The sequence below is a fragment of the Amphiura filiformis genome, chromosome 18 (assembly GCF_039555335.1).
Source record: "Amphiura filiformis chromosome 18, Afil_fr2py, whole genome shotgun sequence".
Classification (NCBI taxonomy): domain Eukaryota; kingdom Metazoa; phylum Echinodermata; class Ophiuroidea; order Amphilepidida; family Amphiuridae; genus Amphiura; species Amphiura filiformis.
This window is the reverse complement of record NC_092645.1, coordinates 17,753,670-17,814,617: the sequence shown is the minus strand read 5'-3', so window position 1 is coordinate 17,814,617 and position 60,948 is coordinate 17,753,670. Positions and strand designations below refer to the sequence as shown.

At 36.0% G+C, this 60,948-nt stretch overlaps 2 protein-coding genes across 2 annotated transcripts; one reads left to right on the top strand and one right to left on the bottom strand.

Moving 5' to 3' along the window:
• The first annotated feature begins 11,698 nt into the window (after positions 1-11,698).
• LOC140139002 (uncharacterized) lies at positions 11,699-12,878 on the top strand. The gene is made up of 2 exons (XM_072160783.1): positions 11,699-12,369; positions 12,845-12,878. The coding sequence occupies exons 1-2, from the start codon at positions 11,699-11,701 to the stop codon at positions 12,876-12,878; spliced, it is 705 nt and encodes a 234-aa protein (XP_072016884.1).
• A 12,479-nt stretch (positions 12,879-25,357) lies between these two features.
• Positions 25,358-42,694, bottom strand: LOC140139391 (uncharacterized). The gene is made up of 9 exons (XM_072161156.1): positions 42,600-42,694; positions 36,559-36,631; positions 34,590-34,865; positions 34,190-34,300; positions 33,813-34,001; positions 33,192-33,383; positions 29,715-29,864; positions 26,929-27,104; positions 25,358-25,655 (listed from the first exon to the last, which is right to left on the bottom strand). The coding sequence occupies exons 2-9, from the start codon at positions 36,623-36,625 to the stop codon at positions 25,530-25,532; spliced, it is 1,287 nt and encodes a 428-aa protein (XP_072017257.1). The 5' UTR covers positions 36,626-36,631; positions 42,600-42,694; the 3' UTR covers positions 25,358-25,529.
• Positions 42,695-60,948: the final 18,254 nt, after the last annotated feature.

Sequence of the window (60,948 nt, the reverse complement as noted above, 5' to 3'; positions counted from 1 at the left end):
TCTCTTGTTGTATAATGTAATTATTAACCGGGCGATGTCGGTGTGTGGAGCTCCGCCCGTACATGTCAATGGCGTCTTTATCGATTGGATTAATCGACCCTAGCGGACAATTCGATCGCTCATTGGATTACGTAATATTATCACGTGGTAATAAATTTTCATTGGACAATCGATTACTATAATGGTTTAGTACTGCATATCTTGGTTTAATCTTCACTAAGCGGGTTTATGGCTGGAAAGGTCACGGTGAATTTGCCGTGGACATAACTTCACTATGTAAATATTTTTGCGCCCCGGTTTGATTGGATGTTAAACAAATCCAAAAAGAAAATCCGAATTGGTGGTATCGTGCCTAAATTATTGTTGCCATGTAGGCCTACCCTAAACCTAAGCCGATCAAGTTATATTGAGGGACCGTCACTTTTCCGAATTTCATATTGGATGAGTTTACAGCATGTACAACAATAATCACCAATATATGGCAATATAAACAAACTTAAACCCGCACTTGTCATGGCTATCTGGTTCGCCTTTGTGAGCACCATTGCCGATATTATGTTAAAGATTTATTTCTTCATCTGAAAAGTGTTTACTTATCGCTTCAAGTTCAGAATTGAATGCCACAATCAATTCACCATTCAACTCATATTACATGTGAACGATTCCTAACTTATGTCCTTTAAACGTCTTTGATTGTGTTTATATATTGACCCACGTATAAAAGTACATTCGTGATATAGACGAATCCAATTTCACGTATTCCTACACATCAATGGCAGCCATTAGCTGGGTCCCCGTCGGCTCTATCCCACCAAACACAAATATAATTTAAATAAGTTATAGGTCCGTCACACTACGACGGACTGGATCAACGTACATCACCGAATACAAAAATATTTTATTCGGTGGAAAAATCACCAGTCCGGCAGAAGATTCGGTGGGATTTTGGTCCGATTCCCGTTCGTCTCTCTATGCGTTGTGGCCGCTAATAATCCTGCAGGCGTCTTATATCCGATCGTTCAACGTCCGACAAATGACCGGATTTGGGGGTCCGATTCCCGTTCGTTTCTCTATGCGTTGTGGCCGCTAATAATCCTGCAGGCGTCTTATATTCGATCGTTCAACGTCCGACAAATGACCGGATTTGGGGGTCAACGTCCGACAAATGTCCGAATTTGGGGGTCCGATTCCCGTTCGTCTCTCTATGTGTTGTGGCCGCTAATAATCCTGCAGGCGTTTTATATTCAACCGTTCAACGTCTGACAAATGACCGGCGAATCCGTGGCATGTGGCACCAACAGGGACGTCCACCCTATCAGAAAAGTGGGGAGGAGAGGGTGTTTGAGAGGGTTTTGACCCCTTAGAGGCAGTGACGTAGCAAGCACTTTTCAGGGGTGAACAAAGTGGGGAAAGACAACTTTTAAGGGGGAAAACTTTGACGAAAATGGTCAAATATTGGCTAATAAGTACAAAAGGGCTACAAATCTGATATATCAGGGCAACCGCGTCCGGGGGCAATAGAGGTGAGAAACCTTTGGACAATGAAGGCCCAATTGAAGCCATTTGTCATTTTTGGGATCAATTTTAGCACTATTATTGGGTACTATTTTAGTTTGAAACAGCCGCAAATTGGTGAAACTAAAGCCTAATTGAAGCCATTGAAAATTTTTCACCATTATTGTATAATATAAACAATTGTTTTAAAAATAACACGTGGATGTCCATAGCAGAAGCAAAAAGGAAGATTGTCCATTTTTCAAAATGAATGTCCAATTGAAGCCATTTGCATGGGGACTGTAGGGCTTATTTACATTATTAGGCCTAGGCCTATTGTGTAAAAATGTAGTTTTAAAAATTGAAAATTTGGAAAATTGTTTTTGGTGCATTATTTTTACAATATTATTGCCTTAAACAAAAAACAAAGAAGGCCCGAACTGAATTTGCAAAATTTAAAATGTTACACTCATCCACTGACACTTAGATATAAGACTTCAGACTCATAATTCTAGGTAAAGCATGCATGGATTGATATGTTTAAGTCAGTAATAGACCTAAGTCCGTCTTAAATACTGACTTTGGTGACAAAATGTCACGGGCCCTACATATCGACGGGCCGGCAGTAATTTTCACAGGCTTTTGGGCCAAGGAACTACATTTAAGCACTGCCTATAATAATCACAGGCCTATACTTAGGCTTACTATATACTATCCTGGGCTTACTCAATAACGTACAATTTAACCTTTTCCATGTTTTCTCTTCTTTTTTCTTTCTTGCCAATCACTAAAACTGGTAGGACTTTGATATTGCGTCCTCTACCCTTCAGAAAGTGCCCCTCCCTCAATACTACTTACATGCATAGGCCTACTAAATTACGTGCAATTTAACTTTTTCTCTTCTCTTCTCTCTTCAATTGTTCTCACTTTCTTTCCTTTTTCTTTCCTTTCCCCCTTTTTTCTACTTGTCAGTCACTAAAGTACTGGGGAAATATGATATTGCGTCACACACCCTTCAGAAAGCCCCCCCCATGATCGATGCACATGTTCGCCATAGGCCTACATCCGGCACAAGCGCCTGCGAAACCTTGCAAACACCTGCGGTATATAAGCAAAAGAATAACGAACAAACCCATAGTATATACAGAACAGTACGAACACACATCGGACAACTTCCGAACATGTGTATTCGGCACACTCCGTTTCAAGTTTTGTGCATGCACAAAACTTGAAACGTATAATTGTCGACGGACTAAGCAAACATCACCTAACACGAAACGCATTTGGCGGATGATAGCAAGACATATGAAGAACATAAAACGAACATTGACGAACACTAACGGATTTGCTAAAATACCATCCGTTTCTTATACGGAAGACCGATCCAGTGTAGTGTGACACTAACACGGTCTGGGTCAACGTAAAAAATATGCTATCCGGTGGTGATGGCCTCACATGAACGTATTTGCAACGAACACGGGCCGAGTGCAACGAACAAAAAACGAACATGAACGAAAGAGGAGCGAACAAACTCCGGCAATATGCAGCACCATACGAACACACATCGGATAAATACCGAACATGTGTATTCGGTACACTCGGTTTCAAGCTTTGTGCATGCACAAAACTTGCCGACGGACTTAACGAACATCACCTAACACGAAACGCATTTGGCGGATGATAGCAGGACATAAAAAGAACATAAAACGATAATTGACGAACAACAACGGATTTACTAAAACACCATCCGTTTCTTGTACGGAAGACCTATTCGGTGTAGTGTGACAGGCGCATTATATTTTGGCTTTTGGTTTAGGTAAAAACGTTTTAATAACATACAAAATGTCAGGTTATATAAAGGTCATGATAACGTTTTAAAACGTTTTGTATGAAAACACACTACAAAAATATTTTTAAATGTTTTCAAAAAATGTTATTGTAAACTATCTTTGCAAACATTTTGCCAAATATTGTGTCAATACTTAAGGGATCCAAAATGAGCGTTTATTGCGTTTCGACAGTATTTTTGTGGGACATGAGAGCACCTCAGACCTATCGAATTGCATTCTGAATACGAAGCATGTCTTTCTGATATCAAATAATTTACATTTTTTCGAAGTAAATTATATAAATCTAATGATATATTCTTAAAGTGTATGTAGCAGGGAGGAAAAGCCGACGGTCAATTGAAAATTTTGACCTTTCATATTGAAGATATGGATTTTTTCCCAAAAAGACCTAATTTTTTTGGGTGTTTTGGGAAAAAAATCCATATCTTCAATACGAAAGGTCAAAATTTTCAATTGATCGTCGGCTTTTCATCCCACCTACATACACTTTAAGTATAAATCATCAGATTTATAAAGTTTACTTCAAGTACTGTTAAATATCACAAATATCAATTTTTAATGATTTGCCATAAAATGTGTATTAAATTGCGCATTTCAGAAAATAAAATTATTTGATATCAGAATGACATTCTTCGTATTCAGAATGCAATTCGATATGTCTGATGTGCTCTAATGTCCCAAAATAAATACTGTCCAAACGTTCATACCCCAGCCCTTAAATAACATTATGTTAAAATATTTGAACCCAGCAAACACAGAAATGTTCTTAAATTTTTTTTTTCAAACCTTTTAATAACATTTAAATGTCGGGTTATATAAATGTCATGAAAACGTTTTTAAAACGTTATTGAAAATGTTTTGGGCAAACATTTTTCGCAAAATATTTTTTCAACCCCAAAATAACATTCTGTTTAGAATGTTTTTTATCAAGTTTTCAAGAATGTTTTTGGAATGTTATTAAAACTTTTTTATACCCTTTATATAACCCGACATTTAAACGTTTTCTGTAAAACATTTTTGTTTGCTGAGCAGTAGATTATCAAAAAATGTTTTTTTAAGGTTATGAAAACGTTTTATACTCTTAATATACCCTTTATATAACCGGACATTTAAACGTTTTCTGATAACCTTTTGCGAATGATGTCGAAAACGTTTTGTGTTTGCTGGGATCTCACCTAAAATGTGAAATGATGCGGCCTTGGAGGGTATTTTAAACTGCATTCTATCACCCGTGACCTCTGTATGATCTTTGACCTGCCATATCTCAAAATGCCCAAAGCCGACAGACTTCCACAAAATTGTTTCCACATGATCTGGATCAAAATACCGGGATTAAATTAACCAATAGTTGTAAAAGGCATATGCATGTTCCTTTTATTCCTTCCTATTTTTTGTCCTCAATTGTGTTCATTTTATTCAATTTAGTCAATTGTGTTCATTGGAATTGCATTTTTTTCGCGGTTTTTGCGCATTTGTCCCGGTAATGATCTTTGGGACGATAAGGAAGTTTTGCCCCTGGTTCGTTAACTCCGTACGTTCCCCTTTGAATTTTAGCATTGGAATAGCAAATTTTCGCGCGCTACGTGCGAACTTTTTCCCCGGTAAAGAAATTCTGGGGACAGCTTGGAAAAACTTGAGTTACAGTGTGGGGGAGGACGGGTGTCTTCTATCCAAAGAGCCAGAGGTTGCAATCATGTTGCGCAGGGGCCAGCAAAAGGTAAATCTGGCAATCAGCAAAAAATAGCTTACAATATACGCATTAAATCTTATAGCAAACAGAAACACATTTAAGTTTTACAAGTTGAGATCATTTGTCAGGATAGCTTTAAATCTGAATCTATATAATTAAACAATATATTTCTGCCCATTTTAACAGGGATTTTCACAAATTAACCAAATTTCAACCAATAAATCCGGGCTCGAAATAAAGTAAAAACTCCTCCCGGCCTGCTGGGAATATTTCTATTTGGCCCAAAAGGAAAATAAATGGACCAAAACTATATAAACTAAGTTCTGAGCACCATCGTCGATATTATGTTAAAGATTTTTTTTTCTTTATCTGAAAAGTATATATTTATCATCGCTTCAAAATCATCATAAAATCAGTTCACCATTCAACAAATAACACAGGTGAAAGATTATGAAAACTTATGACCTTGATGTGAACTGTTTTTACCATGTTTATGTATTGAATCAACTATATATACGTTATCATATTAATTTGTTTTTCTGAATGGTATCTATTTATCATCGCTTTAAGTTCAAATAGAATGCATGCCAAAATCAATTCACCATTCAACAAATAACACAGGTGAACGATTCCTGTGGTTACACCTAACTTATGACCTTTTTTTAACATGTTTATGTATTGAATCAACTATATATACGTGATTTAAGAACAACCACGATTTAAACATGAAGACACTAGAAGTAATACGCTACCAGACCTTGAAATAAGCCATTATAGCATATACATGTTGCACCACAAAATGTGCCTGTTGCACTCCACTTAAAAAAATGTGATGTAAAATTAACCAGTAAAATTGCACTTTGTTAATACTCAAATGACTTAAGATAATCGTGGAACAATCTTTTGTGCTGCTTTTAGTGATAAATTATTGTTACAGGTTGTTACGGGGACAGGATTGAGGCCCCCATAGGTTTTTACAGTAAAACCTGTGATCATTTTTTGCAACTGTGAAATTAAGTTTAAATTTTCAAATTAAGTTGAATTATATTCAAATATATTGTAATTACTTTTCTGTGTATCTATTTAAATATATGCCGAGTTGGAATATTTACAGTCAAGTCAAAGTCATTATAGTCACAAATAAAGTCGTCATATTGAAGTCTCGAATAAAAGTAGAGCAACTTGAGATTCGGGTCCAAAAGCTTGACTCTCGTTCATTGTCGAGTCGAGTCAATCGAATTGACGCGGTTCAAGTTCGCAAAACAGACAACTCTTGGAAACAGGAGGATGTATTACCTTTGTTAAGGGTGTGTTACTTTTGTTGATGTGAATCTAGTGCAATATTAACGATTTTTATAATTTAACTTCTATGTAACTCAGTATTTTGCTGGGGAATGGTATGAATAAATCCACTGCTCAGTGCAAGAAGTGAGTAAGTGCAATAGCTGCCCTGTGAATAGTTGACAATTTACATACAGTATATTACATTTTACCACTTCTGGCACCGACTAGTCGAAATATGAATTATGGATACACAGTTTCCTTTTGCAGCGCTAAGAGATTCAAGATTGCCCTTTTTGGATTACATAGATGTAAAGTAATTTAGGCTGCATGAATATTGGAAGTTTTAGCCGAAAATCAATTTCTTTAATTTACACTTTTCTGTATTCCAATTACACAATTTCCTGAGACAGCGCTTTATATTACCACGTCAAAGCAACATTACATGTGGAATGTTTGCACTTAGTTTGGGATTATCACTTGATATATGAGACCCGGAGTTTTCTTTTACCATCGGTTCAAAATACACGGCCACAAAACAAAACAACAACAACAACGGCAACAGAAGTAATTTCATGTATGTTAAGACAAAACAAACTAGACATTGTGCTCACAGAGCACGGCCTTTAGCCAGTGAAGTTGATATCTTTATGACCTTTGACCTAGAGTTGTTCATGTGACATTTGTACCAGTAGGTCTAACCACCAGCCTATGGTGATAATAACATTGTACTATGTAATTTGCGGCGGCAGCAGCATTTTGAAGGTAAAGTAGAAAGTGCATATATGGTTATGATGGCTCATTGAAGAAAGAAAGAAGAAGAACCTGGCAGAAAGAGGCCCTTAGCCCAATGCTATCTGGCTCTGGTAAATTACACATATGACAGATTTGTCCTTGGAAGGCTTTGTGAAAATTGTTTACCTAATAGTACAAATAAGTAGGCCTATACATTAAAGTACAAATAATGTGGATCAGCCTATTAGTTTGGGCCTGTATCGATAGTAGCTAATTGTGTGCAAATCTATGGGGGTCATCCAATGATTGTGGCACCAGCCAATGATCCTAGTGACCAACTATGGTCAACATGGCTAAAAGCATATGGCTACGATGGCCGATGTAAGGTATTTGGCTACATATCGGAAATGACCCCGTTATGACCTTCGACCCCAATTCTGTGTACAACTTTTAGACACTAGCTATAGAAGATGCATGTGTTCAAGTGACGTCACGCTGGTATGTAATATGGGGAAGGAGAAGCATTTTTAGTGAAAAAACACGTTATAACGACACTATGTAATTTGCGGGAGCAGCAGCATTTTGAAAGGTAGAAAGTGCATATATGGTTATGATGGCTAATTATACGATTGATGGAAGAAAGAAAGAAAGAAAGAAAGAAAGAAGAAAGAAAGAAAGAAAGAAAGAAAGAAAGAAAGAAAGAAAGAAAGAAAGAAAGAAAGAAAGAAAGAAAGAAAGAAAGAAAGAAAGAAAGAAAGAAAGAAAAAGAAAGAAAGAAAGAAAGAAAGAAAGAAAGAAAAAGAAAGAAAGAAAGAAAGAAAGAAAGAAAGAAAGAAAGAAAGAAAGAAAGAAAGAAAGAATGAAAGAAAGAAAGAAAAATGAAAGAAGCCCGTAGCCAAATTTTATTTGGCTAAGGTAAATATACAGATGAAAGATATGTCCTTGGAAGGCTTTGTGAAGATTGTTAACCTAATACTACAAATATGTAGGCCTATACATTAAAGTACAAATAATGTGGACCAGCCTATTGTTATTATGCATGGCTCATTGAGCTACAATGGGCGTGTATGGATAGTAGCTATTTGAAATTCTAGGGGGTTGGCCCTTGACCGGAAGTGGATGACCTTTGACCGAGAATGATTACGTGACATCTGTGGCACCACCCAATGATCCTAGTGACCAACTTTGGTCAACGTGGCTGAAAGCATTTGGCTACGATGGCCGATTTAAGGTATTTAGAAATGACCCCTAACTGGTTATAGACGATGCATGTGTGAAAGTGATGTCACGGTGCTATGTAATATGGGGAAGGAGTAGCATTTTAAGTGAAAAACATGTTTTGGGGCATAATGACCTTTGACATGACATTGACGCCAGACATTTTCACGTGACATTTGTGGCCTAATTTTGTCAAAATTGACAAACGCATATGGCTACGGTGGCTCATTATACGATTGGTAGAAGAATGAAAGAATCAGAACGTGACAGAAACAGACCTTAGCCAAATGCCATTTGGCTAAGATAAAATTCAAGAACAGTCACTTTCCCGAATTGTATTTTTATTGGGCATTTTACAACATGTACAACAATAACCAGTATGCCTACGAATAAAAACACATTGTTCACTGCTATTTGGTTTGCCCTGCTGAGCACCATCGTTGATATATTAAAGATTTTTTTCTTTATCTCTTTATCTGAAAAAAGTCAACTATACGCTTCAAGTTCATAATTGAATGCCCAATCAATTTTCCATTCAAAAAATAATACAGGTGAACGATTCCTGTGGCTACGCCTAATTTATGTCCATGATGTTAGCCGTCTTTGATCATATTTATTTATTGAATCACGCATATTAATAGTGCATATACTTAATCTAAAAGAATAAGCATGATTGAAACATGAATACCCATCTCTAAAAGCACAACGCTACCATACCTGAAATTAGCATGGAATTTTGCACCCCAAAATATGCCTCCACTCTAAATATGTAATTCAAAATTGCGATACAGCTTTTTCAGTTTGCTGTCATACGTCAAGCCTCAAGTAATTATAAGGAATGAATTCAAAGCTCGATTGGCGGTTGGCCGCGGTTCCGGGTGGTTACATCCAGTTGGAGCCGGTTTCTATTGTTCTAAACAATGGAACGCGGTAACCGGCGGTCGAGTTTTGATTCCATCCCTAAGTAGCCCTGCAAACATATTTTGCATTTCATATAATTAACTGACTCAGCTTAGTTGGGAAGAAAAATCACCACATTTTTCTAACATTTTAAGACTGCTCGTGCTGACCAATTTATTTTAACTTTAAGACTTTGTATAAACTTATTTTTAACTTCAGAAATTTAAATTGCCGCAAAAATCGCCGATTTTGAGTTTGACTTTGGCCCGAGATTCCACCATTAAAAACCATTAAAACATCAAAGCATAATTGCTTTCACTCACGGATCTCAAGTTTATGTTACAGACTTGAAAATGAGAGAAGATACTTTTTTAATGATGATAGAAATACGCAAAAATACAAAACAAAATAAACAAGAGACAAAAAAACGCTCTCAAAAAATAGTGTTCTTGACAAATAAAACTGGCGGTTTGTCAAACAGAGGGAACGTGTAATTCATGGTCATTATTTAAAACCTGTTGGCCCCATTCAATCAGCGTGTTCACACAACTTTAAAAAAATATTACATAATAATTATGTTTCTACAACAGTTGATCAATAGTGGTGAAAACAATTCAAACGGTAAAATTTTCCGAGATCTCAAACATGGCAAATAAGTAAAGCAGAAAAACAATGTTGTTAAAAGTGTTCTACATTGTCATCCCACTGTCACTCCCCTTTTAAGAATCATTCAATTCAGTACGAGATGCTATTTGTGGCCATTGTAAACTCTTAAGGGAGAATCCCTCGCACTCTCAGAGCTTTCGAAAATGTTATCTTGATGCATTATTTTGATTCAGGTATTCGCCCAGAAAACGAATGAAGAGCCATTTTGGAAATCTTTAGCAGAGTTTTTGTAGTCTGTAGCGACTACATACCTAACAAAGTAAAATATATTATATAAATTATATTATCTTCAACATGTAGTCAAAATATTGAAATAAAATACCAAAACTGGCTATTTTCTGGAGAAGGGTGGAAACCTTCAAAATATGTTTGCTTTATAATAACTTCCCAATAAGGCGAGGAAAGAAAAATTTCCTTACAACTTACCTTGACGCTGATATAGTAGCAGGACATAGAATAACACAGAGAGACACCAAAAGTGTTGTGCGTGTATCGAATCCATTTTGTAATGTAATGCTGGGAAATGACATATCATTCAGATTATTTAGAATTGTTCATGCACTGTTGAACGTTAATTCTTGCCATTTAAATCTTTTTGTACAAGTAGACAGTCGTCACGCTCATCGCCCAGTCTTTTTGGACAGAAGTCTTTCAATTTTTATGGAACAAACCAAAAGCTCGATGACGACGACACCCTCCCTCCCTGCCAGAAAAGTAATCTTGAAATGTTGAAATATAAATGGGGGTCCGGCGTAAATATTGAACGATACATTAAACCTTAATTCATAAAAGGCATAGATTATAATTGAAGACCGAATTTAAAAGACCAGTTTGCGTCTGACGTCAGGGCAAAAGCGCGGCGTGATTTCTTTACTCATTTTTGGTCAGGTTGACAGGACGTCAGACGCAAACTAGTCTTTTAATTCGGTCTTCAATTATAATAAACACATACATTGGAATGTTTCATACATGGACGAAAGAAATAACGGAATGCGTACAACCAGTCAAAGTCTCGGCATCACCCGATAATGAGGGTCGATTGAAAATGCGACAGGCAAGACTGCTTTGCACTTAACGCGTATTTTACGGTCTATCGCGTAATCGCAAAGGCACGCAACACTCGCGTGTTTGTCAGCCACGGCACGATCGAACAATTGACGCTCATGAATATGCGAGAGCTCACAGCATACAATGCACAAGGACTTTGACTGGTTGTACGCGGTCTGTTACTCTTTCGTCCCTGGTTTCATCGCTCAGCTGAGCATACACGGAGCGAACAGCCTGTCAACGCTTAAGCGCGAACTCTCTTTTGTCTACGCTCGCTCTATTTGCGGTATGATAAACGGTTTTAATTATTCATAAGGCAATTGGCAAATATCGCCGGATCTTTGATAAGTGTATTGATTAGAGGTTAAAAGAGCAAGGTTGAAATTTTTATACCACATGAAACATCTGGCGACATAATATTTATGTACAACAAATGTTGGGAATACTTTTTTTCGTGCATATTTACTGAAATTATCTGCTGAATTTATTATTTTCACCAGAACAGTGCAGTAATATGTCAGAATACAATCTGTCAGACATATTACTTTCTTAAAGAAGAGGAGGCTATTGACTTTAAATGTTACAAACAGTTGTATCCCACTACTGCAGTCGTGCCCAAGTTCTACGGCCTCCCGAAGGTGCATAAGCCAGCCTGCCCTCTGAGATCGATCGTTGCAAATAGAGGGTCCATCACCTACAACACGGCCAAATACGTAGCCAACATCTTGTCTCCGCTTGTCGGCAAGTCCAGTACTCATTTAAAGAATAGTGAGGAACTTGTTAACAAACTGTCTCAGTTCAAACTTAGTCTTAGCGAATGTCTTGTGTCATACGACGTAACAGCCTTATTCACCAGTGTGCCAGTGGAAGAAAGTTTGGTTATCGTTCACTGCTCACAGCTGATGACACTTTGGATTCCAGAACTGACCTCAACCCACAACAAGTCACTGACTTACTTAGCACTTGCCTCAAGACCACGTATTTTATCTACGACGGCAAGTACTACATTCAACGAGAGGGAGCCGCGATGGGTTCACCGGTGAGTCCCATAATCGCCAACCTATTTATGGAGAACTTTGAGGAGAAAGCCATCACCTCCTTTCACACCCCACCCCGCTATTTCGGGAGATATGTTGACGATGCCATGGTGATTATTGAGCGTTCCCAGGTAGACAGTTTCACTCACCATCTGAACTCCATTCATGACTCTATCAAGTTCACCGTTGAACATGAATCCAACAACTCCATTGCCATGTTAGACACGCTCATCTCGCGTAATGCGGACGGCTCCCTATCCTTCAGTGTGTATAGGAAGAGCACACACACAGACCAATATCTGAACTTTGCGAGTCACCAGCCACTAGAACACAAGTTAGGGGTTATACGAACTTTGACCCACCGCGCCAAAACCCTATCCTCTGATAGTGAACGCCTGGAACAGGAAATGGACCATGTCAAGAAATCGCTTGCCATCTGCGGTTACACCAAGTGGGCGTGGAGTTCCCCTTCCAGCAAGCGTCATGAGCCCAAACCCAAACAACGGACTGACCGCCCCAAGGGGCACATCACTCTCCCATACGTACGCGGTGCCGGGGGGGCACTCACATTTCCCAGCTATACGGGTATGTGCCGCGGCGACGACCCCCTTTTTCAGAGCCGCTAGCCGTTCCTTAGACCCTCTGAATTCATTGATTGCCCGCTCTGAAGCCCCGAAATTTTTCTAGCCGTTCCACAGACCCTCAGATCATCGATTTCCGCTCTCATTGGCATCTTGACAGGCGTGTTTTCTGTCCTACTATTTCAAGCCCAAAAGCTACTTTTTTGCGAGCCCAAAAACTTCAAAGGGAATTTTCCATAAATTTCTTCCCCATTGAAACACATTGTATTAGGAATAAGGTGAACTTTGGGCGGGATTTTGGGCGGGATTTTAGTAGTGGCAACACTGGTTTGTTGTTATAAACAGCACTGCACTGCTGAGTGCCGATGCCTTCAGCTGATGAACATTTTGCTAGAAATAAATGATTTTGAGATCTCTTTTGGGAATAAAATTGCCAAATATGAGGAAAAGTACCTCAAATAATTGTGTGCACATCTTTGCAGCTGGCCATAACAGTGAATTAAAAGGTAATTTACGATCTACTGGTCTAGTGGAATGGTGTCAAATTCTGCACACTTCACACAATCATCTCATGCAGTTCAATGTAGTCAAAATGTTTTTCTTTTCGGCACCGAAAAAATATTCTTGTGAGTTTGTTTTTATGGAGGGCTTTTATGTAATACTGCTAGCTGCTGCTATAATTATCAGTAGGCTAATAGCATAGATTGTAGGTCTGCAGGGTCTAGTAGGCCGAATTTTGATTCGAATGCTGTTTTGCTTTGCTGAGATTTTCATCGTAATGAGGCTCCTGATTTAATAATTTAATGCACAATTCAAAGTGAAATCGATTCCTTCAAAAATCTGTGGTAAAAACGCAACAAAATTGAACCCTGGTTTGGCCTGCATGGTTTAGTTGCCGAGATTTTTCAGATTTTGGCAGCTGATCAGTTCCCAAGACCCCCCTTTTGGCCGGTCAAACAGTTCCCAAGACCCCCTTTTGACCGGCCGATCAGTTCCCTAGACCCCCTTTTGACCTGCCGATCAGTTCCTTAGACCTCAAGTTCGAAACTGGCGGTGGCACACCCCTACCAAAAAAAAACTTGAGTGCCCCCCCGGGACGCGGTGTCACTGAGTCCATCAACAGGAAGATACGCAAGGCGGGCGTCACGGTTCATGTGAAACCAACAAACACCATCCGTAGCATGGTTGTGTCGCATAAAGACAAACCAAAAACTCTGGATCGCACTGGGACAATATATAATATCAAGTGCCAGGATTGCCCATCACAGTATGTCGGTGAAACTGAGCGTCCACTGTCCAAACGTGTATATGAGCACAAACGCGAAGCGTCACCTGTTGGTGCACACATGAGAGCCGCCAAACACACCTTTGATCCTAAAGAAGTGCAAATCTTAGACACGGACCCCCGATGGTACCAGAGAGGAGTGAAAGAGGCTATTTATATCGCCGCCACCAATCCAGATCTCAACAAAGACTTGGGTCGACACCCCCCCCCCGCCTACAAGAAGCTGATCGGGTCTAGTGACATGGGATCAATACCCAGGTCACGTGATCCGATTCGCGCTACCACGTCTAGTGCCAGCAATCCACCACAGTGCTGAAGAAGTGAGCTTGGATAAGTCACGAAAATTACACGTAAGTGTGAAATCAATTTGCTTGTGTGAATCGGTTAAAATTTACACCAATATTATATTACTGTGCTGTTCTGGTGAAAAAATAAATGATTTTGTCATTTGCACTATAAAAATATCATGTGTTAAAAAATATTTCCAATATTTTATTATTATTTTTTCATTTACAGTAAAGTTAACACTACAATAATTGTATGACATTTGCACGTGGCGTGGCCAGATACAATTGTTTGATACAAGTCTGAAAGTCAGCTCTGGAATTGTTCATATTAGGATACTTTACAGCATGAAAAAGTCAATACAAAAGAGATGCAGTTTTTGACCACTTTTTGCAAGTATCCCATAACCCCTTGCACTCGTGTCTTTCAATTGGTATTTGGTGACTCAATCAGTAAGGCATGATAGTTTATAGAAATATAATTAGCTGCTCAGTTCTCTGGGATTGTAATATAAAGCAATATGGCATGTAGCCAATTGTAGATAGGGTCATGACTTTCATATTATATGAAGAAAATATTAGTAATACGTATTTCTACACTGGTATTCATACAATATTCTATGCGCTGCTGAACTTTAATGCTGTCTTTTCAATTTTTCTAGACACGTAATCAGTCGATTAGTCATGCTTTCGAACGGAATTCTGTAGCTTTTTATGAAAACATAGGAATATATTATTGGTGCGTTAAGCTCGTCATTTCCTTTTATTTCCACCAAAAATTAATGGTAAAGCTTACTCACCGACGTAGTTATTTGGACGAATCGCGCCTAAGTGCGATAAATGAATTCGGCAGAGAGACGAATCGTATACTTAGCTGAAACCCCGAATTTTCTATATTACATGTCCTATACTAATATATTTGATACCAACGTATAGCTGTAGGTATCTTCTATCCAGTGATACCAAAATAAGTACAAACATTTCCCACATGATATTGCTGTGGTTTAATAATGTGAGTGCACCCCCGTGAAATTGGAAAATCCCGGAAAATCATACGGAACCCAGCAAACACAAAACGTTTTCGACATCATTCGCAAAAGATTATAAAAGGTTGTCAGAAAACGTTTAAATGTCGGGTTATAAAAAGGGTATATTAAGAGTATAAAACGTTTTCATAACCTTAAAAAACATATTTTGATAACCTACTCAAACAAAAATGTTTTACAGAAAACGTTTAAATGTCGGGTTATATAAAGGGTATAAAATCGTTTTAATAACATTCCAAAAATATTCTTTAAAACTTGATACAAAACATTCTAAACAGAATGTTATTTTGGGGTTGAAAAAATATTTTGCGAAAAATGTTTGCCCAAAATATTTGCAATAACGTTTTAAAAACGGAATATGACCTTTATATAACCTGACATTTAAATGTTATAAGGTTTTGAAAAAACATTTTAAGAACATTTCTGTGTTTGCTGGGTTCAAATATTTTAACATAATGTTATTTAAGTTTTGATAAAACATTTGGTAAAAATGTTTGCAAAAATAGTTTACAATAATATTTTTGAAAACATTTTAAAAAATTTGTTGTAGTGTGTTTTCATACAAAACGTTTTAAAACGTTATTATGACTTTTATACAATCCGACATTTTAATGTTATTAAAACGTTTTTACCTAAACCAAAAGCCAAAATATAACTTATTTAAAACGTTTTTAAAACGTTTTTGTTTTTGCTAAGGAAAATATAGGCCAATATTGTTATTTCTGCTTTAAAATCCTCGAGTTTTTGTTAAATATTACAGGGATGACTATTTATAACTTATATAGCAAGTTAAGTCTACACCCAGTAATTTCTACACAAAAGCCCAAAATCAAGAATGCGTGCTATGGTGTACACGTAGTTGAATGCGTATTCGACCTCTTTCTGCGCAGTGGTAGAGACATTTTGGATACAGCATAAAGCCGAATAGCTGTATAAAACGCGTTTTGAGGGACATATCGATTGTTTCAGAACATGCAAGTATTGCAAATATTTATTTATTTATTTATTTATTTAAACTTTCTTTAGGCAGGGTAGCCCCTTCAATGACAAAGCACTGATTTCCAAGGAGGCCCTGCAAGTACATAACATAGTTAAAACAACATAGTAAAACATAACATAATTAATACAATACAGCAAAATGTGAGATGCAGATTTGTACAATGATAATATAAATTAAAACTAATTTACATGACATCACCATGTACAGTGATAACAACATTTTACAAAAATATTATTTCAAGGCAGGTTTTACAAATGCAGCATTCTTAAGTTGGAAAATACTCATGTTATCAAAGTGATTACAAATACTAACAGGAAGATTATTCCAAAGTTTAACTGCTCTCATTTGGAAAGTACGCTTACCAGCATTATTATTCCAAGATGGTTCATGTAATAAATTAAAAGTTTGACTTCTGGTACCTTTTGAATGAACAGAGTGCATGAAGGTAAACTGAGATGAAAGATAAGATGGAGCAGTACCTTTAAGACATTTAAAGATTAGAGTTAACATGTGATTATTCCATCTGTCATTCAGTTTAACCCATTTCAAAGAATTCATCATCTCATTAATTGGACATCTTGGGTCCGCAGACAGGATTATACGTGCTAATCTGTTGTGAAGAACTTGAAGTGCACTTGAGAGCTCATTTGAACAATTAGACCAGACTGGACTACAGTAGTCAAAGTTGGGCATAACAATAGCATTTGCAAGCATAATTAGGATATTATTAGGAATATAATATTTAACACGTTTTATAACACCACATCTTTTGGAGATATCTGCTGACAATTTACTTACATGTTCTGACCAAGACATAAAAGAATCAAAAACAACACCAAGGTATTTGAATTGATACACCAAGGTATTTGAATTATAGAAGTGAATATTTCGTGTACATTCACTTCTATAATATAATTTCAAATGAGTGCTCACGAATGTTCTAAATTTTTAGAAGGACCAATGGAATGGTACCAAGATTTTCAAACGCCGTTTACTCAGAACAGCAATTTTGCGTATTCGGCACTCTGCCGTGTTCATAACGATATACTTAGTTGCAATTATCCCACATAATTCTTGATATGTTTTTACAGAGTGTTGAAGTGTCGAGGTTTTTGGTCAAAAAAGTTGCACTCGGTGTATTTTGAAACTTGAGGCATAACTCTTCTCAAATTAACCCCAAATCATAATTTATTATATACGCGTATAGCAAACCCCTCTGGATATAATTGGACGTTGTTTGCGGAGCCTAAATTTGATTCGATTTTATTTCACAATATTTCTAGGGTGAGAATTTTGACTTGACATTTTTTTTCGATTTCCCATTCGGATTTTATAAATAAATTAATTTTGAATAAATAATGAGTACGCTTACCTTTCTGCAACACTTCCTGATACCGTTGGGCATCTGCTGATAGCCAACATTTTAGCTAAAAACAGTCCCTTCCTATCATTTTTTGAACAAAATATGGTTCAAAAGTACGTACACTACGCGTATATCCTGGCACAACGAGGTAATGAAGAGAGCTATTTACGGTGGGGTAGCTATTGTAAGCTATTAGGGTATAGTATATCTTCTCGCAAGTGACAAGATGTATCAAGCAGATGCATACAAAAGGGCGGTATATTCAAATGGTATTGTCTGCATCATTGATTATCGATTGCGCACGTATACACGGATGGGTGTGGTCATTCCCCAGGTTTTGACATGAATTACAAATGACGTCGTGAATGACCCAGCGTTTTCATTTTATTATTTCAAAATTAATCGTCGTTTGTCACGAGTCCTAAGAGTCATACCAGTTCAATTCATCAACATTAACTTGTATTAAATGAAAAACAAACAGACAAGTAGAGTCATATGTCTTTCTATGACTGTATTCCTACCAAAATCTGATTTTCATTACACTAGAAACGTGTTGATATGTATATCTTTGAAAATCGCCGAATGTTAAGCACAGTCACCGTGGCACAGTATGCATCTTTAGCATTCATAGTGCCTTGGCAGTGGTTCGAACCATCCTGGTGATGGTGTAAATTTTAGTATTTTTTATTCTTTTTACTAATGCGCTGTGCCGTTTTTCAAACACGCCCCTGAATGAAATTGATGGGCAAGTACCCTTAAAGATTAGAATTAAGGGCCTATGATTCTATAATTTCGTATTATTCATTTGTTTAAATATAATCCCTACCCTTTTATTTTTGATCCCGGAACTAATTGATAAGACGTGCTGCTCATATTAATAGTTTTCTTCGTATGTTCAATATACCAGAATGTCTGTAATATATGGGCAATTCCAAGCCAGCATGCCCAAATTGTCAAAATTTAAAAGTCATGTCAAGTAAGTGACGTGACATTGGTCTCATATTGTACCTAAGGGTCTATATTTTCTGAAAACGTACTTGGTCCTGTGTCATAAACTGGGGTACCTTTGTGTTACATGTCACAATTTGTTGAAAATCAGAGGTGGTGTGGTATGAAGTACTGTAACATTTTTTCCATAAATCTGACAATAGTAAAAGTATATATTTTCGGATAGCTTATAATATAGGGATAATAACATTTTGAGTTTCAAGTTGATATACAGGGTTGCCCAAAATATATACAGGTTGAAACAAAAGAAAGTGCTTGAAAACATGTCCATGTAATTTATCTATTTATTTTTCACTGAAATTATTTTAGCAATAATTGTGATATATTTGAATAGTATAATGACGAAGCTTTCACAAAATATACAGTTTGTTTAAGTTTTACCTAAAGTTAAAATATACAGGGTGTGCCAAATACTTGTACAAAATTTATATAGAATATTTAGATAACTGTTTATGTACACATTATCTGGCCAAGTATTAACAAATGAATACCCAAATATACTCCAGAATGACTTGAATGTTGCAGATTACAGTAAAAATGTTAAATTATGCCACACAAAAATTTATATAAAATATTTAGATAACTGTTTATGTACACATTATTTGGCCAAGTATTAACAAATGAATACCCAAATATACTCCAGAATGACTTGAATGTTGCAGATTACTGTAACAGTAAAATGTTAAATTATGCCATACAAAATTATACAGTGTGTCATTAAAAAGTAACAAAACATAATGTAAAATTATACAGGGTGTGATTTAATAGTAACGCAACAGGTTGAAAGAGGTCGAAAAAGAGGAAAGTAAGCCAAATTATTAACGAGTCAATCAAAGTCGCTATCTTGGTACCATATTGCACCCCATTTGTTGTTAGCTGAAAAGAATTTCAAACAAATTCATGTACAGACCTATGAGTTGTTTGACTAGAAAAAAAAGCCAATTATTTCAAAACCTTGTTGGTAATATTTGATGAAAACAGCAATGTAACTGTGTGGGGTTGGCGTGCCGATATTATGACAATAAATGACAAAAGTCTCGTTTCGCTTAACGGGGATTCCCTTACAGATTCCCTTTTAAAACATAAATTCCACGTATACTGTGAACGTCAGCGCATTATTATGACAATTATTATGACAATAAATCAGAATAATGACGACAAAAGGTTCATTTGAGACATTGCGACACTGAAACATTGCGAAACTGGTTAGGTTAGGGTTTAAGACGCGGTATAGCTAAGTTTATAAGCATATTCAGCAGTTGGCCTAATTAAAGATACGGACGGTAGTCATTGAGCAGTGAACTACATTCATTGTGTTTGTAAAGTACAATCCACCTCATTGGTCAAATATTAGTCGCCTATAGATGGAGTATAGGGCGTCCATACGTCCATACACCATAGGTTCTCGAATGTAAAGATTCAGGCTAATTAAAACTCGATATTGGTTGGTTATGTATATCATATTATACTTGAGATGCAGGTGTTTTAATCAGTCAATTTCAAAGGCAGTATATACAATAAAATACTGTGTGTGGTTGTATTTAGTAGGTAATTGGTATATGAATGTTTTGCAATCAGTTTGCTGCCAAGGTAAAACGTAGTTTATACCTTTAATTAGCAAAGTATATGTTGCTTTTTGCCTTGGAGACCAGACTAGTTGCGTGCCGATTTATGCATGACCCTGAGATTGAACTTAAACCTACTCTGAGACAATCGCGTGACGTTATTGACATGAATAGAAATAATTACGGTGACTTTTTCGACTCTAGTGCGTCTTAATAGGCAAAACATTCCTGAAGTTTATCCTTCCGTTGGCTTGCAAACAATGTCTTTTGAATCTGTAAAGCCCATCGAGCGTAAAAAATTGGAAAAACTAAGAATCACATGTCTGGCAATGCCGACATAATTATTCCAGGCAATCTAGCTGTTTTCAGTCTCTCTACTTCAAACTAATTGCAATACGTACATTTTATGATGTCCATAGAACACAATACTAAAAGTCTTCAAATATTCCAGCAGGGGAAAGGGGTATACTTTGCATAAAACCAAAATGAGAACCCGGGCTTCTGACTTAATGGCAGCTAGCAGTAACTACCCATTTCGCAAAATTGCCGTGCAAAATTGTTGATTTTCTGATGGATAATCAGGCTGCTGCACGTATTCCTATGTTTAGAGCTCAAAGGACATTCGAAAGGTCGCATTAGACCCAATGGGCTGTACAATTTTCTCTACAAGCAGATTTTTTGTGTAGGGTGCCATATTTCCCCAAGGTGTCATATTACCCCAAGTGACCCTATACATTATATGTATATAATTAATGCTCCCAATACCATTGCTACATAGGATTTAGTACACCATTACATCTTCTTTCTTAAAAAGGACATTCAGAGATCTGTCAAATTCAAACTACATTATCCCCACACATGTCTAGAATATTTACATATCATAATTTATATAAAATATTTAGATATAAACTGTTTATGTACACATTATTTGGCCAACTATTAACAAATGAATACCCAAATATACTCCAGAGTCCAGAATGACTTGGATGTTGCAGATTACAGTAAAAATGTTAAATTATGCCATACAAAATTATACAGCGTGTCATTAAAAAGTAACAAAACATATAATTTCTATGTATCATCCCATGAAGCAATCCCTTATTAGGCCTAATTATTTTTAAAAGGAATGGATATTAGCCGTGTTTATACACTTCACCATACTTTTATAGGGTGTAACATAAAATTCCATGATTTGATATTATCACAATTGTAAGTGATCTTTAACTTCAGACATACGTCGTACATTGTTCCTTACAAAATGTTTCATACAGTGTAATTCCAGTGTACTTGGTAATGCTTAAGCATGTCAATAACTAGGCATGATAATTGAAATGTGTACAATTTGCCCAATATACATAGGCCTATTAGAATTTGGAAGTTCAAAAATAAAAATATATATTTTGAAAAGATTAGGACCTATTTTGTGATACATTATACTATTTATACAAGTAATTCTAGATTCATCGAGCAAGCTGGTTTCAAAAAATGTATACTTTTACTATTCTAGGGTGATTGGCTCACAAGATGACAAAATGTGTATGCAATGAAATTGCGCAACTTTACACTTCAAATTACTGAGTCTTGCATAACGACAAACAGCATGGTCATGTGACGTGCATTTTCCCAGGTCTCGGAGGTTTGTAATTTCGCTGCCAACTAGGCATCAACTAGGCTGGTTATCCCGAACCTGTCACAAACCTATCCACACGTAGATGGTAGCATCCACCAATTATCTGTGCAGCTATCCAAATTCCATTGGGTGAAGGAAGTTTTGGATAACCAAACAACTAATAACTGATTTTTGAAAGCAGGAGGAAACCGGAGATCCCGGAGAAAACCTGCGAGAGCGAGCATAGACCAAGTGCACATGAGTCCTTGAGCCGTGCCGGGTCTTTAACCCAGGACCTCGGTGGTGCAAGGCGAGGTAACAACCGCTGCTCTCCCTAGGGGTTTTGTTACAATAAAATCAATTTAATAATATCTAACTGCAACATTTTCCCTTTAAAATGAGACCAAATATTATTATTTCAATTAAGGTTTGCTAACAAAAATTAACAAAATTACAAATGATATAGTGAAAAAGTGTGATTCTGCATAGACTTTATACAGTCCCTCCCCTAATCCTCCTCCCCTAATCCTCAACCACCCTTGGCACATTTCATTTAAAATGTCATGAAAAAATAATGAAAGATGATTTGAAAACAGCACTTTACATGAGTAATAAAGAATAAATTAGCTTAAATTTAAGGCCTTAATGAGCCTTCTGGGTGAAGAAATACTCAGGAGACAATGTTTTGTAATTCATACTGCACGTCAAAATGTAACAAAACCACCTTTTTTGATACCCCAGTATATTGCGCAGGACCACTTATTTCTAAGGAAATGGTGTTCATTGTCAGAAAAAATATCCTCATTAGCATAAATTTGCATATTCTTGAATATAATTTGCTTCAAACTGTTCTAGGTTGTATACGCGAGTGCTGTTGACCTTGACTAATAGAGCGGTCACGATTTCAATACGTGATCGTATGCATGATGATCTATTCAAAATCACTCTCCTTTGACTGAGCAAAGCCGCTTTATTCAGATTCAAAACTTACGAAATGAACGTGCGAAAAACGTAGAATATGCACAAAATGTGTCCGTTTTACAATATGGTATTTTTGGTAAGTGAATGATTAAGTTAAGAAAAGCTTTCCCAAAAATTTTTCTTAAAATACATATGCAAACTTCGCATTGCGGAATGATGCGCACATGAGCAGTATTTTTTTTCACTAAAACATTTTTGCAAACTCTGTGAGTTTTAGTTTGGTCACGTCAAAAAATGACAAGCATTTCATGTTTGATTTTAACAAAAATATCAATACATGTGAGTAAATTGGGTTTTAAATACTTAGCTAATTATGTTAGCTGACAAATATCACTATTTTTCCCCCAAAAAAAATTTATCACCAAGGTCATATTCCAGAACCAAAAAAAAAGCTCAGTGATTTATAGTGCGCTACGCACAGGCACAACGCCTAGACCATTGTAGGAGTTTGTTCTACAAGCCTCAGAACACTTTACAGGTTGTCGCTGACCACTACGGCCTCACATCATTCCATAAACCATTTTATAACAATTCAGGGACTTGTTGCTTCAAGTGCGCACACCCTAGACGTTCAACAAATAACCACCTCAACCACGATCAGCTCCCCGAGTATCGTACGGGTTACAACGAGACAATTAGCAGAAAGTTCTTTGTCCAGGGGAATTTCAAGCTAACTCAATTTTTCCACGAGAGCGTATTAGGCACCGCCAGGATTCGAACCCGCAACCTTTCGCACCATAGTCGAACGCCTTATCGATTGAGCTAACTTGACGGCTCAATAAACATTTTGTCAACATTCTGCGAGTCTAAAATTCTTGGAAATCAAATTTAGCACTGAATGTTAGTCATATTATGTAACATAACAACTATCACCATCTATCAAGATATAATCATCACCGTTTTATTTTATCGTAAATTTAAAATAAATCCTTGCATTCCATGAATCCTTGTGTTTTGCGGGGGAAATGTCTCCTACAATGGTTCAGCCAGTGCTGAAACATCAACTGTAAAGGTAATTCGGTGTAAGGCATTTTAGAATGTTTTATAACCTAAATTTGGGTATAAGTTTTTCAAATTGGTAGATTATGAAAGAGCTGCACAATTATACATCAATTACACTTTAATTGGTCGTTACCACCGCAAATTAGACTTTTTGAAATTTATTTTTGTATCATTGGATAGGGATGAAAATTTGCTTTGCATTCTACTTTCAATGAAAATTTCCTACTGTATCGCAAAAATCGGTGATTAGTTGTTTGGTTTCACTTTCTTCACCCAATGGAATTTGGGGAGCTGCACAGATAATTGGTGGATGTTACAAACTAAATGCGGATAGGTGTGCGCCGTTCGGCAGCAACCTAGTTGATGTGATCTGATTGTAATGATTCACCATTGCAGCGAAATTACAGCGCTTTGAGTCCTCTAAGATCTGGAGAAAGGCGCTTTATAAATCCAAACTTTATTTATTATTATTATTTAAAAAATAAAAGAGTAGGGATTATATTTAAACAAATGAATAATACGACATTATAGTATCATAGGCCCTTAATTCTAATCCTTAAGGATCTACAAGCGTATCGCCTGTGCGTGTCCCCTCGCTCGCTGTCTTATATTATGACAATCCACTATCGTGTCATAATGTATATTACGTGTATTCTTGACAAGTCACACCAACTGAATAAGAATAAGTAATAAACCACATTTTCAAATGACACCACTTGACGTGGTATTGACGAAGGATGAAAACCCTGAAAAACAAAACAAAAGGTTTAATTTGCTTTTTAACATTTCCTGGCTAGGCGGGGAAAAACGTTTTGCTTAACAACTTACCTTGATGCTGATAAAGTAGCAGAACATAGAATAACACAGAGACACACCAAAAGTGGTGTGCACTTATAGAATCAATTTTGTAATATGATTGCTGGGGAAATAACATGTTATTCACATGAAATATGAAAATATGAATACAATTTTCCATGCGCTGCTGAGCTGTATTATCTTTTTATTGGTTCTGCCCACAAAGTCATGCTCATCGCACAGTACTTTCTTGTAGAATTCTCTTGTTTTTTAACGCTTGATGATTTCGAAAACATTTAGAAACAAAGTCATGCTCATCGCACAGTACTTTCTGGTAGAATTCTCTTGTTTTTTAACGCTTGATTATAAACTCGGCAACCATCAAAGTACTGATCTTATGTGCTTCATCGCAGGAAATCTTGGGAACCGTCAAAGTACTGTTCTTATTCTGCTTCAATGGAGCAATTTCGTACCCTTTATTATTTAAGCATTGTGATTTAAACATGTTTACGTGTTTTTGTATTAAAGGGAATCTATTGCAAAAACAAGTTTAACTCTATTCGAAGAGAATAAATTATTACATTTCAAGTTGACACTCGTTGCAATTTTTTTATTCGTATTTCTCCTGAAAAAAGAGAAATTGTGTTGGTAAAATGCTGGCTCGTACGGTCCTCCCCCCTTTCCAATGCAGCAGACTGATGACGTACAGTAAATGAAGAGTAGTCGCCTCCGCAGCGTTTCAATTTGCTAAAAAAGTAGTACAATGTAATATAATCTTTAATATATAATAAAGTGATCAGAAAATGTGCATAGTCCGAGTATAATATAACAAGAAGTAATGCTTAATCAGAATATTGAGAATAATTATTTATTCTTCATTTTTCTAAAATAATTACATTTTGAGAGTTTTGAATGTCCAATGTTAAAGAGTTGCATAGTACACCGTACATGTGCAACACTGGAAAATGATCGCCAAAAAAGAAAGACAAAAACAACTTTATATTCCAGGACCCTTCCACCTGGATGAAAGGGCGCATGATAATGATAAAATGCTGATTTGATTTCATTGTCCTTTACAGCTAGTCAAACGTTTTAATCGCATACGCCAATTCTCCAATCAGCATCTACGATCTCAGTGCACGAAGGACCCGCCTCGCAAGAACAGAATTTGGAACCTTCCAGAACCACCGAAGAAATGTTCGATTTTCTGAAGTCGCCCTGTTAAAATAATTGAAAATTAATCAAAATTACAAAATAAATACATGCCGAATAGGGTTCAACTCTACTAGTCTTATTACAAGACTGCCGTACCCCAATCCTAAACCCTAAACTCCTTAAACGAGGACTGGACTCAAGTCTAGCAAGTTGCACCCTTTTCGGTAATTGTACCTTATTCTGTTTTAGATAACACTTAACATAGGAAAGAAGAAAAGATTGAGAGCGATCGAGATGACGGCTACATGGTTAGTACGGGGTGCTGGTTCCTAAAGCAACAAGTTTTGTCACTGGATGTTGGATATCTATCTGTATGTGTAAGGAGTCATGGGGGTATGTGGGTTTGTTTTTCAGTTAGAGGCTCATTCAGTGATTTGCTCATCCGGACGATCGTTAACATCATCAAAATTCAGCCTTTGGTACCTTTGTCATTGTCATAGATGTGCTATCATAGCATGCTATTGGTTCAGTCGAAAGCCGTGCAGTTTAGACAAAAAAGGCATTTTACATGAATCTGTAATTTAAATACTGACAATATAAAAATTAGCTATATGTATTTGAATGGGGCTTCAACTTTGTCAATATACTGCTGTTTTCTTCGCCTACCAAATGACAATTTGAACGACTTATCCTTCACATTTAAGCAATATTCATAAACAATTGAACTTTTTACACTTTCGCCGGGATCACTGAATGGGACTTTAAATAAATAAACAATAATGTAATATAATCAATTCTGACAGAACAATTTTAACGCAAACAGAAACATTTCTAACAGTCCATACGATGAAGGAGGCGGATGCACATTGCATATAAAGTCAGCTTGATCAGCAGCAACTGTACTCTGCGCATGGAAGCTGCCTTAAACTCCACATAGTACTTCCTAACAAGCTATATCAAAATTCCTTGCAAATCAAAACAAAAGTAAGGGCGTAGCCAGCCTTTTCTAGACGAGGGAGACACAAAATCATAAATGTACCGACGGCCTAATTACGTTGACATTTTTGACCAAGATTGCCTTAAACATATTCTCAAACGGTTCAAAAATCCCAGGGGAAACGTTTATCTTTTGTATATTTTAGAAATTAAACAGTGTGTACATTGTACATTTCTGAACTTTGGCATAAGAGACCCATGTCATATACAAATTTGAAATTCTAAACTTAGTAGTATACAACATTACACAGAAACAATAACAATAATAATGGAATAATAAACAAAAAAGAGAGAAAAAATCATCAATTTATTTATTTAATTAATTCAACCACTTCATTACCTGTATTGAGATGAATATCTCCTGACCTTCATAGCCTATATGAAAACCATCTGTGTCAACAATCAAATACAATGATATGTAGGTAGAATCAGACAGATTCACAACATTCATGGATACCTCCTCTACCTGCACCCCTGAGGTATTACGAAATAAGATCCTGGTATCACTTCCAACATCTGGATAAGTAATAAACACATAAAATGGCATCGTGATCAGTCCAGTTTGACTCTCTTTGTAGACAACATTGGGCTATTTCACATTCCATTCAGTTGAAATTCATCCACCCCATATGGAAGACATTCAGGTAACCCTATTTGCAAGTCACACTCCCTTTGTGGAAAATTAAGGTCATGTCTTCCATAAGGGGTGTAAGACTTTCAACTGGAATGGCCTATTTCATGTGGTATCTGAATGGTGCATGCCTATCAGGAAATATTATTAATCTTACAATCCTTCATGTAACGTAATTCCTTGATTTTTTAATGTTTTTTGTTTTTAAGGATTGGAAAAATAACATTAAATATGTTCTCATACTTGTTGATAAATATCATTTTTTAAAGTAATTGGAAGTGTGTTTCCTATACATTCAAATCAAGTATTGAAACTGGTAATGGTTATCGAGGCGTAATGCAGGAAGGTCGTTTCAACCAGTCAGGTTTAAATGCTGCCTGACCAGGAAACATGCCGGTTAAAGCCATAATGCATGATTTAGGTCAAATATTAATTTTGTTATCCTATGCCAAACATTATTGCATAATATTTGTAACAACTGTCGAGGAGGTTTTATGATCTGTTAAAGTCGAAAATATGAAATAAACTCTTAAATTTTACTGTAATTAAAGTACTTTAGGCTTAGTATTTCACAGGATATTTCAGTACACCATTGGGTGTTACAATCGTGCAAAAGGTAGAGCGAATCACACATTATTGCTTTAACTGTGAATTGTTTGTTATCAGTGTCATATGGACATGTTTAAACGATTGTACAGTTAAGTATGTAATGGGGATACGCATCCTGCACAAGAACAAATAAACACAATGGGGAACGATTGCTCGCTACAAGAGGAAACTGAATATATTTAATAAGAAAGAATGAACAGTTTACCAACCCAATGTGTTACAATTAAACATGACAACAAATAAAGACAAATCCCGACCGGCACACAGCCCAACTTGAAAAAAAGCAAGGGAATGTGCCGGCATGGGCACACAAATGCCGATCGGGATTTGTCTTCGAGCAATCGGTCCCCATTGTGTTTACTTGTTACACAACACAGTGTATACGTATTAGCATTTATATGTGTAGGTTGATTTACAACATGCCATTCTTTTTATTGGGAACATTATGCAGTCATGTCTACAGCAGAATTCACCACGACCTTTGCAGAACTTAAACTCCATTACACCAAGATAAACCTCATTGAATTAAACAGCTCAACTATGTTAAATCAGGGATGTGTCTCATATCCTTGGCTAAATCCATAAACATATGTTTCTGATTTACCTGTGGGATATTGCAATGTGCTGTGATGAAATAGGTATTATAATTTCAGTTGGATACACCATTACAAAGCAAATGCATAGTAAAAATACTGAGCGTGGCCTTTGTTTCCGAAATGAGAACAAAAGTCTGCATATTGTTGATGGTACAACTCATGTCAAACTTGTCACAGTTATTGTGATCGTATCACACAAGTAAATGAGAAACATGTGGTTTTAGACTTAACACGGTTTGGAAAAAGTTTTTCCATTTTTTGGCTCCCTATCGGGCAGTCAGAACTTCATATTTGGGAGGGCTCGACAACAATCTTCCCAAGTTTATTTACACCTTCTATGGCGAAAATTGATCAAACCGATCACACGATGGTGCTCGTTCGAAGTTGGAGCTATCTCGAGTCAGCTGTTGAGCACAATTTACCATTGAAATTACACGTCCGACTGTTATGGAATTTTGGAAGACTCTCTTCGGAAAAACAGCTCGACAACTGTTTTCCTGTGACATTTTTACTTCAAATTGTAGTATGTTAGGGATGAACATTATAATTCACATGTGAGCCTCTATGGCTACTATTGGGTGAAGGGTTTTCCCACCAGCCCACTAACTAGTCTATTGCCTATACCTACAGTACAGTGAGTGAATCATCAATAGGAGCGCCGTGTGTGCACTGAATAGGAAAAACGTACAGTAACTGCATAATGATTGTTGTAAATTTGATGTTTCGAGTGTGTATTGATATCATTTAGTTATGTGCGACCTTGCTGTTTTGGCTGGCAAGATGGCGATTTTCATATGATTATGTATTTAATGTGTTATATCCTGACTACCCAGCAGACACAAAACGTTTTCGACATCATTCGCAAAAGGTTATAGAAAATTGTCAAAAAACATTTAAATATCGGGAAAATAAGGCCATTAAACATTTTCATAACTTTAAACAAATTGATTACCTACTGCAAATATTTTAACATAATGTTATTTAAGTGTTGACAAAATATTTGGATCAATATTTTTACAAAAAATAGTCTGCAACATTTGTAAAATATTATGCAAGTATTGTTGTTGTGTGTTTTCATACAAAACGTTTTTAAAACGTTTTTATAACCTTAGGATAGCAACACAATAGAGTGGGCGTTATAACATCATGTTTATGGTCGTTCTGTAGCAAAACACGTTTTGCATACTGTGATGACCAAAATGTCATGAACTTTTCATGGTAGTATACAAAAATTTCAGTGGCATGTACCATCAGTGGAAAGTGTATGTACGTATCATTATATAACCTTACCATGTGCACCATCTGGTGAACTATAAACATTTCCTGCTGCGTTTGTACACTGATAGGTAACTCGCAGGTACTTATGGGTGTATATACAAGGGTCTCCGAAGACTGTGCCCTTGGCATACACACTACACGATGTTTCTCCGTCACACAAACCTAAATGTACACAAGCAGTTATATACTAGTAATCGGAAGACCAAAGGTGAAAGCCCGTTGAGGTCAAAGATTAATCACTCAACTTTATCTGCCCACCAGCTGCCGTAATTAGAAGCCTATTGTCTTTAAATGTTGTTTAAAGATGTGGATCACTAGGCATAAACAAAAGGGGTCATATATAGTATCAAATGTTGAAATGGGAGTCGTGGAATGCTCGCATAATGACGCATAAACTATGGTTTTACAATTTATATCTGCGTAAAGCGGGTACTTTGAGCTATTGAAGAGAATTTATGGGCTAAATATTAAACGTTATCAACCGGATACTCATATAATAACGAATATCATTGGGAATGTTCCCTGTACCTTTCTTTCGACCATCACCCCTGGACATCACCCCTGGACAGCTTTCTGCTGTCACCAATTTACCAATTAACCCTTTGACTCCAATACTATGCAAATATCAAACGTTATCAACAGGATACTCAATGACGCATACAATGATAAGGTTAAATAGATTCACCAGGGTTGTGTTGATAAAATAAACGATGTGAGGACGATATATTGTAGTGAGCAAAAATTCACTTGGTTTTGTCAAGCAAAAAATAATGCCAATTCGTTTGCATAAACTGGTTCTCCCTTTATATCGGAAAGCGGACATCTATTGAATGACGTATCAATGTGAATACCCCCTGTGGTTTTCTTTCGATAATTACTCCTGGACAGCTTTCTGAATCCTTATAAATATTGTCTGGAACAAAAGCTTCATGGGTCAGTCCATATCAAAACAGATTGAGTGTACACCCACCCTCTTGGATTTTGCTCTCCTTTGGCTCAGGGGTACCTTTCATGGACCCCTAGGTGAGGTCACAAGAAAAAATTCAAATTCAATTTCGTTTCCGAATGGCGGGCCATCTAAGTTTGGCGACCTTGACCAAAATTGGGAATTTAGGGTGTCCAAATGACAAAGCGCTCTCTTTGAGAGGCATTTTCTTCTTAATTAAATCAGTTGTGACCCTCTTTTGAATGTGGTCACTCACTGGCTGTGTCTGAAATGCCTAATGCCAAAAAGATTGATTTCGGAATTTCGTTGGGATTTCAGAGGGGTCAAAATCAGCACTTCGTACTGTTCAATCAAATTATCTTTGATTTTGAAGGACCCATGATAATGTCACAGTGCACTTATAGGTCCTAATTATGTTCAGAATGGATTAACCATGTGCCAATGTCTATGAGCAATTCAAAAAAAGAGAAATTTCTTGACCCCTACAGAATTTTAGGCCCCCTAAAGTGGTTCAGCCACAAATGGCGCTTAAAATCGGCAAATTTTGACACCTAATAACTTTAGGTGTACACCAGATATGAATTTCTAGTCTTTTGCATCTGAAAGAATGTAGTCTAATGTTACTAGGAACATAAGATTTGTTTGTATTTTTGTGTTTTGATACTAAGTTGATGGTCCCAAAAATCCCAATTTTGACTAATAATGTACAGGTTATGGGTACAAAATGTCAATTTCAACATACCCTTTTTTCTATTTTTGATCACTTTATAGCAAATTGTCTTATTTATCCTGTTATTATATAGTTAACAACGTCCGATTTTGGTGTCTAATTATGTTTTCTTGCATGAGAAATATAACTACGCAACTCAAAAAACTGTACAAGGAACCAATGACCTCCTTATTACAATATGGATGCTTTTGGCAGCCATGTTGCAAAAGAGGGTCGTCGGTTCCTTGTATAGTTTATTAATTTGCTTAACTTTGTATTTCTCATGCAAGAAAACATATATAATTAGACACCAAAATTACCAAAATCAGACGTTGTTAACTACTATGGTCAGAATTCAAAAAGGTCGTTGACCTATGAACATTTTTCGTCATAGCGCCCTCCTGAAAGGTCTGACACATAACAAACTATACATTTTTGGAATCCTCATGACCATACGAGTAATTTGATATATTACTTGACATAATTGGGAGCATTCTGAACATTTGACCCCATAACCTGTACTTTGCATGTGCATCGTTGCCAGGAAGTGCATTTTTGACGCCCTTAAAAATCCATACAGAGGATTAGAAAGTAGTTTTTTCTTATTACTTGACTCAAAAGCAACTTGAATATCAGGATAAATAATACAAATGGCTATAAAGTGATCAAAAATATTAAAAAATATTATACTAAAATTGGCATTTTGTACCGTATCCTGTATGCATGGTATGTTAGGCAAAAATGACTATTTTTGAAAGCGTCAAGTTAATACTAAAACACAAAAAATACAAAACAAATCTTATGTTCCAAGTAACATTAAACTACATTCTTTCAGATGCAAAAGACTAGAAATTCATATCTGGTGTACACCTAAAGTTATTAGGGGTCAAAATTTGCCGATTTTAAGCGCCATTTGTGGCTGAACCACTTTAGGGGTGGCCTAAAATTCTGTAGGGGTCTAGAAATTTCTCTTTTTTGAATTGCTCATAGACATTGGCATATGGTTAATCCATTCTGAACATAATTAGGACCTATAAGTGCACTGTGACATTATCATGGGTCCTTCAAAATCAAGATAATTTGATTGAACAGTACGAAGTGCTGATTTTGACCCCCTCTGAAATCCCAACGAAATTCCGAAATCTATCTTTTTGGCATTAGGTATTTCAGACACAGCCAGTGAGTGACCACATTCAAAAAAGAGGATCACAACTGATTCAATTAAGAAGAAAGTGCCCTCAAAGAGAGCACTTTGTCATTTGGACCCCTTAAATTCCCAATTTTGGTCGAGGTCGCCAAACTTTGATTGCCCGCCATTCGCAAACGAAATGGAATTTGAATTTTTTTCTTGTGACCTTCACCTAGGGATCCATGAAAGGTACCCCTGAGCCAAAGGAGAGCAAAATCCAAGAGGGTGGGTGTACACTCAATCTGTTTTGATATGGACTGAGCCTCATGCATCCTCTCCACATTAGACGATTCTTGGCACTTCCACCATTTTAAGCTTTCGTAACTTAGGTATGTTACCACCAAAACAGAACGCTCTTTCATCATGTGACTAGCTTACTCTTTCATGTGAAAGAACATTGACCTCAATTTGGGGATAAAATGAGACAATAATAAACTTACAAGTTTAAATAAGATAAGACATCTCATATTACAAGATGGTTTACTAACTCCTCCTTTAACTTGAACGGCCGATATCAAATCTTAACAGGTGTGGATCTCCAGAGGGAAAAAGGAAGACATTCGAAAGACATTATCTACACCAGACCATCCCTCTCACTATAAATTCCTAAAAATAATGGTTATCTTTCATCCTATTTTGTCCTACCTTTCGTAACGGCCAAATCTGTAGCCCCAGACAAGTCGCAGTCTGTTTTAAAAGTTGCATCCATAGGTGAGTAAGGACAAAGCACGGATCCATTCACCCTTCTTCCAAAGAGAGCTGTTAATACATTAATCGTTCCTCCGTCTGCAGTTGAACAGGATAAGGATGCATTTGAATACCCGCAAGCACACATCTCTGTAGTTAGGAGAGAACGGGTTAATGTATTGTACAATATCATTTTTAATGAAGTCTCAATGAAATAATTATTATTTTAAAACGTGAAATCCAAGTGAAAATTACTACTGAAAACATTGTTATTGGTATGTCTATAAGGTATTATCGTTCCTCCTTCTGCAGTTGAACAGGATAAGGATGCATATGAATACCCGCAAGCACACATCTCTGTAGTTAGGAGAGAACGGGTTAATGTATTGTACAATATCATTTTTAATGAAGTCTCAATGAAATAATTATTATTTTAAAACGTGAAATCCAAGTGAAAATTACTACTGAAAACATTGTTATTGGTATGTCTATAAGGTATTATAAAACATCAAATACTGCCAAACAAAGTACTATATATAAAACAAACTGATAACATTATTATTATCAGCATCATGTTACCTTTGTAGATGGCGCTGTTATCCATACCAATAAACGCAGTGATCCCTGGAAAACCAGACCCTTCCACACTTATCTTAGCCACTCCTGCCGTTCTCACTTGGAATGGAAAGTAAGGGGTCACCGATGGTTGCCAAGGAACTCGAAGGCCTGTGTGACCTGCTTCTGTAGTATTCTCTGCGCAATTGGCAACTAAAATGTATCAATCAAATAAGAAATGCTTAACCTGCTTAATTCAAAACTAAAGGAAGATGGTCTCATTTCATTCGTCCTAGAAAGTGAATGTAGGGCGCGGCGTTAAGTGTATTCACAAGCTTTATTCATAAGCTGTATTCACAAGCTGTCTAGCGTTAGCAATAGTATAGAATTGTATTACTTACCCTCACATTGAGACCCAGAGAATCCGTCTCGGCATGCGCAGATGTAATTTCCAATTCTATCATAACAAACCCCTCTGTGTTCACAAGGATTCGAAGAACATTCATTTGCCCCTTAAATGAGATTTAAAATACCATGAGGTATAAAATACCATGAATTTAGACAGGCGTCCAAAGAGAGTCAATGATTTTTTAGCCAATATCAACTTAGCCAATATAACTTTTGGCCTATGTTTTGTACATTATATAGTAAGAATTTCCAAATTTTGCAATGGCGTATTCACAGTAGCATTCATTCGTAGCGCCTGATAGTATAGGTATATATTTGGTATAAAAATCAATGGCGAAGGGGCTAAAGCACTTCGCAATCCTTTAGTAAATTTTGAACATGTGTTAGCCTTACCGCAATATTCCGCTCGTTCAAGTAGGATATCAAGTGTATCTTTGTTCCAATTCATACCGATGCTTAGTGCTACAAGATCATCCACGAACCAAAGCTTCATATCACCGCTACCGTCTTCATAGGCAGAACACGCTTTGGTAAACTTCCGAGGGACTAACAGTCGTTGGCAATAACATCTCTCATCATATGGTATGGACCATCGCAAGGCATCACCTCGTGATGCATCTGGTCGTTCTTGCAGCACGCACACATGACAAGACACTATTGTCGAAAATACTAATGAATAAAGATAGTTTAATGAATACTTTCAATACAACCTAAATTGTCTAACGTGTAAACCTTTATAACATATACTCATTTTCTCATAAATTGGATAACTCCTGCTACAAGTATTGAAACTTGTTCAGGTAATGGTGACGTTTCCTATAATCTCATTTTCACATAGAAACATAAGTATAAACTTATACCACATAGGGGTAGTCATTATACAGAAAAAATATCAAGATTTGAAACCAGATAAAGACCGCAGTGGATAATGTACTCAAGTGCCATTTTGGCAAAAATGAGTGTTTGATTGTTTTTAAGTCTATGGGGTTTGGCAATTTTTTTCTCAACATGTTGGCCGGTATAACCCCACAGAAATAGGGGTCACGTGAGGGGTCAACTGGGGTCATATTTTCAAATTGGTCTGATCACTATTAAATTAGTGTCAAATTGCTGGTTGGGTCACAAGGATTACAACAATACATGGTGTGTTCTATTTACAACATTTAGTTAAGGAGTTATAAGCTCAAGGTCAACCAAAGGTCAAACGAAGTCAAATTTTAAGCAACATCCGATTTACACAAATGATACATCAAATTGTTCCTCCCTATATGGGCATTCCAATAATATATACTTTTAACTTATATTGTCATTCAATTTTGAGAAAAATCCATTTGTTTCCAGCTGACCAATGATTATAGTGAAAAAAAGACTCAAGTGCAAGATATTGATTATTGATTATAGGAAATCAATAAGTGACAATGTATCAATTTATAGCTGTAAAAGAATAATAGTGAATATAAAATGACTTCTGTAAGTTTTAGTACACAATAATAAAGTTTGTGATGAGCAGATAAATTTCAAAACTTTACACCCCATTTTCTCAGAACTAGTATTTTGTCACTTGAGCACTTCTTCCACTACAGTCTTGATTATTACCCATGTCCTAAGTTAAGATAATTACGCTTTCACTTACTTGCAAATGCAAGTAGATTTAGTGACATTGATAAGTATCTTATCTAAGGGATGCACCATTAGACTTCAAGGGAGGGGGAGGAATTTTTGGTAAAAAAAAAAATTCCCCCATTACATGAGCAAAAAAAAACTTTCTTCACCTAACTGTATAATGGTGCGTCCCGTCCCTAATACCTTAAATTTACCCAAATAAAGCATAATCTGCGACAATTATAGTATCATCTTCTTATTATGTCAAGTCTACATTCCAATAACCTTTTGTGTGCTACAATGTTAGACCTTTTCATAATTAGATTGTGACCATACATTGTAGTAGCAGATTAGCTATGCCTCCTAAGGGCTTACAATGTATAGTAGCAAATTTCGGTTGCAAACATGCGATGAAAAAACCAGGATGGTATCGGTATGTAAAGAAAAATTTGAATAATTAGCACTTACGACCGAAAGGCAGACACCCTCCACAAAACACATTACAACACAATAATGATTATTTACACAGCCGCCTGTATCGGTAACTTACTTGCTCAAACTCCAAATAATGTTGTGGAAGCGCCTGTTTGTTTGTTTTCGTCATCTCTTGTCAACAACAAACAAAAAGAAAACTAGGCATATATGCTTGTAGATAGAAATCTACGGAATTTATTTAGCATATAGAAATCATGAAACATAATTCACAGGTTAAAGGCGATAGTCTGATTTTATTTATTTATTATTTGTTTACTGCAAATACCTTGTATACTTAACACCAATAATTTAAGGTGTCGTAGTCGATTCATCCGCTTCCGATGTAACCACATGTTAAACTGAAATAAATTGGAAATACGTCATTAACTTATTTCGTGTACTAAGATCTATAACAAATATCTTTTTGTAGTAACTTAAAAATAGCATTGCTATAATATGTTTATACTCTGTCAAGTTTTCTGGACTCTCCATAATATATTGTAGAAAAAGATACAAAAGAGGTAAGGTATACAAAAAAGTTCAAAATTATACAAACAAGTTCAAAATAATGAAGAAAAGATGAAACGTAATCTGAAATGTATTCAAATACACCGTGACCTACTTCTCTAAGGGATCCTCTCCAAATTGTCCCTTTGAAATCAAAAGGCCCCTTTGAGTCCCCTTTATGACCATCCCCTTTCAAATTTAACAACGCTCCCAATATTTACCCGTTAAAACTTTACAATCACCCCGTTAAGAATCCCCGTTATCCCCTTTGAATTGTTGACCTAAAAGGTTAACAATTAAATATATGAATACAAAACCCACCCAAGTACATACGTTGGCCAAATTGAGTTAAGCATGGGAAATTGTTGCTATACATAGGCCTGTCATATGTAGGAAAGAACAACTCAAATTCATTCTGTGTGTCTATTAAGAATGTGAAAAATAGCATGTAGTCATTCTAACATTGTTGTCTTTGTATATGATTCAAAAAACCACCCAAGTCCAAAATTTAAAATGAACCCCACGAAGTCCCTGAAATGCTAATCGCCATACCTAATACAGGTTAATCCACTCATTTGCACGTAAAACTTACCATATTGACCAGGTAAATCTAACTGACAGAATTAAAATGATACACATGTTTTTCTCTCAAAATCACTTCCCATGGACTTGGGTGGGTTTTGTATTCATGTATTCAATTCTCCCCCAGCATGACGTTGATTGCTGATGTGGGAATTAAATTCCCCCATTGTATTTTAATGGTCTCCCCTTTGCCTCCCCTTTAAAGTAGTCAAATTCCCCTTTAAGCACCCGTTAACCTGATATCTCCCATTTGAGCTCCCTATCCCCATATCTGGGGACATTGACCTAGAAGTTTAACAATACCACAAGAATTTGATTATGGGTTGAACCACACTGCAATCCATATGGTTAAGGTTGAGTTTATTAATAGGGAAACATCAAGTGTTTATCTATAGTTATAGACAGTAATCAGTAATTAGTGTTAGTACTACATGTATTAGATCTGCTTTTGAACATGTTGAACAATGTATGTTTTTGCTCATCATAAAAAATGACCATTTTGGCAGTTCCTTCACTGATAGAATCTATAAGCAAAAATTATATGCAAAACACAAGAATTATATAGTTGCTTGACAAAATGAAATTGGAGGGGAGAAATATTTATAGACCTATTTGATGTGGCATGAAACTGCAAGTATGTGTTATTAGGAGTGCGTTTGAACATGTTGAACAATGTATATTTTTGCTCATCATAAAAAATGAGCACTTTGTCAGTTCATTCACTGATAGAATCTATATACAAAAAGTTTATGCAAAACACAAGCATATATAGTTGATCGACAAAAATGAAGTTGGAGGGGAAATATCTATATATGCCCTATTTGATGTGGCATGAAACTGCCAGTATTATTATAACTATATATATTATATACATTATTAGAACTGATAAACTGGTATTTTTGTTAGCCAAATCCAAATAGAAATTACTCACGAATCTGAGCTTTCGCCATCTTGGCTGATGGCTTGATCACAGATGAACTGGTCCACTGCTTTTCCCGCGAGACTTGGTTGCTAAGGACGCATCCTCGTTACCCGGAAGTGATGTTGATTTTAGCAGTGGGTCATGAAACCAACCAACACGCTCAAAAGTATTCTTGTCCACCCCAAGGACAAAAAGGACATTGACCAAACCAGCGAAGTCGTGTATGACATTCCATGCAAAGGTTGCAACAAATCCTATATAGGAGAGACTGGAAGGCCGTTTGGGGTAAGAAAGAAAGAACACCAGAAAGACGCCGACCAGATTGCGACTAAGAACTTTACAAGAGCCAACAGAAAACTATCCACCACAGAGCAGCACAAATCAGCAATAACCGACCACATAGCGCAAGATAACCATGTCATCGACTGGGAGGGGGGCCAAATTACTCGACAGAGACGCTAATGCGTTCACGAGGAGAGTCAGGGAGGCCATCCAAATCAGAAGGAGGGCAAAACTCACTCAATCGTGACGAAGGTGCACACTTTCTAGATCATGTATATGACCCACTGCTAAAATCAACATCACTTCCGGGTAACGAGGATGCGTCCTTAGCAACCAAGTCTCGCGGGAAAAGCAGTGGACCAGTTCATCTGTGATCAAGCCATCAGCCAAGATGGCGAAAGCTCAGATTCTTGAGTAATTTCTATTTGGATTTGGCTAACAAAAATACCAGTTTATGATTTCAACAATCCTACCAAATGAATCTCTTTACTGATTATTAGAACTGCTTTTGAACATGTTGAACAATGTACATTTTTTGCTCATCATAGAAAATGAGCACTTTGTCAGTTCATTCGCTGATAGAATCTGTATTCAAAAATTATACGTAAACACGCACTAAAGAAATCGTGTTTAGAAATTCAACACTTTTCTTGCACCACGCGTTTCTAAACATGTTTGATTCATAAACACCAATGTCTAATTTCAAGACATCATGTGTTAAATTCCTAAACACAAGGCATCAAAATCCTAAACATCGATGAAGAGGAAAATATCTATAGGCCATATTCGATGTGGCATATAACTGCCAGTAACTGGTGATATGTGCTATTAAAACTGCCTTTGAACAATGTATATTTTTGATCTAACATAGATCATACGTACCACTACCATCATATTTATACTCATTAACCCAGCAAACACAAAACGTACACAATGTGAACTTTTTACTTTAAGTGTTATGCTCATTTCAAGGTATTTTGTTTCCGTTTTGTTCTTGATTGTTTTTAGTTGTGTAGGGCCTACACTCTATCAATGTAGATTGTAGTTAACATTGTGAAATAAATTACAATGTATCCTATGTAAGGCACCATTATCATTATTTTGTTTATTGTATGAGCCGCCCTGTATCAATATAGATTGTATTAAACAGGATGAAAATATTTTTAAACAATCATCTTTTACTATCATATTGCCACATGTTGAAAAGTAAATGAGTATAGGAAACACATGCACCATTGATGGTCATGTTCATATGATTAGTTCTTTTCACACTATTCAAAGGGGCTTTAAAGGGGCCCCGTTGGTTCTAAAGGGGAAATTAATCTGCCCAGGGAATAGTGGTATTGGAGGTTAATATCGTGGGTCATGTTGGCAAGATTGGCAGACATTCAAAGGGTACGTAACGGGTCCCCTTTAAATTTAAAGGGGGAATATATAGCTACCCAGGGAATAATAATATTAGGAGGTTAGCTAGGGTGACTGGTTAATTGCAATTCCATTACCCCGCAAACAATATCGCCTCTTTCAAAAGGGGTGAGCAGGAGCTGACTACAAGGCGACATGATATCTCAGATATAATAACTGGAATTGGATAATTGTAGATGCTTTTATTCCATGATAGGAATGCATTCAAATGACATTATCAATCAAGTTTTAATTATTGTTTTATGCTTTATAATGTCTAAAAGACATAGGATAAATGAGAAGGCAAGGTTACCTTCAACGGGAACCGGTTTTCGCCTGCGCAATATAGCCAGGCTCATCAGCCGCACAGTTAAACTGTATCAGGGATAAAGTATATTAAAAGCATATAAACTTCACACAAGTCCTCCCCGAGTTTTTTTGATATCTTTTATTCACAAGAATTCTTGTGACAATAATTTGTTAAAATAAATTGTAGGGTAGTTACTTGTTTTCAGCATTATATTTAATAGCCAATGTAAGTTCTTTTAAGCGGAGCGGTTTCCAAAGCGACAGCCAATTTGAGCCAAACATGCTCAGGTATTAATCATGTTAATAGGATCTAATAGCATCGGTTGGAAGGAAGGTGTCGGTAAAGGCAGTTCTAACGATCTTCCAATGAAATAATGTATGTTTGTAATTTGCATCTACTGCAGGATGGATTAGTTTCATTACCATGGTTATCGCTGCGTTCTTCAATTTGATATCAATAATTATTTTCTGTAATTAAAAAAATAAATAATTCAGCAATATTGCTGATGAAAGTAGTTCAACATATTTACGTTTCATGGCGACTGAAAATGTGACAATGAAAGGTGCATATTAGAGTAACACCCATTCTATTCCAGACGTTTCAAATGCCCCAATAGTTGGAAGGCAAACATTAAAGGACCACATTAGAATGCAACAAAATAATACCCCGTAAAACGAAAAGATACACAAATGGGCCCGTAAATGCAAAGGTATCTTTTCTTGCTTTTTACGAGCCCCCTAAAGGGCCCTTTCTTTGCTTTCTAAGGATCCATTAAGATGATTAAGGCATCTTTTCTTTACTTTATACGACCCTACATCATCACCCACAACCCGTCGAAGGTACAGGTAGAAGGACAACATTAGTAAAAGCATTGTCCGTTACAGCATGTTCGTGAAACGTGCACTGCTAGATAGAGTGGTTTGCATGCCACTAAATTAGTTTATTCTCTACATGTCAATCTTTAAATCATTAGCATAGTCCTTATAATAACAGGGGACCGCCTTGATGAGTAAATGACAGCAAACCAGTGAAAAATACCCCAAAACTCGGTCAGTGGAGCTCCGTCCGTACATGTCAATAGCGACATTATCTAGATACGGCACGATTTAGGGTCGGAAAAAACCCGGACATGTTTTGAAAAGAAACCCTAATACCTAATACTCATTTGAGACACTAAACAATATACCGTATAATGCGGGATAAAGTAAAAGACAAAATACAAAACTTAATATGGAGATTCTAACTTTTCAATTAATTTTAATTCTCATAATTTTTTTTAGATTTACAAACCCTAATAAAACAAATTCAAACATAAGATTAACTTTTTCTAGATGCTCATTTTTAATTCTCATAATTTTCCTCATAATACAATGAAAAACAAAAGAAATATATTTTTATTCTTTTTTAATTATTCTTATGTTTGACTTTGTTTTATATTAGGGTTTGTAATGCTATTGCTTTTGTTTTTCATTGTATTATGAGAACAAATATTAGAAATGAAAACCTCATACTAAATTCCCCCTAAATCGTAACACAGCTGACATTATCGATTGGATTAGTCGACCGTAGCGGACAATTCGATCGCTCATTGGATTAATATTATCACGTGGTAATAAATTTACATTGGAAAATAGATTACTATAATGGTTTAGTATTGCATATATCGGTTTAATCTTCACTAAGCGGGTTTGTGGCTGGAAAGGTCACGGTGAATTTGCCGTGGACATAACTGCATTATGTTACATGAAATCTGTAATTTATATACTGACAGTACATAAATTAGCTACATATATTTGAATGGGGCCTCAACTTTGACAATACTGTTGTTTTCCTCATTTTTTGCCAATTTTTTTCATTTCAAAAATACCTAATAACAATTTTAATGATTTATCCTTCACTTTTCAGCAATTTATAAACAATTTTAATTTTTATTGCACTTTCGCTGTGATCACTGAAAGGGCCTTTAATAAAACCAGACACTATTCACACTAAAGTTTAGGATGACGAAACTGTCTAGGGTGAAGCGACTTTTATCAGGAAAAGGGAGATATTTAACAAGAAGTCAATAATGTTGAAATTTGAGAGAAAATTGGAGATCACACAATATTTGAGTGAAATGTGTTGAATTTCTAACATCCCTTATGTACAAAAATACTGGTGTAAAAAGACATTACTTGTCAATCATCCTATACTTTGAAGACCGGTAATATTTTGATACTTTCTGAATCAACAAGCATTTATAATAAACACATGTGTATTTACATAATACATTTTATGATAACACATTTTTAGAATGAATAATGGAAGAATAATGACTCACCTAGTTCAGAATCACATAATACTTATACTTCTCGAACTAGACTTGTAACGAATACTGCATCTGTTTCATCGATGACAAATGAATGGCTAACCAGCTATTCTTTGGAGAGCATTGGAGTATTGCCAACGTCCTTTTATAGACACCGAATTGGGCTACTTATATTAAGTGTTTTCTGCCGGGCATTGTGGTTTTGTGTACCGTAAACATAGAGGTTGCGGTATTGTATATAAAAATGTTAGCAACCATGCAGATAACATTTTGGCTATACTTCACACATGCGCTCATAAACTGTGAACTATGGTAGATTATATGTCGTGACGAAATAATAATAATACGGTATGCTGCGGTCTAAAAAGACGAGGAAGTCCATCCGTGGCCTTAAAAGAGCCTCTGGTGATCTTTGACAACATTGTCATTTTACGAAGAATGCATGCACTCTAATTGAAGATCGAAGTAAAAACAAAATTGTATCTGACGTCAAGGCAAAAACAAGGCGTGATTGGTTGCTGACCTGCGCAGTAAGGCATTCTTGGTAATGGTTGACAGGACGTGATACGCGAAGTAGTCTATTTAATTATAGTTTCATAACAATTCACCTAATAACAAAAATTATATTGGTGTCAAATGTCATTATTAAGGGATCATTTCCGGTGTAAAACGAAATCCCTTCAAAACGCTCCTTCTGCAACAAATAATACAGCAGAGTGACGCCAATTGCACACATGTATTCGCATTAACCATTGTATATGGGATGTACACAGATTTGGGGTCAACATGGTCAAAGGTCAGTAAGGAGCCATTTCCGGTCTGTGACGAAAAACTCGTCTGCCATAAGTAAGAGTGACGCTACTTGCACACATGCATTTTTATTACTATACCATGCAAATCAATCATTACTTTAGACACTTTATATTAATGACACAATACCAGGAAGAAATAGCACAAAATATTCTAACACGTGAAAGTAATTATAGATGTGCCTGATACAGGACACAGTGTCATTATGAAATAAAGACTGCACAATATTGCAACATAGAAAGAATGTTGATTTATTTACGCGCATTTTGATGCCCCATTCGTTCAAATGTGTTCAATATTAACAACACAACAGTGTTTTCAAAGAAAAGTACCCGAATTTAAAGGTTACAGCTATTTGTACTGATTTGAAGTCAGGGCAAAGATAATGGAGGGTTTTACGTGCCACAATGCTTGCGCAATAACCATTGATCGCTGTAAACTGCAACTTTTAAATTCGAGTATATTTGTTTAAAAGCACTAACTGTGTTGTAAATATTGAACAACATTTGACAAGTGGGGTATCAAGAGGGTCATTCAAAAAGTTCTACCTGTTGGGTTATAACTTTTGTTCTGTTAACAGTAGCTACTTGAAAATGTGCATACATATAGTTCGTTATGTCACCTACAGGTGGTGAAAAAATCATGTCAAGACCATTTTCAGATATTTGTTGGTGACCTGAAAAACACAGTAAGATATGGTTCACCGGAAACGGTCAAAATATGTACAATATTTACAAAGGCGTCTCAAGTAAAGTGTGTTGAAGATCCCATAATTATTCCATTTGGTCATGTTATACAGTAAAAACTGCATAAGACACAAGAATAATCATAAAATTATATGTACTGGTTAAAAGGTTGCCACAAACTGAAAATAATGGACATTAATATGCACAAAACTAATAGAACAAATAGCCAGTGTAATAAAATTAGTATAAATGACCACAAACACAGTTTATGAAGATATTGACTTTAATAAAACATGGTGTAAAATGGTGGCATTATGTCGCTTTCTTTGGAATAAAATACCACAATAGATCACAAAGGGAATTAAATTTACTTTTTTGACGGAAAATGTGTTATAGTAGCTTTAACTTTTTGTATTTTATCTAAAAGCGCAGCTAGAAAAGTCATGCTGTAGGGATGTACACTATGCTGATTATCAATACCTGAGATGTTACAAGATATCCCTCTAAAACTTTTTCAGTCACAGATGATGTTTTGGACAGTAAGGTGTATATTCATTCAAAATTTATATTGTTACTAATATGAGTTTTTTGTTTAAAGAGGGAAGTTCGTACATTGGCTGCACGCATGTTTTCAAGTGCAATGTCCAAAGATGCGTCACCGTTTCCGGTGTACCATATCTTACTGTGTTTTTCAGGTCACCAATAAAAATCTGAAAATGGTCTTGACTTTTGACATGATTTTATCCCCACCTGTAGGTGACATTACGAAATATATGTATGCAAATTTTCAAGTAGCTACCTTTAACAAAACAAAAGTTATGACCCAACAGGTAGAACTTTTTGAATGACCCTCGTATATAACTCACACTTCTTTCTATGTTGAAGTATTTTTGTGCAGACTTTAGAACAAAACAGGGGTCCATTTCACTAAACTTTACGAAGCTTCGTAAGTCTTGAAATCATTCGTAACTTACGACGAGTCGTAAGTTCCATTTCACTAAACTTACTTACGAACGGTACCCTTCGTAAGTAATAGGGATTTACTACAGGGACCCTTCGTAAAGTTACGTCTAGTATTGGGTATTCGTAACTTTACGAACGGTTACTTGAGTTACGAAGGGTTAAAGGTTTAGTGAAATAGACCCCTGGTTATAACAAGTTTTACCTAGAAACTAGCAACGAACGTCGTATTAAACTGTCTGACACCTCTACACACACCGTAAAAATAATAACCGGGTTGTCAGGGAAAAATGTGACAGCGCAGGTTAAAAGTACAGAATTTAACGAAGTCTTTTGTCCGACACATCATGACACAAACAAAAGATTTTAAAGAGGTACCAGCACATCTGGATTTATTCATAAAATGTTACACAATCTTAGCATTTTATAGCATAACATAATCCATGATAATAACATTGTCCAACTCGCCAAGGTCCTGACCATCTAAAAGAACATAGTGCAGTGATATGTAAAGACAAGGTTACTTGCCCAAATCCTAGTATAAACATTTAGTAATTGTTGGTATTTAGTTCCTGCATAAACCTACCAGTTGACCAGGCCAACGATGGTGGACCTTTAATATGTGCCAGTATTTTTGGTAACGAACCGGAGTGATATTGACATGTAAAACAGATGAAAAAACTGGAAACATCAACCTTCTTTTGTGATGACTTTTAGCACCTTCTTTTGGAATGTGATGGGGGAAAAATAAAGTTAAAACTATATTTGATTTTCAAATTTAAAAGAAGAAAATGTGAAACAGATTTAACTTTTAAAAAATTGCAAAGTGACGGTCATGGTAAGAAGGTGTATGTGACCGTACACCACGAATGAGCCGTAAATGTCCTCAATTGTATTCTGAGTTACAGTGTAAAATGGGCATGAACTTGAAGGTCATATTCATAGGTATTGCAATTTGGTGCTACGTGGATCTCATTAAATGAGTTACACGTAGCACCAAATTGAGGTACCTATGAATACGACCTTCATGCCCATTTTACACTGTAACTCGGAATACAATTGAGGACATTTACGGCTCATTCGTGGTGTACGGTTATATTATGGTTTTTGCATTAGTTGCTTTTAGGATATTGTGAAAAATCTAACACTTTTCCTCGGTTCAAGAGCAAAATATTTTGATTTTTCACATAACCACGATATTAAGTCATTAATCTCCAAATAAGTAAATGTGATATGATAAAGGGCTCAATATACCATTTTTGAGACTGGCGTTTAAATATCTTTGTAAAAGTTTTTATCCATGTGGCGACAATATCAGAATATCATCATCTAATAACTTCTTTCGTTATCTCTGTATTTTGACGGTTCGCATTTTGTATTAATATTGTATTTATGTATTTATGTAATTATGCTTTAAACTTGAACTCCTTAAACCTTAAATCCTTAAAATGAAATAAGGAGGTAAAATTAAGTAAACCCCGCTGGCTATATCTTGGCCCTTTAAGGGAGGGGGTTAGTTCTTGCCCTACTGAGCCATTTGTTGTAACACGAACTGCGGAAGGGGTGTATATTAAACGTCATTATATTCCGTGAGCCCTTCTACGTGTGTTCTCTAACCGGGGTTTAAGTATAGGATAATGGCTAAGGATTAGAACATTAGCGGATAAGAATGGCTGAGTCGCGGAGCGACGAAGTCATTCTTATCCGCTAATGTTCTGATCCGGGGCCATTAACCGACTTAATACACACCTATGACGTCGCGCTATTGTTTTACCGCTCCATTATTTTCCACGAATGGAGTGTTATTGAAATTTGGTGCTCTTTACAAATTGATCAATTGCTCACACTGAATACACTATCAAATACACTAATAGAATGATCGTACTAGGTGCGGGTGAAAAATACACGGACTCAGCTTTATGTAAAATTTCTATAGAATTACCCATCATATCACGATCCAGGTGTTTAGTTCAAATCATCCGTAACCGCGTTCTTGAATTATAAAGATCTAAAATGTTTGTTACCCAAATTGAATAAACGTAGATTCGTAAAATCATTAAAGTGATTAGAAGTACAATCAATAGTTCTTTATGCCCACTTCTAATGTGTTAACTATTGACATGATTGAAGTAGTTGCGTTTAGGTCTCTATTTTGCATAATAAAGAAAATTGGCAAAATGGTCATAGGTTAATATGAAATAGTTAAATGCAGATCATTGTAGTTTTGTACCTCAAGAAAGCTAGACATGCCGCTATACCTGAGCAATGATACTCTTCTCTATGAATCGAGTGTTCGATTTTGGACAATCTTGCAATTATGGACACTATTTATTTATCTTGGATACTAGTAATTATAATTTTGTGATGGAATCATTCCGAGGATATATATCGTTGATTCGCAGCAAGGACCTAAATCAGGTATGATTCTACTTTAAGCCGAAGTAAGGTACGAAAATTTTAAATGTGTAAACTTTGTTTTATTTGGCTGGCCTTATTACAACCCATTTTACCTAGGCCTATTATGTCCCTGAACTTCGGCGGCAAAAAAAACAACAAACTTCGCCGCTTCCTACGCGAAATAAAAGCTCAACTTCCAGTCCCCTCCCGAAATCAACTGGAGCGTCCCTAACATTATAATATTTAATTATCGGATAGGCCTACTGATCGATGTAAGTAAATATTCAAACATGCTAAAATACTATCAGATGAAACATCAGATGTACTAAAGTGAAATAAAAATTATACCGAAAATAGACCTACTGTGGCTTTTATCATTATTAAACATGCCCAAAGCAAACGATTTAAAAATAAACAGATAGATAGGCCTAAATACATGAAACATAATGTGTACGACGTATTATGTAGCAATGTTGCCCAAAATGTAACAAATTAAATGTAGGTCCCAAGCCACTGAAAACGTATAAAAATATAAAGAACAAAAAAATGATATAAAAACAGTAAGCGTAGAAAGAAAGGTCCAAATAATTTAAGTTTACGGGCTTACTAGTGAAGCCTAAATAAGCATTTTCAAAAGTGAGGGTAAAAACACATCTTGCATACAACTTTGAATCAAATTTAACCTGCCCGTTTTGATCTTGCCTTACTTTTCACAAATTGCATTGTAAATTTATGTTTAAGGGCTCGGATAGCGACGTTTTCACGTGTATGTATATATTTTTGTGGGACCTGAGAGCAAATCAGACACATCGAATTGGATTTTGAACACGAGGAATGTCCTTCTGATATCAAATAATTTTGATTTTTTATTAAATTTGCGATATATACATTACACATTTTATGGCAAATTATTAAAATTGTAAATTGTAAAAAAGTAAATTGTATAAATCTAACGATATGCACCTAAAGATTATGAAGTTGGGATGAACAGCTGTCCATCATATGGAAATTTTGACCTTCATTATTAAAGATATAGATTTTTTCCTCAAAACACTAAAAAATGTAGGTCTTTTTGGAAAAAATGTTTATGTTCAATATGAAAGGTCAAAATTTTCAATTGATAGTCGGCTTTTCATCCCAGCTACATAGGCCTACAGTTTCATTACATATCATTTATTAGATTTATAAAGTTTACTTCGAGGACTGTTAAATTAAAAAATATGACATTTTAATAATTTGCCATAAAATTTGTATTATATCACGAATTTCACAAAATTATTATTACTTTTTTTTTTTTATATCAGAAGGACAATCATCGTATTCAGCATGTAATTCGATATGTCTGATGTGCTCTCATTTCCCATAACAATAATGTGCAAATGAATCATGCTTCCTTAATTTATTGTATTAATGAAAATCATAGTTTTGTTGTTTTTCGTATCATTGTTTTGCATGAAGTGATGATAACAATACTGCACTTTACGCAAATACATGCTTTTCGAAAGTGCAATTGTTATTAACACTACATTTGTAAATGCCAGTACTTTTTCCCTGAAAAGTATTTGCTTTTCAGAAAAAAGAGAAAGGCATTTACGAATGGCGTGTTATTGTAATCATCGCTCCATTCGTGGAAAATAATGGAGCGGTAAAACAATAGCGCGACGTCATAGGTGTGTATTAAATGCCTTTCTGGGTCTACATTTCTTACCTGGGGTTTAGATGCCTTATCTTGGGTTTAGACCTTCTTATATATTGGGGTTTGAAGTGACATTTCCTAAAATTTCCTAAAATATCAGAATAAAACTTCTGGAATTTTTGCGAGTCAGTGCTGAATTCATTTTTAGTGAGAGGAAGCTTTTTGACAAGGTTACTAGCAACAGTGGTATAAAAAGTGTTGATGTGATCAGCAACTTTAGTAGAATCAAAACAAGTTTCACCTTCAATTTCCAAAACAACTTTGCACTGCTCTTTAGTTTTAGTACTGTAGCCAAGGGCTTTCAACTGCTGCCAAAGTTTTTTGGGGTTATTTTTTTGCTCGTCAATTTTACTACTAAAATACTCAGCTTTTGCTCTTTTAATATCCCTTTGAATTTTGTTTCTAACTTTACAGTACTGTTTGTAAAGATCAGCATTTGAGCGGTCTTCCTTGAAATCATAAAGAAGTTGGTCCCTTGTCCGAATACTTTCAAGAATTGTATCATCCATCCAAGGTTCTTTCTTGACTTCAACCGGATTTGTTTCATCGGTGCAATATCATCAATAATTTTCAGAAGTATGGTACTAAACAGGTCCCATGCATGGTTAACATCAGTTCATTTGTACACAGAAGACCAATTTATGGAGGACAGTTTGGACAAGAAAATGTCTTTACTGTAGTTCTAAGTAGACCTGATATTAATAACTCTATGCTGACCTACCTGACCTCTGACAGCTTTTCGAGTACAAAATATTAGGAGATGATCGCTGAGACCAATACTGATCGTACCAGATTGACACATCTTCTCCGGATTGCTAGTGAGAATATGATCTATACAAGTTGATGTTGTATCAGTAATACGAGTGGCTGTGGTGATTAGCTGTCGGAGATCAAATAGGTTCAAGATATGCAAATAGTCCTTAAAAAGTGAAACTTCTTTTTTAAAACAATCAATATTGATATCACCCATGATGATCATTTCACAGTCGGACCTTATTTTTGAAATAGAATCTTCAAAGTAAGTTTGTATCGTCTGGAGGGCGATAGAACACGCCAAAGAAAATTGGTTTTGTTTTTGGTAAGAGGATCTCAAGCCAAAGATTTTCTAAACAATCACTTTGTAAATCGAGCCGGTTATTAAAAGCAATATCATTGTGGACATAAACACACACTCCGCCACCTTCCCGATCTCTATCATGGCGAAGTACCGCATACCCTTGAATGTTGATCTCATTATCAGGAACGGATTCGTCAAGCCATGTCTCGGATATAGCAACAGCAGCTGGCTTGGCATCAGAAATTAAACAGCGTAATTCAGAAATCTTTGGCAAGAGAGATCTTGTATTAAAATGCATAAAATGAAGGCCTTTACCTTTGGTAACAGAAACAGATTTCTGTAGACCCATCTTAGAAATCTTATATTTGGGGTCTTTATGAATAGGATATTTACATTCATTAACATAATGGAATGGCAAACTTTGAATTAAGCATTTGTTACAAATAAAAGAAAAGTTGGTATTCTCAGCAACCAGATGGTCATAAAGTTCATTGGATATTGAACCAGAATAACGTACATGAGTCCACTTATCGCATCCATCACAGCTAATTGCGCGGGAGCGTGATACAACACCGCGTTCACAAGCTACACATGGGTTTTAGGAGTCCTTTAGTAATTTTCGTAGACGCCGAGTCTTGTTCATTTCGCATTCTACGCCGACCTCCTTTTGTTCCTCGATGCGTGCGCCTAGGAGTAGATGTAACAATGGATCTAGTGACTTGCGAGGGTGGTTGAGGTTGAATGCCAAGCGATTTGATATGATTTAATAGCATATCTGGTAGTGAACTAGGTATATTAAGTGCAAAAAGTTTATTTATGTCGTAAGTTATTTGAGTCTTGGTATTGTACCCAGAATCGGCCACAGAGGGCGCTGATGTATCGGGCCCAGGGTTGGGGTTAATATCTCCAGAAACCAAAATGTCTATTTGAAAAGTAGAAGTAGCATTGCCATAATACGGAATCCTGGTGGTAAGGAACTTTATCGATGAAGTTCTTGTAGATGTACATCAAGTAATACATTATGTTGAATACACATCATTAGTTCCATATTGTGGGTGAAAACACACATAGTGCTAGTACTACTGCTGATGACCCATTGGTGTGAGGGTCCAGCCAGTAGGAGCAAAGTGAAAATCAATTCCTCCATTGTTGGAATGTATCAAGTCAGTTATCCATACAAAGGATAGGTCAACAGTTATAATGATTGTGATACAGTTGGCTGAGTATGAATGATCACTTATACTCAATATCAATTGATTTCAAGAGGTGATAGTAAAATGATCACGTTTGCCAAAAAATACCGCGGTGCAGGTCGATATCGTGAGATTATGCGGCATTCGTCGTACCAGTCAAATTGGAATACCGTCCGTCCATAATAGGCAGTTCTTACGCGTATAAGAAATGCTATTGCGAGATTTCATCGGTCGAAGATGAATATGCGTAAGATGACAGATTGTTGGGGTTTAAATATGGATTCTTTGTATATGATTCGTCAGTTTAAGCATCCTGCTAGATTCTAAGACGTATTAGATGCGATCTATAAGATGCGGTTACACGTATATTGTTTTTTGGTCCACTCGGCCATTCATACGCAGTCAGTTATACCATGGAAGTAATACACATGGAAGCTGGTCAAAATACTACATCAAAGTGAGTATCATACTTGCCGCGATACTGAACAAAAGCAGTACATTTGAAAGTGGAACAATTGAGTCATCGCATGGTCAACGTGTACCATGTCTAAAATCAAAGTTCCCGCTTACAAATCAATAGCAGTACGAGGTCGTGTACTAAGTCCTGACAATGGGCTGTGTTAGATTACCGCAGTGTATGACTAGTTTTATGAACACAAACAGATTTTATAAAATCCCTACGTAATGGTCAGAATGCTATCTGTTTAATTTATACAATTTTATTAAAAGTATGTAATTATGTGAAAACCTACCGATTAAATGTATAGCAGTTTTAAAACAGAAAATGAAATGAAATACAATTTATTTTACGCAAAATGTAAAGGTAATACCCGACTCTGGAACATTCTGGTCAACAGCAATTTCGGGCAGCCCCGGGCACACAAATAGATGCGGGATTCATTTAGAGAATAAACGATAGGAATTTTTATTTTGCCTATCCTCTACCGTGTGATAGACGACAGGCAGGTCCAATATTTTGAGTAGTGGATGCCGGCGCAGCCGGTATCCACTACGATAAAAAATATTGACCTGCCTGTCGTCTATCATAGGTAGAGGATAGGCAAAATAAAATTCCTATCGTTTATTCTCATTCTTAGTCAGTTAAATATTATTTTAATAACTGTAAACAATTTTTTTAAAGCAAAAACTAAGTTACCGTCATAAAACTCCCTCATTATAAAATGAACGAAACTTGTTTACAACTTTACGTATTCTGTTTCGCGTACTGCTAGCGCGTTCGCGTATTCCGCACTAGTCTACGCACCCAGCGCGATACATACGCGAACCTCTACACGCGTGTTACGGATTATCAAGACGCATGATGACGTGGGGTCGTCTACGGCCTGATAGACGGCACCCAAAATCATGCGATTGTCCAATCAGAAATGTGTCTACGAACTAGACCACTCCCACTGACTAAGAATTTATAATGTAAAGCATGTGCCAAGTGCGCATATCAATTATTACCGCTAATAAGCGGTTTAGACGTAAATGCATGATTTCCAATACTTTGAAGTTTACGAAAATCTGTAAGTATAGGGTAGAAATCGATATTTTGAATGGATTTCTGTAATTATGGATTACAAATCTAACATCCCTGTCACTTTTTTCCGAATAAAAACAACATACTTGAAACATAATCAAGAAAAACACGATTTTTGCTCAAAATAATAAACCTGTAAATAAACGAACTGGCAATACAGGCGGCAAGTCTGATCCACATCAAAGACACGCTGACTACATTGTTATCACAATAGCTTGATACGTACCCTCTATAGAATGTTACGTAAATAATTCAATAGGTGTTGGATCGACCAGCTTCCATGTCTCTTACTTCCATGGTTATACAGTGTAGCGTATTCCACCCTGTCTGTTTCAACCCGTTCATTCACTTGTTTTACAAAATCCCAACAGGGAGCTTCACTACAGTCAAATCAAATAATAATTTTAAAAAATCAATCGCTCAACATAGTTTTTAAGGGGCACACGTTTGATGAAAAAAGGGGGGAACAAGACGAGCGTGAAGAGGTTTCTGATCCAAAAAATGCTGTGAATAAACATAAATATGTAATTTATTATGTAGAAAGCATGCAAGAATAATTTAAGAAAGATATTTGACCAAGAATGTTCTTACTAGATTATTTAATTGCTCAGATCATTTACAACTTATAGACAACAGGTCAACCAAGTTTTAACCCCATGAGAACTACCTGCCGATTGGCCAAAAAGAAGTTTTCATTTATATCAACTGGACTAATCAGCAACATTGTTAGAATAATTCAACACAAACAAAAATGGGATGAATTATTTGCAAAGCTCCATTCTGATTGGTGAGTAAAGTAAAGATAACATGTTATTGACCAATCAGAGGCAATGTTAGATCGGCCGGTAGTGCTAGGGGGTTAACATATTTTATAAGTTTATATGTGACCGTCCACGGCGAATGAGCCGTAAATTCCTCCCCGGTCAATTTTGTTTTATTTCGTGTTTAAAAATAAACATCATAAACTTAAAATGGTATATCATTTGACTTCAAACGATATCCAGAAGCGGAGTTATGGTTAGTTAAACTTTGCTCCTTCAACAAAATTATAGCTTTTTGGTTTCTATGTGTGTCTTTTTCCACATTGCTGGCAATAAATATCAAACAGTCATAATTGGCGGTCATTTCAAATAATCCCCAAGTCAACGAGGTTATGCATACCTATACAAATAACCCACCACTTGAAAAGGATTTAGCAAAAGCAAACAAAGACCAGAGCTATTAAAAGTTCTATAGCCATCTAAGGTACAAGCTTATTATCCACTTCAATAATAGGATTATTGATTGGTGTTGTGACTATCCAAACAAGACAGATGTCGCGCCAGCTTACGTGACCGATGAATACGACCTTCGTACACATTTTACACCATAACTCAGAATACAATTTAGGGAATTTACGGCTCGTTTGTGCTGCCGGGTCACATATATTTATACGTTTCGGTGAGTAAATTTTGTGATGATGGTGCTATAAAATACAATTTTAGTTACAAACTAACATTATGGAATACTAGCCTCACAGATGTTTATACTTTATTTTCATTGGTTAGGTCTTACATCATGTGCTTTAATTCCCAAAAATTTAGTGCTGAATTTGTCTGCAATCAGTAATACTCTAGGCCCAGCATAAACTGATTCATTTAGTCTGTTAACAACTACGCATCGGGTTATACTAATTCTCAAGGCCCAGCATATACAACTACATGGTGAAAATTTAATTATCATAGCCTGACATGACATACATACTTTGTGCTCAACATTATGACCACTGAAATCAGTGGGGAAATGTGTTTACTCATACTCGCTTTTGTCAACATTTGCTTATGGGTCAGTCCATGTCAAAACAGACTGAGTGTACACCCACCCTCTTGGATTATGCTCTCCTTTGGCTCAGGGGTACCTTTCATGGCCCCCTAGGTGAGGTCACAAGAAAAAATTCAAATTCAATTTCGTTTCGAATGGCGGGCCATCTAAGTTTGGCGACCTTGACCAAAATTGGGAATTTAAGGTGTCCAAATGACAAAGCGCTCTCTTTGAGAGGCATTTTCTTCTTAATTAAATCAGTTGTGACCCTCTTTTTGAATGTGGTCACTCACTGGCTGTGTCTGAAATGCCTAATGCCAAAAAGATTGATTTCGGAATTTCGTTGGGATTTCAGAGGGGTCAAAATCAGCACTTCATACTGTTCAATCAAATTATCTTTGATTTTGAAGGACCCATGATAATGCCACAGTGCACTTATAGGTCCTAATTATGTTCAGAATGGATTAACCATGTGCCAATGTCTATGAGCAATTCAAAAAAAGAGAAATTTCTAGACCCCTGCAGAATTTTAGGCCCCCTAAAGTGGTTCAGCCACAAATGGCGCTTAAAATCGGCAAATTTTGACACCTAATAACTTTAGGTGTACACCAGATATGAATTTCTAGTCTTTTGCATCTGAAAGAATGTAGTCTAATGTTACTAGGAACATAAGATTTGTTTTGTATTTTTGTGTTTTGATACTTTCAAAAGGTCGTTGACCTATGAACATTTTTTCGTCATAGCGCCCTCCTGAAAGGTCTGACACATAACAAACTATACATTTTTGGAATCCTCATGACCATACGAGTAATTTGATATATTACTTGACATAATTGGGAGCATTCTGAAAATTTGACCCCATAACCTGTACTTTGCATGTGCATCGTTGCCAGGAAGTGCATTTTGACCCCTTATAAAAATCCATACAGAGGATTAGAAAGTAGTTTTTTCTTATTACTTGACTCAAGAGCAACTTGAAATATCAGGATAAATAATACAAATGGCTATAAAGTGATCAAAAATATAAAAAATATCATACTAAAATTGGCATTTTGTACCGTATCCTGTATGCATGGTATGTTAGGCAAAAATGACTATTTTTGAAAGCGTCAACTTAATACTAAAACATAAAAAATACAAAACAAATCTTATGTTCCTAGTAACATTAAACTACATTCTTTCAGATGCAAAAGGCTAGAAATTCATATCTGGTGTACACCTAAAGTTATTAGGGGTCAAAATTTGCCGACTTTAAGTGCCATTTGTGGCTGAACCACTTTAGGGGTGGCCTAAAATTCTGTGGGGGTCTAGAAATTTCTCTTTTTTTTTAATTGCTCATAGACATTGGCATATGGTTAATCCATTCTGAACATAATTAGGACCTATAAGTGCACTGTGACATTATCATGGGTCCTTCAAAATCAAGATAATTTGATTGAACAGTACGAAGTGCTGATTTTGACCCCCTCTGAAATCCCAACGAAATTCCGAAATCTATCTTTTTTTGGCATTAGGTATTTCCGACACAGCCAGTGAGTGACCACATTCAAAAAGAGGATCACAACTGATTCAATTAAAAAGAAAGTGCCCCTCAAAGAGAGCACTTTGTCATTTGGACCCCTTAAATTCACAATTTTGGTCTAGGTCGCCAAACTTTGATTGCCCGCCATTCGCAAACGAAATGGAATTTGAATTTTTTTCTTGTGACCTCACCTAGGGATCCATTAAAGGTACCCCTGAGCCAAAGGAGAGCAAAATCCAAGAGGGTGGGTGTACACTCAATCTGTTTCGACATGGACTGACCCTTATATAGGTTACCATATTATTAAACAGTTATTTTACTATACACATAGTTTTATTATAATATAGAATATAGATTTAAATATAGATTTTCATTCATAATATAACGCTCGATTTATCTACAATTGCCCGCTGAGATCCAAGATACTAACTGCCATCTCTTAGAGGTCTTCTAGGTCTGATCGTCTCATATACACTCAGAACACTAGACAACCGATGGCTATGGTTGTATAAGGCTCACTCAGTCATTTAATGAGGCAATACAAACGATCGAATTTGCTGTTGAAATGAGTAACATTTTTAGTTACACATTTTTTCAATATAAAATTAATTTTCTCCGCAATAATGTTCATATTTTCAGTCAATGTCAGAAGTAAACTATAATGCTTGGTACTGTATATTTTTTTCAAACCAAGATGTTAAACTTAGGAGTGAAATTTAGGCTTCTAGTGTAAGATTTCGATTTTCACAGGCTTCAACTTGGCCCCGCGAGCATTTTTGGGGGGTCAACGTTTTTGCTTTTCAAAGTAACATAATTCGCTAACGAAAGATATTTCCCAACATTCTAAAGCACATCATATAAGGCTATATGGCATAGTGGCATTTTGATTGCACCAAGTTTCAATTCCGACTCCCATTTTTTTTTTTTTCAAAATCAACTCGCAAATGTACCCATGGATGGATGATATAGCAAGCCACATTAGAAATATCGATTATTTCTGCTGGTTATATTAGTAAGCACTGGTCGGACATTTAGGCAGTCGCAAGAGAAAAATACTGGTTGGACATTTTGGCAGTCGCAAGTGAAAAAAGGTGAAATCAAAACGGAATTTTGACAAAACCATAATATATATAGCCACACGATGTGCCTTACAGAGGTGGGAAATATCTTTCTTCAGCAAAATATATTAGTCTACAATGCTAAAAAATTCCGAAAAAGCTCGCGGGCAAAGTTAAGGCCTAAAAATTCCTAAATTTAACACCAGGATTATTAAAAAAATGTATAACCAAACACATTTTTTTAACTGGCATTTCTGAAGGAAAAAAAATATTGCTTTATATTTGATCGAGAAAAGCAATTTTATAGCAAACCGGTGTATCTCTGAATTGTGCTGATTTCAACATGTATTTTAGCGTGATTGTGCATAACAATAGAAGCTGGTGACTAAAGTTTTGAGTGTTTAAATACATTGTAAAAATCGCCACTAGTTTGAGATGTCATAACTGTATGCACAAATAACTAAGGAAATATGATTGGTATGAATACACAGTAGTGAGCGGCATGTGTCATCGATCGATCTAAACCCAACTTTTTGATAATTTGGAGTACATTATACATGGTTGCTGCTCATTCACAATCATACTTATTAACGAAATATCATTCAATGGTTAATTTCTTTATCATTCCGATTTTTACTCACACATTGTTATTGATTGTTATAATACTGCAGGTGACACATTCCATTTCTTCTTATTATTAATTGTGCTCAAAGTTATGACCATGAAACCAGTGGGGAATTGTGTTTACTCATACTCGCTTTTGTCGATATTAGCTACAACTAAGTTTTATATCATTATACAGTTATTTTATTACACACTAAGTTTTATTATAATATAGAATATAGATTTATATAGAATTTAGTTATAACGCTCGCTTTTAACATCTACAACTGCCATGTGAGATTCAAGATACTAACTGCCATTTTTGGGGTATTCTGGACATAAATTTCTGCTCGGCTCACATACGCTAGCTAGATGCAATTCAGTACGTGTACTAGTTCCAAAATTGGTAACATATACAAGTTGAGTGACTGTGTAAGTTTTTACTATCATGGGTGAAATTATAGGAACTTTCTTACGCAGTGGTTTTACGCCTCATTTATTGTCGTGTTATTTTTTTCGGGCTTCGATAAGTTGCAAAATAGTATAGAGAAACGGATTGAGGGCCGAATTAATGGGTAAGATAAAGGCAACAGCCCACGCGTAAAACACGGGGCTAACTATGACTACTTCGGATTGCACAAATATAGAAAGAACTATAAGGGGCATCCACGTGCAGAAATCGGTCAGAACAATCACCGACATCTTCGTAGCCATTCGTATTTCGCGCATGGCATCGATCTCTCGATTGGCGCGTCTAGAAGTTTCTCGTGCAGTCTTAAAGATGAGGACATACATGACGGCAATAAGAATAAAGCATATTGAATTGACGCAAATGAAAATAACAATAGAGAAATACGTTGACAGTTGATGGTATATAATTTCTAAACTCGCATAGAGAGATGAAACATGTACAGGTCCGTGCATTATCGTGTTAGCGGCACTTCCTTGTCGCCAAGCAGAGCCGTGTACATTGAATAGTAGATTAACAGGTTGAACATCCTCTACCTCGAAATTAAAAATGGTGACTCGCGACATGGGTATTGGTCTTCGTACAATCGGTATTCCAACACAAACCTCTGAAACTTCATATACTTCCGAGAACCTATCTGACAATACCACTGGGATGACACTTAATGTAAGCCCTACAAACCATACAGCAATCAAAGTGAGTTTTGTAGAAGTAGATTGTAGGCGATTTGTACTAAATGGATACATCACTCCTCGGACTCTATCGAAACTAATTAAAACAATAATAAATACAGATACCTCACTTGATAGCACGGATAGAATACTTGCTAATTTACAAACTGGACCTGCTCTCCATAGTTCTGAATAGGATGGAAAATATTCTCCATAGAAAACGTCAGCCACTGCCAATATAATCATGTTGACGCCCATTAAAAAATCAGAGAAAGAAAGATGCAATATTAAGAGTCTCTGGACTTTGTTAGATTCAGCGTCAAAGTAACGAAGATAAAACACAACACCATTACATACAGTGGCAAATAAACCAATAACCCACATTGAGATACGTAATGAAATGTTATCTAACATCCTCTGACATGTAAGATATACTGGCCGCGGCAATTGAGGAACGCAAATGACATTTGTACCAATAAAGCAACATGTTGCACTCTTATCAACAATAACGGTTGTGTTATTCAAGCCTTCGTAACTTACTTTAGCGATATGAAAAAGGGAATTGGATCTTAAATCGAGAGTTTGAATATTTTTGCTAAATGTGTCAATACCAATTTTGTCAATTAAGTTGTGTGAAAAATTGATAAAGCTCAGCGATGTTAGATTATTAAATACTCCCTTTTGTAAGTTTCCCAATCGGTTGTTTTGCAACCAAAGGCTTTCCAGATTCTGTAAACCCGAAAATGACGCAGATAATAACTGTGTTAGACGATTATTTGAGATTCGCAATGTAATTAGGTGTATTTGATTAATAAAAATATCAGCTTTTATTTCAGTGAGATAATTAAAGCTGATATCAAGAAGTTTCAATTCTTGTAGGTCGTATAGCATATCTTCAGTTATCTCATTTAAATCGTTATGACCTAAATATAGTACAAGCAGACGAGGTAATGCAAGTTTAATACTTGATTTTAATTTATTGCCTTCAAAATCAAGCAATAACAAGTTAGGAAAGAAATCCAAATTAGGAAAAGTAGATAGTTGGTTATTTGAAGCATTCAGAAACTCTAAGTTTCTAAGCGATTTAAAAACGCTACCTGGAATTTTCTTCAAACTGTTTTGGGCGAAAGTTAGAAAAGTCAGTTCTACAGTATTGTTAAATAAGCCTTCAGACAAACTAGTCAAGTTGTTATTATTTAAATTCAGGTATTTCAGTTTTGTCAATTGTTCAATACTTTTTGGTAGAGAGGACAATTTATTATTTTGCAATAGAAGTTGCAGTAGCCTTTGAACAGAATCAAATATGTCATCTGGTAAGGCCGTTAATGAATTGTTATTTAAACGTAGGTAGGCGAGATTAGGTGTATGGAGAAATACATCTTCTGCTAAATACGTCATATTATTATTATCAAGGAGCAGTTCCCTCACCCGAGAGTTTTCAAAAAGATTGACAGCAAATGACGTTATTTTGTTTCCACCTAGCTTAATTGTGAGGAGTCTTCGAAGACCATCGAATATATTATGATGGAGTGACGAAAGTTTATTCCTAGAAAGCTGCAGAATGGAAAGCAAGACACATCTTGAAAATATACCATCCGGCAATGAGACAAGACGATTGTATTGTAATTTCAAATACCTTAGTGAAACTAAATCGGCAAATGCATCAGGGGATAGCCATTGAACCTTATTGAAGGAAATATCCAATGAGAACAAGTTTGTCATATTATGAAAACAATTCTCACCCAATAACGACACACTGTTATTACGTAAATTAATCTCGTTCATATTAGAAAACTCGTATTTACCTGTACAAAACGATGTGATTTTATTGTTATATAAGTACAAAATTTGTATAGTCATAAGCCCTTGTAAGATTTCTAAATGAAAAGGCACCAT

What these genes read in the sequence shown, in the direction of transcription:
- LOC140139391 (XM_072161156.1), bottom strand. Translation starts at nt 36,625, where the DNA reads ATGTGGTTACATCGGAAGCGGATGAATCGACTACGACACCTTAAATTA. An exon ending in TGAACGAGCGGAATATTGCG is followed by an intron (nt 34,301 to 34,589) that starts GTAAGGCTAACA and finishes ATCTCATTTAAG; the next exon opens with GGGCAAATGAATGTTCTTCG. An exon ending in CTCTGGGTCTCAATGTGAGG is followed by an intron (nt 34,002 to 34,189) that starts GTAAGTAATACA and finishes GATACATTTTAG; the next exon opens with TTGCCAATTGCGCAGAGAAT.
- LOC140139002 (XM_072160783.1), top strand. Translation starts at nt 11,699, where the DNA reads ATGTCTTGTGTCATACGACGTAACAGCCTTATTCACCAGTGTGCCAGT. An exon ending in GCCATCTGCGGTTACACCAA is followed by an intron (nt 12,370 to 12,844) that starts GTGGGCGTGGAG and finishes TGTTATAAACAG; the next exon opens with CACTGCACTGCTGAGTGCCG.